General features: G+C 38.1%; 1 protein-coding gene and 1 long non-coding RNA gene across 4 annotated transcripts; both read right to left on the reverse strand.

Annotated features, from left to right (window-relative positions):
- Nucleotides 1-12,097: 12,097 nt before the first annotated feature.
- LOC141364129 (uncharacterized) lies at nt 12,098-21,058 on the reverse strand. The gene is made up of 11 exons (XM_073868227.1): nt 20,958-21,058; nt 20,648-20,842; nt 20,437-20,559; nt 20,239-20,313; nt 18,926-18,997; nt 18,136-18,825; nt 17,873-18,045; nt 17,694-17,758; nt 16,973-17,067; nt 16,749-16,858; nt 12,098-12,193 (listed from the first exon to the last, which is right to left on the reverse strand). Exons 2-11 carry the CDS (start codon nt 20,832-20,834, stop codon nt 12,161-12,163), a joined length of 1,623 nt encoding a protein of 540 aa, XP_073724328.1. The 5' UTR covers nt 20,835-20,842; nt 20,958-21,058; the 3' UTR covers nt 12,098-12,160.
- LOC129446314 (uncharacterized) lies at nt 12,997-15,226 on the reverse strand. Of its 3 annotated transcripts, none has more exons than XR_008645154.2 (4): nt 15,116-15,226; nt 14,276-14,391; nt 14,001-14,172; nt 12,997-13,731 (listed from the first exon to the last, which is right to left on the reverse strand). It is a non-coding gene; the product is annotated as an uncharacterized lncRNA (long non-coding RNA). The 3 variants fall into 3 exon arrangements; XR_008645155.2 differs by having other exon boundaries at nt 12,997-13,873; XR_012369803.1 differs by having other exon boundaries at nt 12,997-14,172.
- Nucleotides 21,059-72,089: the final 51,031 nt, after the last annotated feature.

Here is a 72,089-nt window from a genome sequence, read left to right on the forward strand (position 1 = left end):
GTGGGGCGGTGAGGTGATGGGGTGGGGCACACCAATGGTTTCACATGAACATCTGCCTCATCCTCCAGATAGTTCACATCTGCATCATCATTCAATAGTCTACCTGGCAAATAGGCCATTTCACCCTGGTACTCCCAATCTGTGCCATCACTGTCACAATCACTTTCAATTGCCACTTTTTCAAGTGTAGGTATGATGGTTATGCTGCACACAGCACTTGGAGGGTCACATTCATCTAGGAGGTTCAACACATCTGATAGTTTTAAACTGTGTTAAAAAATTATATATATATAATAATATAATATATATAAAAGCTTAAACCTGTTGTTTCAATTGAAACAATGTGTTATACTACCGGTCACAATTGTGACCGTTAACAAATTTACACCTCTTACAAGCAAAATATAGATGCAGAAGTATAATTCTCAAAATATATCTGTAGTAGACCCTTTTTTAGAATATGTACAAAATTTGATAGTTCTATTTGTTAATTAAGATATTTCACTTACTTCTTTTTGTAGTAGTCTGAGGTAGACATCTCCTTCTAAATGTGCAAGCAGGAAGTAAACTGATCTGGTCATGTGACCTTTTACGCTAGTCACATGACATTGATACATTTGAATCAAGACAATCTATTTTTTCATTTAAAAGTTTAATTTCTTGCCCAGAGCCAACAACAACACTTTTCGAGCTTTCAGAAATAAAAAAGACACAGTCACAATTGTGACCGGTGGGATTAAACGGGTTAATATAAGGAGTATTTTACCAAAATTAGATCAAATGAATAGACTGTTAACTGATTCCAACCTGGATGACCTGTGTGTGATTGAAAAACCCCATTCACACAGACCTTTGGTCCCAGAAAATACCCAAAAAAATTGCCAGACAAGCAATTGGGATCGTTGCCGGAAAGAGGACCTAGTCAGATACACGGATAACCCTCTGTGTGAACAAGAAGCCGCAAGACAACCCACGTTATGGTTCAGCTCCTTACAACGAGAGATAACATGCATATAAACATTCACCACGAGAAATGTTGCAAACTAGATTGAAGCAGTTATCAGGAAATGATAAATGAGACACATAAACAATGACGCACGTGCAACATGAAGTTGGTTCAACTCTTTAAAATAAGGAATTAACAACATTCACGAAGAGAAATGTCAGCAAACTGGACTGAAGCAGAATCGGGTAAGTTGGCTTGTCATTAACTGTGTTGAAACGGAGATCATTCAGCAGCATAAAAGAATATCGCGTCACGTGCTCATTTCAGCTATAATAAACGAAAATACCCACGCGTCATCCCAACAAGATATATCGTTCAGTTCCTCAAAATGCAGGTTTTAAATGCATATAAACAATCACGATGAGAAATGTCTGAAATCTGTATTAAAGCAGAGATCAGGGAGCTCGTCAAATATCCACTCTGAAGCTGAAATCATTCACCAGCATAGAACTGTGCATTCACGCTCTCCTTTGTAGTCTTATTATAAACAAAAATGCACGCGAGATGTTTCTGGAGAGAGGAATAATAAATACTTTGCAAACTTCAGACGCTGCGTAGAAGAGAGGGCGGGACTTTCAACAGGTCACGTGTCTTTCCAGGACCATCAGATGCCATGTAATCTTGGCAGTGTGAATGAACAAAAACTCTAACTATTCCGGAAAAATCCAGGATGCCTGTCCCGTGTATTTTACGGAATGTCTGTGTGAAAAGGGCTAAAGTTGGCTGAATCCATCCACTCCTACAAACCTAATCAACATACCTGGCTTTAAGTGTTACAGGAGAGATAGGGACCAAGGGAGGGGTGGGGGGTGCTATTATACATTAAAGAAATATTTGTGTGAGATAGTTAACATTGACGCGACATTGGAATGCCTGGGGCTAAATGTAATTCTGTCTGCAACAATGCAATTTAAATTAATCGTCATTTATAATCCACCTTCGCATAGAGCAAATTTTGATGAAGATCTCAAGAGTCTCCTGTTGAATATTGATAATTGTACAGAATGTATAATAATGGGTGACTTCAATATAAATTGCCAGGAGAAAAATAACAGCAGAACAAAGCTGAAATCATTGATGGATAAGTTCAAATATAAGCAAATGATAAACAAACCTACAAGAATTACTAAACGCAGCAAAACATTGATTGATTTGATTTTTGTAAATAGATCAGAAAGAAAAACTAAAACTTATAATCTGATCACAAGGCTTACCGACCATAGCATGACATTAGTTGTCAGAAAGTTAACTAAAAAGCGTTTTATTAATCATAATAAAGCAGAGAATAAAATGAAAACAATAGAAATTCCCAAATCAAAAATAAATTCTTTTGAAAATGAGTTAAATCAAATTAATTGGAATAGTATTATTGCTGAGACGGATTTAAATGTTTCATCCAAATTTGTTACCAAACTAAATGATGTAATAAATACGTATACAAAAACCTGGACAAAAACAAGGAAGTATTCCCTACCATGGTTCAACCACGACATTTCGCTAATGGCTAAAAAACGTGACCTTGTGTAACGGGTATAGAAAGTATCATGTTAATTTTATAGGTAGAATTACACAAAAATTACATGTTTTAAGTATACCTGATTTGGATTTCTTTATGTGTGCATACCCCTTTAATTCTCTGACTGCAGCATCAAAAGTAATCTCCTGTTTTCGCTCCTCCTCTTCACTTTTCACATTATGTCAGCATGGAAGAGGTGGGTTTCTGTTGAGCTCTGTTTAATTTACTTTCATCTTTAGTTAAAAATCAGTTTTATACTTATGCTTTTGGTTTAAACATTATTTAGCATTTTATTTTTCATGTTGTGTACCATTATTTTCACTGTGTCATTTTAAATGAGGACTTGTTAAACTTGAAACGTGCTGATTACATTGCACATTACATTTGTGTTGCAGAACTGAAGGGGCAAGTGTGACATACTGTTAAAAGACTGTGTTATCTTTTGTCAGGTATGCTGTTATGTTGTTTTAATTATTTGTTATTCTTGAATGACTCCTCCTCTTCCCTTTTCGCGTTATGTCCGTATGGAAGAGATTAAAAATCAATGAAGAGACAACCCGTCAGCTGATGTTATTTCACAGAGAAAAAAAACAATGCAGACAAAACCAGTTACACTTGCACTTAAAAATCTCTTTAAAATCTAGGAATAGTATTGATCATAAATCTTCACTGGTCTCAGGAACAAAGTCATAAGTGAGCTGTGTAAAGCAAAAACAAAATATTTTATAAAAATTATAAAAGATGCAAATGGAAGCAGCTCTAAACTATGGCAACATATAAATAAGTTGACAAATTTTAATAGGAAAAACTTTCAAATTATAGATTGCCTTAAAATTGATGATAATTATGTTAATGATAACCAGTCAATTGCAAATGAGCTAAACAAATACTTTGTCTAATCAGTTTACTATCTAGCTAAACCTTTCAAGGGCAAATTACCCTATGAAAACAAAGGTTGGCTTAGTAGTACAGATCTCTTAAAAATCAGAGAAGTTTCGTGTGACACAGTAAGGAAAATTATTGTCAAAATGAAACATTCTACATCAAGAGACATACATAATCTCAATGTTTCTCTAATTAAAAACCAACTAAGCAGTTTACTCGATGCCATTACTTACCTTGTAAACCAGTCAATACAGACAAATACTTTTCCTCAGAGCTGGAAGATTGCTTTTATTACTCCAATTTATAAGTCGGGCGATAAAGACCAAGCCTGCAATTTATACGCCTATTTCCATTCTCCCTGTCGATTCCAAAGTGCTGGGAAAAATTGTGGCGGAACAATTAATAGAACATCTTGAAAATAAAAAATTGTTGCATGCCCAGCAGTTTGGGTTTAGACAAAAACACAGTACAGAAACGGCGAATTGCTTCTTGCTGGAACAGATCAAAGGTTCACTGGATAAAGGGAATGTCGTAGGAACTGTGTTTTTAGATCCACTATATCTTATTACAGAAATTACAGCATTTCCAACTTTCACCTGCAGCTCTCTCATGGTTTAAGTCATACCTGGAGAGTAGAGAACAATGTGTGAAAGTAGGAACCGGAAAATCCAACCTAAATGACTTAGGAGTGCCTCAAGGGTCAATTTTAGGACCACTGTTGTTTTCAATGTATATAAATGATCTTCCAGATTGCTGTCAGGGTGTAAACTGCCAGGTTTTTGCTGACGACACAGTTATTCATGTGTCAGCAATAACAACTGCACTGGCGGGGCAGCAGTTAACACAGGCGCTAGACAACATCTCAAGATGGCTTCAGCTGTCCCATCTAACTCTAAACGTACAGAACACTTTTTCAATGTGTTTTTCGATCAACCGGAGGTCCCCTGACAGCATCTTTGAGGTTCATTTAGACCATGAACCCATTCAAGAGGTTCATGAAACAAAATATTTGGGAATTATCTTGGACAAACACTTGAAGTTTCAAAGTCAAGTAAACCATGTTTGCAGGAAAGTGAAATCAAACTTGAATTGTTTTCGTTTTATTAGAGGACATTTGTCACATCATGCGGCTTTATTGTTTATGCATGCTATGTTTTTTTCCGCATTTGTCATACTGTATTACGGCATGGTCACAAACATCAGCATCCACTTTAAAAACAGCCACTTCTCTATATAAACAGGCAATTAAGATATTTGATAAGAAACCTATGCGATGGCATCAGTGTGATATCATACAAAAGTACAAGCTTTTTACTTTTGAAAATTTTAGTGTTTGAAATCGACTTTTAAATGTTTAAACAATTGTGTGTCACTACTGTTTTCTGGCCTCATGGAGAGCCGTCAGGGTTCTCTTAGACCCTCCACCAGAGCTAGTGGGGATTGTGTGCTCCCGAAGCTAAAAACATCTTTTGGACCGTCTAGCTTCTCCTTCAGAGGGGCTACACTATGGAACTCTCCATAAACTGCAGAACAATATCAACATCTTTTTCAGAGAGCTCAAACAGTGGCTTAAATCGGGCCAAAGTTATTCTCATGTGTAATTGTGCTTGTTTAGTAAACAATGTGGTTTTAGTTTTTTTTTGTAAAAGCCTCCTATGGACGGGTGTTGAAAATTAGCATATGTGCTATAACACTTTAAACAATGCATCTGGTTTGTCCAATGTTATTGCTATCTCCGTATTAAAATAAATAAATAAACATTGCTGGATTCATTCATTTTTACATTTGCCACTGTTGTCAATTGTCCTCATCATTGCTATCATACGTGACATCACAATGACTGAAACGACCAATTAAAAGGGCATTCCCCAATGATGCTGCAAGATGTACACTACGCTGATCATAGACAAACAGGAGGTGAAATTACCGCACCGTTAGTTTTTTTTATACAAATGGCGCGGTCTTTGTTCATCGTACAAAGACATATTAGAAGCTATGTGGCTGTCATGTATTTGCACTGAATTGATTTTCAAAAAATACGGAACAAAGTCCGTTCTGTATCAGTTCAATACAGAACAAGAATTTTATGTGTCAGATATGTGATGATTCCGTATTATACGGAACGGTCGGCAATCCTAGAAACACTGCCCTAGAGGATCAGGGCATAGTTACACCCTCCACATTTAGTGTTGTGGTTATCTTCACATAAGGTACAGGTAAAAAAAATAAGTTACATTCATTTTTTGGTGTTTTTACACATACAGTACATGGTTATGACTTGCCATCAAACTTCGCTTTGCTACCCATTCCTTGGGGATTTCCCATTCAATGGTTACTTTGTGAAGCTTACAATTTCCCTTATTCAGTCAACAACTTCAATACAGCATTAAAGCAGTAGAGAACAACCCGTACATCAACGGAAAGCTTATTTATTCAGCTTTCAGATGACGTATAAATCTCAATTAAAAAAACTTTCTTGGTAGTAATTCCCCAAACTTACTGGCATGTCACAACCCAGCATCCCAAGCCCCCACTTTTAAAATATTAATTTTTGGTCCTTGAAATTCCGGTCCTTGCATCTCTTACACATTAAAGTTTTGAAACATATAATAACAATGTCAAGACATTAGAATCCATGACATGTGGATAAAAACCTTGATGTGTTATATCATATCTGGTATAATATATCATATCATAAATGCAGGGGTCTGAATAGAAATGTTGTATTCTGAAAGTTAAGTGTGAATCCAGCATAATATTTTATATTCTTTTTTTAAATAATTTTAAGTTAATTGACCAGTTAACATTGGAGGACAAATATTTGTATGTAATGTAATAAATTTATTATTCCAGGAAATACTGGGAAATATGTCCATGCCATCAACTGAATTACCACCCTCCACATCTCCTCCTGCCCCTGCTATGTCTTACCCACCCCTTGCCATGTCTCCTCCACCCCAGGCCATGTCTCCTCAACACTCCACCATAATTCCTCCACTCCAGGCCATGTCTTCTCCACAATCCACCATAATTCCTCCACCCCAGGCCATGTCTCCTCCACGCTCCACCATGATTCCTCCATCCCAGGCCATGTCTCCTCCACGCTCCTCCATGATTCCTCCACCCCAGGCCATGTCTCCTCCATGCTTCGCCATGATTTCTCCACCCCAGGTCATGTCTCCTCCGCGCTCCGCCATAATTCCTCCACCCCAAGCCATCTCTACTCCACGCTCCACCATGATTCCTCCACCCCAGGCCATGTCTCCTCAGAAGAGTAAGTAGTGAATGCTTACTACATAGATCATTCTGCTTTTAAGCAATAATAAAAATGGCATGCTTGCATCTGTAGTCTCAAAACGAATGAAACTGACATGATCGGATTTCAGAGACCAATATTTATTTGTCCAAGTAAATTGCTAATTAATTCCCTGGGGTCGACCGTGGCGGGGGCGCAGCAAACTCTTTATTTTTCAATCACTCCGTAAAAAGACTTAGATTACTCTGCTGATTTTGGACATACAGATATGATTTATACATCATTTAAAACATTAAAGTGTCTAGTTTTTTTCTGTCCACTCCCAATAAAAACTGAATGCTGTGCTTTTTTGCAAAATTAGGAAAATAAACATGATGCGCGTTCTGTTCTCTCTCCCTCAGTGAAGTCCTTTCAGAAATGCGCCAGAAAGATTTACTGTAACTTAACGAATACTTGTCACACAAACGATAAATGTCCTCATAATGCTTGGAATGTCTACTTTTAAATGATGTAAGTGAAATCGAAAAACAAATACTCTCATTTGGTGTAAACTGTATGAGAAGGGAGAGAGGTACCGTCTTTCTCCTGTTACCTGTTTATCTGTAATGAGATGAGATCGCCACACCCCCGCGCCATTGAAGTGAATGAGCAGAGACATCCATATGCATAACTCTCGCCTCCTGCCTGCAGTCAATCCCGAATCCAGTCTCTCCATTCCTTGATATGCTGAGTTGTTTCATCCGAGTGCACCAAACATGACATCTAAATCCTTATTTACTTGCGTATGTGTGTCACTAAAAGTTATCTCCAGACGCAAGTGTTTTCTTTGTGCTTCAAACAGTACAGACGACGCAACGTGCACGCGCATACACAAACACATGAGTCAGGAAATTTGACGCGCTTTTTAGTATTCTTATAAAAGACGCGATTGCATACAGCACATCTAAATCCTTATTTATTTACGTCTATGCGTATGTCTCTGCACAGCAAGTTTATTACACGCAGGATCACACGTATGTCCACACATTCCTTTGTGCTCCTATCACTATCAACACGTGAGTAATGGCGGCGGCTGTAAACAAACATTGATAAGTTCGCTCATCCCTTGTTGTGTTTCTTCTATAATGATTACAAAACCACAAATAAGAGTCCAGACAATGATAGGCAGTTCTTGTTTTGAGCTTTTATCTGCGCAAAAGTAAAACTCGCTGGCCAACTAAACACTAACCCTGTGTTCATTTTTACGATGGTCAAAAAGTACTTTTACCAGAGTTCAATAACACTACACTACATACCTTACTAGATACCATTATTAGATAGACGAGTTTCCATAGACGTAACATGGCGGCTGGTACAGCAACAGCAGCACAGCGTGCTCCGGGAGAGGGTACACGAGAGTTTTCTCGAAGCAAACCAGAGATTTATCATACTAATGATGGTAGAGTCGTAGTCGAAGACGAGTTGCTGAATTTCATTGTGATTAAAATGCGAACTTTAAGTCATGATGATATTGTGACGATTGTAACGAGCAGCTTCAGCTCTGAGCGGATTGAGACCTCAAAGGCTGTTTTGTCAGAGCTCCTTCCACATCATAAACGCTGGATTTCCCATAGGGGACAAAAGAAGGATATTAATAATGTGAAAATGTGTTTGCAAGCGCTAAATGAATGTGGTGAAGATATCCCAAGATTTGTATCGCACTACCTGGATGAGCTACCACCTGTTTCATTTAAACACATTGATGTGTCTGTGCTCTTTGGGAAAATGCAGCAAATTAATTCTGATATTGACTACCTAAAAAGAACTATGGGAAATCAAGTAGCTGCTTGTGAAAAGTTGCGGGAAGTTTCTGTGAAACTGGACGGCCGGCTGACAGCTGTGGAGGGGCACTGTGACCCGGACGCTATATTTCCGGCTACCTGCCTTTCTGCCTTGGAGTTACAACCGGCGACCAGTGGGACAGGTCTTCCCTTGGCTGTGTTGGAAAAGCCGTTGAGCCCTTGTCCTGTCCCGTGCCCTCCACCGGCGGGTGATGGTTTCTTGATAGCGCCGCGTGGAGATTTGGTTTTGATGGCGAACGACCGGCTCAGTCGGTGGATTCACGCATCGAAGTCAGGATCGAAGCCCTCCACCTCGTACGGTAAAAACTCCAGCGAGGTATGTAAGAAAGAATACGGGCATAATTGGGACTGGTGAGGTTAGTAATATACTCGCTGTTAAAACAAAGATGGTAAAATTATTTGCAACAAAGTTTGATCGCAGTGTTGATGCCATTACTCTCAGCGACTACTTAAAGATGAAGCTGAATACAATAGTTCATCTTGTGTCTATGTTTTGGGTGATTTTAATGCTGACATGTCAGATAGCAAATCTTTATTTGCAAAACATTTACAGCAGTTCTGTAATGAGTCTAAATTAATTCTATCAAGCACTGCTTTGCTGCCTGACTCAAGTTTTACCTATGTTAGCGATGCGTGGAACACAACATCTTGGTTAGATCATATTGTGACCACAGCTGATGCTCATGCCTCACTGTTACAGTTTTTTACAATCACTTTGCTACTATTTTCAGAACCCTGATGTCATTCCCCACAACTCCAGACACAAAACCCACAACCAAAGATCAAAATGCACATTTTTCAAAACTCTTAACTCTTTTCTCAATTGCTTGGATACAATACACATAAAACTTGGATCATTTGTTCATTCAACCAAAATCACATGTTCAATATGACACAACTTAACATCAAAGTACTACTGTTTCAAAAGGCTATTCACTAGGGCTGTGAAAATAACGCATTAATTCGATTAATTAATCTGAGAAAAAATAACGTGTTAAAAAAAATAACGCAGATTAATCTCTTCCGTATTGAACCGGGATACATTCTAGCCACCATTTGACTGTAAAATAAAGGAGGTAGACGAGAACGCGCTGGCGGTGACTGGATCATTGACTGGAACATTTACTTATAAAAAAACGGCCTGATGGAAGTGATGATAAAAATAAAGTATGCAACGTCTGCAGCAAAGAATTTGCATATCATAGAGTTCGTCCACTCTAAAGTACCACATCATACAAAGCACATGAATTAAAGTTTTCCGTCGTTACACGGATTTCCGTCAATTGCAAAATTATTAAATTAACTTTTCATAAATATGACGTGTATTCAGCTTTTTAAGTAGGATGTGATCAAAGCCTGGAGTGGAGCAAAATCACGTTCCTCTCTCCACTGTAAGCTTTCTGTAATCACTACGCACCAGATCCACTCCGGGTTTTCTGGCTGTAGCGCGTAAGATGAGGTAAAACTTTATTTCAGCTAGCATGGACATACTTATGCAGGAAGGCTCCGAAGTTTTGGAGATCGATAAAGGTGTAAAAGACCAATGGAGATTGACTTGGCTTAGCGGAATGATGAAGATTGGGATCAGAAAACCAAATATAGCACAGTATAGGTGTCCTATATTTTGTGGGTAAACGATTTCTCTCGTACGTGATTACTCGCGTCCCGTTTTTGACTTCTACGTTGATCTAATAAGTGGCTGATAAAACGGGTTTGTTAAACTAGTGAGTACACTTTATGTGGCGCCACAAGAACCAAGAAGCAGATGACATCCAAATCCCGTGAGAGCAGTTCAAGAAATCATAACAGAAGACTGCTTCCTTAATGCTCTCGCGGTACTTTGATGTCATCCACCTGTCGGGTTCTTTATTTAAGGTTTATGTTCAATTGCACAAAAAAGCCCTGCAATTGATATTGCACTGTTAAACTTTTGGTAAATAATCCTTGGTAAAAAATCTTCCTGAAGCACTTTATTTCCTTAGCATATTACTTTAGGTTATTTTTGTTGATTGTTATGGCCATTATTTGAACAGTGAAAATACTGTAATAATAAAAGAGTATTTGAGCTTCAATGTCACTAATGCGGATTATTCACTGATTTATTTAAAAAGAAATATTTAATACTTTCACAGCAAAAATTATGTAGGCGATTAGTTTAGATTAATTAATCACAGAGTATGTAATTAATTAGATTAAAAATTTTAATCGATTCACAGCCCTACTATTCACACATCACATTTCAAATAAGTGTCTATTCATTTTCTTACAATGATCTAACTATCAATCAATACAACTGCCCAAAATGATAAGTAACTGTTGCATTATTCGTAATAGTTGTCAGACAAACAATCTTCCATGTTTACTGAAAATCATGAAAGTTTCAAGATAATGAGGTTCATTGTAACCAATAAGCATGGAGCATGAACCAATTATCACTGTACTGTATAGATGCAGGCCCTTGTAAGTGCTTGTCCAATTCTGCCAACTTGTTACTGATGATTGAGTGCAGATTGTGGAATGATGTGACCTATGTTGTGATTGTACTGTAGTGTTTTCATCAATACATTACAAACTTTGTTCAATGATTCCAATGTGTCTGTCGTATTCTCTCTACTACTGCAGAACTTTTACAGATATGTATTTGCTCTACATGTACCATAATGAAATCTGTATCACCAATTTTGTTCTACAATACTTAATGATTGTACAAACAATTACTTAGTGAAACTATCAGTTGCTTGTGTGTGGGTGATCTATAGTTATGTTTCCATGGTATTTCACAGTAAATTTGTGTTTTGAAACAATGATTGTGCAAGTGCAAGATGTCTTTAAAGATGTGAATGCATAATGCAATGTTTTGAACACTAGATAGCCTGTGTTACAAGTGATTACCGTTTTGAGTTTTGTATCTAGAGTTGTGAAAAATGACATCAAGGTTCTGAAAATAGTAGCAAAGTGATTGTAAAAAACTGTAAATGTGGAGATCTACTATAAACTTGCCACCTCTGATCATATGCCTATTGCTGCTTTGTTAGATATTGAAAAACTTCCCTTGCTGTCCAGGAATAATAATGTGGCTATATGTAAACTGGACTGGTCAAAGCTGAGTATAGAGGAGTTGGCTGAATACTCCTTGCGAACTGAAAGTTCTCTAAATGCTATTGATCTGCCTTATGAGGCCCTAAGGTGTTCAGATATTAATTGTAAGGATCCCAGCGGGCATTTGATGTCAATTTAACATCAATTTGACATCAAACATCGACGTCAAAATTACGTCACAGAATAGGTCAAAAATGAAAGTCATTTTGACGTCAAAGTGTCAATGTCAATTTATTGTCAAGATTTTGACCTCTGCTGATGTCATTTTGATGTCAATTCTACATCTTTTTGACATCAGGATGTTATGATGTTGATGTCATTTTAATGCTATTTTGATATCATTCAATATCAAGTTTCAATATCAATTCAACATCAATGTGACATCAAACATTGATGTCAAAATTACATCAAAATTTATTGACATTTTAATTTTTCAATGTCAAGCATCACTCAATTTATACCTAAATGTACAATGACTGACAACATACACATACTTTGAGATCTGATATGTTTTTATTTTATTTGATTTTATTACACAGTGTAATACAGTGGGGGCGCTATGGATTCACACTTCCAGAGCTCACAGTTGCCTGTAAAAGGGAACAAGAGAACAAGAAAGCAAAAATTAAAACAGGCCCTGTCCATTAACATAACTAACGCTTAGTACCCATCAGTAGTAGGCTACCCCTAATGAAAATTAAAAAAAAAATTGTGGCAAAAGTGTATTGATAGTGGATTACTCTCAGCAAAACCATGGTTTAACTAAGGTTTTTATGGTTTTCTCTGTTTTTACCCTTCCCCTTCGGTTCACACCATGTCCTTCAAAACAGTGGCAAGACATAGGGGTAAAAATATTCCCCATGGAAATGAGACACCACTAGTCTACATAAGGAAAAGCCCGGACGAATGTGATGTTTTGAAATCGCTGCTCTCTGGCATTGAATCAATGTTCACATTCTACAATTCAGAACAAAATGTAAACTTATTACTAGCAGTGAAATGAGATCCTGACATATGACACTATTAAAGGAACACACCAACTTTTGGGGATTTTAGCTTATTCACGGTTTCCCCCAGACTTAGATAAGTCCATACATACACTGTAAACCCGAATAAATTGGGAAAACTCAAATCATTTTTTGGAGTAATGATTTTCCCAATTTTAAGTATGCAGTACTCATATATAACAATTGCCCCTAACTGAAAGAATTAAGTTATCTTAACACAGTTATTTTGATAACAGTTAACATATAATATTTAAAGTTTATAAACATTTTAATTTTGAGTTCTTACAAATCAAAGTTATTTACTATATCAAGTAAAATTTAAACATAAATACTCTATTCAAAATTTATTATTTCAAACAAACACACAACACATGTAATACAATTTTAGACATTTATTTTGAACAAGGAATAGTCAGCTTTACATTTACGTTACATTAAAACATAATACAGTTTATATACACATATCTTCACTAAAATTACAAATGTGATACAATCTAAAATAGTAAAGTCTGTTTAGATTCTACATAAGTACAGTTATGCTTTTAAAGGGTGCAAACTAGCAAACTACGTCTGTACAGAAACCCTTTAAAGAGGGGCAAAATTCAAGAAACTGTTTTACGATGTTAAATACATTCTGGAATGAACAAGAAATGCCTAGAAGCCAATAAGAACATGTGTTTTTTAAACAGTAACTTGTGTCTTCTGAGTTTACACTGATTTAACAAACAAATCAAAATAACATCAGTAAAGTAACCTTAAAAAGACCACAAGTTTTAAGATCTTCAATGAGTAATGTACTGTTGAATGAACAAGGAATGCCTAAAAAACAACAATGTACAGCAAAACAAAAAGATTTGAGATATTTCAATTACTTTAACAGCTGCATGACAAAAATATCAGGTTTGCAAAAAATAAAAAACAGCCTATGTAACAAATTATTAAGCAGAGTAACATTGTTAGTGTGTGCTACTGTAGTGAGAATTACGCTTTACATCAACTCTCTCTTTAAGGTTGGCAGGCCAACCTTGATTTGTCCAGAACAACTGACATATGTGCTTGGTTGTAACAACAGTAGGTAGGGCCACTGGAGCATCCTCAATCTGTACTTCAGAACCATCAAGCTAAAAAATAAAAGAGGAAAAAAACAATGTTAAGGACAGGGTAATTATTATTTGGCAAATATTTTAAAAGTTTCATCAAAAGAGGTAGGTGGTGTCCAGCTGTGCGTAAAATTTGTGGGACAAGTTCTGATTTGTTGGAACTCTGCAAACAGCAGAGAAAAGACAAAAGAGAATATTGTAAAACTAACCCACATCACATGATATATTAAGCAAGAGATGCAGTATAACTTAAGTAAATTTTAAGTAAGCTAGAGTAAATATATATATACCTCAGATGTTAAACGCAGTAAAGGCCAGAGATCCAGAAACACTTTCACTGATGGGCTGGTGTTCATTTTGGAGCAACATTTCTCTTGCAGATGAGACTACAGTTGATTTTCCTCTTCTACACCTTTAGAGCAATTCCTCCTCGTACTATTTCAAGTGATACTTTATCCTCCCCTGTAGGAAAGTTAGGCAAATAATTAACTGCTTCTATCTGTTAAATGGTATCTACATCTGTGAGACTTGAATGCACTTAATGTGTTAAACGTATGATACATACAAGGCAGTGGATTTGTTTTTAGAGCAGTGTCTGTGTTTCACTCTGTAGTGTCTGAGGAGGTGGACTTGGGAATGAGAATATTCTGCACACCCTGCACTTCCAGTCCATCGTCTTATCTAAAAATCAAGAATTTAAACTGTTACAGTTTATTCTTAAACAGTAATAGCAAGCAGAATCTTAGAATAAAGAATACACTGAATGACACATGTCGTGCAAAATGATGATCCAATCTAAACATTATGCAATGCCTACAGAAAGCGCATTAAAGTCGTCATTTCATTATTAAACATTAACATATGATGTATATAATTTCGTACATGAACTCGCAAAACTAACACGTTACAAAACACAATCCTTGCTGGTCATAACATAGTTAAATCAAAAACTATAAAAATAAATACATACTGAATAAAAAGTTCTACATCCATTTATTTTATGAACCATCTGTGTTCATCTGTAGCAGCTCCGGACACTGAATTAAAAGCTTATCTTATTGGCCAACAACTTTCAGCGCGTGGCACAGAATATCGGAAATACGTTAACGTATCGTTTGTAACTATATGTACAGTTTAAAAAACAAATAATTTATGTTGTTTAAGTAGTCTGTTCGAATTAAAGGTTATGTCTGACAAATGCATTAATCTGGGTCTCTATCTACCTAAACAGTAATGTTAACTTATCTAGCAACATGGAGCTCGAAATGTTTGCTCTCCTGCAACACATTTAAAAACTTAGGCTTGACTCTACGTCACCCTAAACTATAAACATTAAAATTATATAGACAAAACTAAACATAATTATGTTTAGAGTTAAGTAATTGAACTGAAAGATGATACTTACAGCACCGCATGAAACGAGACCGATCCGCCATCTTGAATACTCCTCACAGGCAGCTTGTCATGCGTAAACAACATCAGATGCAGCAGCTTGTCGTGCGTAAACGGATGACATCAGATGCAAAATTTCTATTCTATTATTTTTTAAGTTGATGTAATTTATGGAGACAGTTTGTGTAAATTAAAGCAACAATTTACACTTATCTAACTTGAAGAATTGTGATTTGTACAAACTCATAAATACCACAAAGTTCTAAATACTTATCAAGGTCAATTAATTACTTTGAGCATCAGGGTTAACAGTGTACCCTTTTCATCTCCGTGCGTCCCGTAACCCTGTCTGACGCACCCACCGCTAGCCTAGCTTAGCACAAAGACTGGAAGTAAATGGCTCCAGCTAGCATACTGCTCCCAATAAGTGACAAAATAATGGCAACATTTTCCTATTTATATGTTCTACTTTCTCTTAAGAACTAAATTGTTGTGTTTATGAGGATACTTGCAAAGGCTCGGGAATTTTGACACGTGTGTTTATTTAAGGCTAATACAGCAGCAAAAATACTCACAAGCTCAATGAGAAGCGGATGCGTGGCTTGAATGCTCCTCTCAAATAGAAACAGCGAGCGCATATAGCACTGTTGTTTGTATTTCAACGGCTTAAAATCACTTAATTTAAAGATGAATGTGTACAAATGTCAAGCTTTTGTGACTGACCACGCGCACAGCAACGTGACAGGGGCACGTAACCTCGAATGAGAAAATACTACGAGTTAAGTGTGTGTGCTCAATCTGCATAGACTGCGTAGCCTCTTATGGAACAGCTGAAATTCCACACGGGGGCGTATTTGTTCCTCCGACGTTGCATAATAAACGTGAAATCCGAATATTTGACCGTATTATAAATCGTGAATGAAAAGTGAGATTCGAACGAATGTCCGATAGTGAACTAATTGTTTACAGTATTTATATCGCAATTTGGTCAGAAACGTCAAGATTGTGAGACAAACAAAGTTTTGTATTAAAGGCTTGGATATTCCATTTCCTTGGACTTTTGGGGATTTATGAACAATTTGTTTTGGACAATTTCACCAAAGCGGATAAAAGGAAGATTTTGAAGGTAAGTAAATATCCTAAATCGGCTTAAAAGTCTATAATTTTTATTTTGTTATCCTACACTACACAATGAATAATATGGATTTTTTCCAGAAAACTTCTTACATAACATAAATTCAAGCTGTTTCAATGACCTGTACATGTATATTTTCAAAAACCTCCCAGGGCCTTGAATTTCATCCCAGATTCCCAAACTTTCAAGGACCCGCGGGAACACTTCATCTGTTAGTAGTGTCATATGGCAGGATCACATTTCACTGCTAGTAATCAGTTCACATTTTTTACTGAATTGTAGAGTTTGAACATTCTTTCAAAGCCAGAGAGCAGCGATTTCAAAACATCACATTCGTCTGGGCTCTTCCCTGTAGGCTAGTGGTATCTCATTTCCATGGGGAATATTTTACCCCCATGTCTTTCCACTCTGTTTTGAACGACATGGTGTAGGGGTAAAACGCAGAAGAAGGGTAAAAACAGAGAAATGGGATTGGGCCTAAATCTACATTGTTGTTTGCAGCAGGTCCTACCTTCGGGCGCCCAGTGCCCCCTCTTCTGTCTGGCGCAGCCCGCAAATGGTTGGCCATCAGGCTTCCAATGGAAGCTTCGGTGATACCGGGTTGTGACTTCTGGATGGCACCTGAAAAAATGTAACAGCAATTGCCATTTATCTTGCACATACTGATCAAAATAAAAATCATGTAGAGAATAGAGCTATAGGTGATGTATGTGCATAAATAGAAAATATAATTACCTATCATGACTCTATAAAGTTCCATTCTTCTGAATGCCAGCTTGTTACCAGTCCCATCCATGTTCATAATGGACATGAGGCTATTTGTGAGCACTCTGTCAATAAAAATGGGAATAAACAAAGTTATACATGCTGTACAGTACGGCTGTGTATCGCCAACAGTTTCCTGATACAATACGTATCCCTATACAGGGCCACGGTACGATATGGATCACGGTTTATTGTACATTGAATAAGCAGTGTTATAACAGTTGTGATTTTGGCATTCATTTATTAGCTTTTGGGGGAACTTGTAAAAAGACAAAATCTCAGAGCTACAGTACATAACTCATGTTGTTTTAAAGCAGTTTTACAAAGATAGTGCCTTACTTCATTGAATGTAAAATGCGTGCAGTAGCTTTATTATGGATTGCTTACTAGAGCATGTGCAGTCTTTTTTGTGCAACGATACTTTAATTTTATGTTTTGGTTCTTTTTGCAGCAGTTTAGGATAAGATATCCACGCTAACTTTATCACTCGCCCTTGGCAGCAGTTTAGGCTAAGATATCTAGGCTTTTATAACTCGCTGAGAGAGAAAGTATGTGGCACACGCAGACAAGAGAAGAGTGTCTCATCGTATCTAGCTTTAACTCTGACTGTGAATAAGCTAATTTCACAAAATGTTGGCATACATAGTCCATACATTTTAAGATATTAACAGCACCAACTTCAGAGACTGACCTTTTCATCACATTGTTGACATTTTCCCGCAGAGTAGCTCCACCAATTTTTGACATCTGAGCTGTCTGAAGAAAGAATTTTGCAAATATGCAGAAATGTATATGAGGTACAATAATATGTGAATAAGATATTATATATCTGTTGGCAAAGGTTTGTTTTCCTTTTTAGTAGTAACCTACCATGAGTTTTCGTTTTTCCTCGCTGGTTAGCTCTCTGTTAAGCTGTTGAAGCTGGTCTACGGAGTCGATCAATTCTAAGTGGAACTGGGAATGCGGAGGCTCATAAAAACGGCCAGCTTCAGAGAGCTTTGCTCTCATGTCAGCTAGCAAGTACAGCACTCGCTTTTGGAACTCTGAATGTCAGACCAAAGAGAACAATATCACATCATATTCTGTACAATAATTTTCAATGCAGCAGCTATTTTTGTTTATAACACACTTACTTTTCTCTTCCATTGGGAAGACATCTTCTCTATGGTAAGATCTGTGTTCTCTCTCCCGTCTTGGCGTTTCCATGATCCTGGATCTTGATCGATTGTGTGGTCTTTCTCGGGTCCTGGAATGATTGTGTGGTCTTTCTCGGGTCCTGGAATGATTGTGTGGTCTTTCCAGGGTGCTGGACCTGGAATGATTGAGTGGTCTTTCGGGGGTGCTGGACCTGGAACGATTGTGCGGTCTTTCGAGGGTACTGGACCTGGAACGATTATGTGGTCTTTCCAGGGTGCTGGACCTGGAACGATTATGTGGTCTTTCCAGGGTGCTGGACCTGGAACGATTATGTGGTCTTTCCAGGGTGCTGGGCCTGGAACGATTGTGTGGTCTTTTCAGGCTCCTGGACCTGGAACGATTGTGTGGTGTGTGAGGTGTTTCCATGTTCAGGGACCTGGAACGATGGCGAGGTGTTTCCCTGGTGTGCTCTTGACCAATCACTTGATGGCTGGAACTGGGCGTGGAGCTGGACTTGGATTTCTTTGGTGGCGGTGGCAGGGAGGGTGTGTGAGGTGTTTCCATGTTCGGGGACCTGGAACGATGGCGAGGTGTTTCCCTGGTGTGCTCTTGACCAATCTCTTGATGGCTGGAATTGGGAACGAAGCTGGACTTGAAATTCTTTGGTGGCGGTGGCAGGATGGGGCCTGTTTGATCGCAAACAGTGAGAGAATATTAAACAACTGACTTTACTTAGAAACCTGTACATTTAGTTGATGTTGTAGTTTAGGATATATGGCTCTTGACCAATCACTTGATGGCTGGAACTGGAAGCGGAGCTGGACTTGGATTTCTTTGGTGGCGGTGGCAGGGAGGGGCCTGTTTGATCGCAAACAGTGAGAGAATATTAAGCAACTGACTTTACTTAGAAAACTGTACATTTAAATGTTGATGTTTAGTTTAAAGCGGAAGTCCAGCCTAAAACAACATTATGCTCCAACACTATATTTCATCACATATATGTAGTTGATTGTGATGCCATCAAATGTACTAACTCCATATCAAAAATTAAAGCTTTTAACTGCTACAGTCAAATCACCGGAAGAAAAATGCACACCTACATAATTCTGAACGTTCTAAATGGGGGCGGGTCTTGAGGCGAGATGATTGACAGTAGATGATAACGTTCTTTGATTGACAGCTGCACATGATGAGCTAACGTTAGCTTGCTTTGCTTGTGTTCATAATAACAACAACATAATAATAATTTTCTACGTAGTATGTTTACCGTAGTTACACAAAACAAGCAACAACTAAGCCAAATGATGTTTTAGATATTTTTACAATTTTACATTACCTGAGTCCGCGGAAAAACGGTGCGGAAAAACGGTGCTGAAAACAGGACTCGAAAGCTTCCTGACAAAAGTGCTGGCTGCATATTAAAATTTTCGAGGAATCTGTTAGTTCATGTGTCAGCTGAGGGTCGCATTGATGTAAAAACTCCCCACTGTGGCCTGAATTTGTTGTCCTTACATCCACATACTGCACAGGTTCTAGTCATCTTTTATCGAGGGTTTTTGTGATTTCCCCTTCAGAGATGGTTAAAGCGAAGTTACTCTTTGGTTAGGTTCGTCTGACGGCTAACTTCAAGTTGACTTGAGTTGATTTGAGAGCAGGTTGAGCGGTAAAAGAAGTCATTAGGCTTGTTCAACTTCATGCGGCGTCGCAAGAATAGACAGCCGTATGACGTCAAAGTACTGCGAGAGCGATTCGCAAAATTATACGGAGTTTGCTTTCAAAACGCTCTCGCGGAACCTTGACATCATCCGGCTGTCGGTTCTTGCGGCGCTGCTTAAAACAAACCTGAAGGCTGCATCCGTCATTAGTGGGTGGAGCTTAATGACTCTGTTTCGCGCAGTGCATTCTGGTTAATTGAGTCCAACAAAGACCGTTACGAATATTCTGCTTCAACACACTATCAATCTAATAATCGAAATCGTGCAAATTTCTTTTTTTCCTCATGTAAAATGCTAAATGAAAATAAATTACTCGTGATAACAGGCTAAAATGTCTAAAGTTTAATTCCACTTTAAGATATATGGCCAACTTGGCCTACTTACCATGTCCTGATGAATTTGCCTCAGAACTTAACTGGTCATTCGGTGGGGTATCATCAATTGCTTCATCTTCATCATCTGTGTAACATATGAAACAGCCACCTTAATCGCACTTACAGTACTAAAAGCTTCCTTCTTAGAAGTCTCCGTGTTAAACACAAACTATTTTGGACCTGCAACACAACTGTTTCATTATTATACCTTGAACAAAGTCATCAAATGTTTTTTTTTTCACAATCCTCTTGGGCTTAGATATGGCTAGCTCATCGCCACTACCCTCAGCAGCTGTCGAGAAGTTGTATAACTCGCACTCATCCCTGTCCACTTGAATGAATGAAAACCATGCATCAATGAAATTATTATGATAAATGATTATAAGCAAGTCTTATTACAGCAACTGACATTGACTTACTTGATGTTAATTTCAGCTTTATGAGAGGAAATTTCCTCCATTTTTCCTCAGGCTTTCGCATCTCTTTCATTGCTTTCAATGAGTCGATGCCAGGTGGCCAGTACACCATATCATCAAGCACCCAGGACTGTGGAATGACTCCTTCCTCTTCTTTAGTTCTCTCCCTCCAAACAGCCCGAACCCACATGACAAAACCTTTACAGAAAGGGAATATTTTGATTTTTAGTCTGGATCCAGGCCGGTTCAATTATGAAAACTCTCATGTACTACTAAATGGTTGTGCTTATCTATACTTTTCAATGTTACTGACTGAGGCAGAAGGCAGCTCGGCACTGGAGGCTGAGGCAGGACAGAGCTGGAGGATGAGTGGGTGGCAGCACAGTGGTGGAGGCTGAAGCAGGAGGGTGAAGACAGTGGTTAAACACTTGCAAACTGAAAAGGTGACATTTGTGAACTAAATCAATGTAGAAAGAATATAAAAAAAGAATATTTCAGCACGTAAATGAAGCATTCTCCTGTACTTTGAGCATAAAATAAAGTGAAAAGAAAACATTAACATTATATGGCCATAGGCAGTGCTGCAAAGTATTCAAGAATGAATATTTAACATTATTATATTATAGGCTGTTATATTATATTATAACAGCTGTTTTGATTTAAGCTGTTTTGCTCCTATTTGGATGGAGAAACTTCTGTATCAATTCTAGTATAAAATTATGTATCTGTTTTACATGTATTTACTACATACATACATACATACATACATACATACATGCAATACCATGTATGCCGCTAAAACAGACCAAACTATGTAAATGTTGACAACCTGTTTTAAATCCTAATCCTGATCTATGGAGTGGACACTTACAGTTTAACTTCGTTCTACTCCATGTAGCATAGGAAACAGAATATACCCAGAGTTGATTGCCTCACGTTTGGAGGGCAGGCAGACAACTTTACGGTGTAACTTGTCCCTTGTGATCAGTTGGCGCTTTGCTCTGCTGAGGTCTCTAACACGGACAATGTTGAGTAGTCTGGAATCACATGGGTCATCAAAGAAACTCTCCGTGTCATTATGGTCTATCACATCACAAACCAAAGAGCCATCTGAACGTTTTTCTTTCACAAAGGCAAAATTTTCGTTGTCCAGAAGGAAACAGCCATCCCTTAATGTGGTAGATACACGAGTGAACGTGTCTTTGGCTACACTCCTGTGTTTCGTTGACCTCTCTAGCTCTGTTAAACGTTTGGCAACCTGGGCAATAGGATTTTGACTTTGCCTGACCAGTTTCTTCAGTGTCTGGAGGTAATTTTCAAATGGAAAGCTTGAAACATTGTTCAGGGAACATTGGAAATGCTCAACATCGTCTGGCAGGTGGGTCAGAGAGTGTACATTGTACACAGCAAAGGTTTTCCCATAAATCTCTTCAGACTTTTCAACGAAGTACACAGTCAAATCTCTGGCATACCCTAAATACTCGTTTCGCAGCACATCATCAGAGTTTAACAAAATTGACATGATGACTGTGAGTGCAAGAAAATGTTTGTAGCAAGAAGGTGCAAGAACTTCCCTCAAAACAACTGGTCCTGAGTAAAGGAGGAATTGTCTAAATTCTGTGGCCTTCCACCTGTCAAGTTCCTGCAAACCCCTTGGCTGGCGAGCAAACTCCCTTGGCAACTTTCCATTCAATGATTTCAGATGATCCGAAATCCTGCTCCTTTGTTGAAATGACAATCTGCATGTATTAGGCCCTTGCTTCATGAAATGCAACATTCTCCGAACCACACCCAAACAGACCAAGTGCATGTAGTCCAAGGCAAACCCTTTGATACATGAGATTCCTGCAACAGTCAGTGGGGATATCTGAACTTGATGATTCGTATATACCCATTGATGGAAATCATCTTCAGTCCTTGGAACAGCACCTGGTTCTTTGGCCCCAAGAACAACCCTTCCGTCATAGGTGCCTCTGATAGTGCATCGCTCACAAGAATGATAACTGTTGTGATTCTTAATGCACTTCAAGAATGCCCTGGCAGGAGCATCACATATGAATGCTTTTACAGACAGTTGAAGTGCTTTGCCTCCATGAACAATGCCATCTTGCTGCAACTGCTGCAACTCCTGGAGAAAGTCACTTAAGTACTCTTCCACTGAATTTGGTTTAGCAACTCCACAGTAGAGGGCCACAATGAAAGGAGCAAAGTCATGAAAGTTGCAGAGTATGGGCCACATTTGCAAGTTGGAGGATTTAAAAAGGGGAACACCATCAATGTTAAAGCACAAATGTAGGTGCTCAACAATTCCTGGATGCTGAGCCAACACTTTTAATATGCCAGAAGCAACACCAAAGTAGGCATAGTGTCCACCACATTTTTCAACTGTTGCCACTTTCTTTGGTGTTTGCAACAGTGTTCGGGAATCCTTTGGGAGGCGATGTCCTTGTCGCCTAAGGATCTCCAGCATCTCATTAAGGGCAGTTCGCGTGCAGCTGTTCTTAGTGGCCCAGGCTGCAAGCTCTTCACTCAGATCAGGAACGGTTTCTTCTGAAGACTCATCAGACAGAATTTGGGTTTCGGAGTCAGACGATAGCACCACATCAATATCTGAATGATCAGGTGACAATGTAGGTGACAAAACCTCCTCATCCACACTCCCCAGCATTTCATCTTCCTCACTCGAATTCTCAGCCAGTGCAAGGACTTCAGCATTTCGTTTCCTCCAGTTCCTTAGATATGCCATCACACTGCAGCGATGCTGCAAGACATGTTTTAATTATAGAACAATTTAGTAGTGCTGGGCAGTATTCGGTTGTTATGTCTGACGTCATCATGTGCCGCTTCCGGGTCCAACCAATTTCAATTGCCATAGGGAATTAACAGGTAAAACATGTTCCTGTTGAATCTATTCAAACCCATGATCCTAATTTTTTTTCTCCAATAACAAAATCAAAGATGACCAGACCTGGACTCTTGGATATGGATTTTTTTTAGTAATTATTATTATATTGCTGTCTGTGATTCCATAGCGTGCAGACTGCAGTGTACACTGTAAGTTCATATAATTTTAGCTTAAATGTGTAATATGAATACTGCTCATAAACAGTTGTTTAAATAGTGTCCTCAAAAAAAAATGAGTTAAGGCTTGGACCCGGAAACAGTATTCCTTATGTCATGACAACCGAATACCAGTCTCAAGTTAGATCTCAAGTTAGTTCATTACCATGGCAACTTCTTGTACGTCCACTCTGAATGCAACGTTCATATGTAAAAAGTAATTGTACACATAAGAGATGGATAGACACATTCTTTAAGGTTATTTCTATTCGTCATGATATTGATATATGAACTCTTGTTGTCATGTAAGCCCCGTTGCGAGCATGTGCATTCCTCCGAGACTAAACTGTCCGGGTGCTGCACTGCTCTAGTTGAATGCGGCGGATTTCCCCCTGAAAATATAATGTTAAAGGGATAGTTCACCCAATAATCAAAATTCTGTCATTATTTACTCACTCTTATGTTGTTACAAACCGCATAAATGTCTTTGTTCTGATGAACACAAAATAAGATATTTTCAGAAATGTTTGTAACTAAATAATTCATGGACCCCATTTACTTAGATAGTATTCTTTTTTTTCTACTATGGAAGTGAATGGGGTCCACAATCGGTTTCGTTACAAACATTTCTCAAAATATCTTCCTTTGTGTTCATCAAAACAAAGAAATGTATACAGGTTTGTAACAATATGAGAGTGAGTAAATGATGACAGAATTTCCAGTTTTGGATAAACTAACCCTTTAAAGGTGTTCTAAGCGAATCTGTGTGTTGATTTTTGAAATGTGTTTTCAAACAAACTGAGCGTAGTTAACTCCCCCCCTTCCGTGCTTTCATGAACGCACCCAAACCCAACCCTCAAATCCTTCTTGGCCTTTATTGGCTGGAACACTTTGTTTTGTTTTGTGGTGCAGGTTTGGCCCCTGTGTTTATATTGAAGTTTGTGGAGGCTGGGCTGTCTACAGAGATCCGTTTTTTACAGTTTGATCAGCGGACAGGCAGCAAGCAGATAGTGAGGAGATGTTTGCTGTATGTAACAAAAAATGTTTTATAGTCTAAAACGCTGAATTCGCTTAGAGCGCCTTTAACAACAAACCCTATAGACGGTTTCAGCAGTAACAACAAAAACAAGCGGCTTTCGTGGTCATCTTCCGGTAAACTCCGCGAAGAATAAATAACAACAAAGTCCTTTTAAAGAGTAACTAAACCCTAAACCAACTTTTTTTAGTTAATGATCTGTAAGAATGATGCTTTATTAGTGCTGTTCATTGATTTTAGTACGTTTTTTGACATTTGGATATAAAGTGTTTCAATACTACAGTTTATGATGTAAAAACGTCTAAATGCTGCCCTCTTCAGGTTGAACGGTGGCTACTGCAGTTTAATTTTCCTATTGGATGTTGGGTCCAAAAAATAACTTGTGACGTAAGCAGGTTCAAGCTCACCACGCCCTTGTTACGATCTCACCACACACTTGGTACGAGCTTAGTTCATCCCCTCTATCTCCATTGGGACCTGCCCACTTTTCTTGCATTTTTCAAATATTGCCAGTGGGTGGAGTCAGGCTTTGACCAGGGGTTTAGTTACGCTTTAAAGTAGTTTATTTATATAACAAGCAAAATAAACAACACGTAGATTACATAGGAACGCAAATTATTTTCGATGAAGTATTTGTTTAAGAGTTCACTTTCAGCAACTAGTCAGACCATTAAACAAACAGAAACCGGAAGTAAAGTTTGGACCAGGCGCTTATCCCTTCACCGCACATGCGCTCCATGAAACGGTCTATAGAACAGGGGTTTTCAAATTGTGGGTCACTGCGCACAATTGGATAACACTACGACCAATGTTTACTGGCTGATTCTGGACTTCGACATTGCAGTGCTGTCATCACCTGTTAAACACACCTCTGGCCCGCCTATATCAAATACACTGATGTGATTGGAGCAGCTTGGCTCCACAGGAATGGGTAATGAGCATCATTAGAGTGCCTCGCTGAGCAAATTCACATTGTATGGGTAAAATTATGTAGCATCAGTATAAAACCTCTAAAAACAATCACAAATAGGGGAGTTCATCAATTTTGGTTTGGTATTAGGCCTACTGCAACTGCAGGGCTCCAAACAAAAAAAATCAATTAAGGAGCCATTGGCTCCTATAGGGGAAAAAAGCAGGCGCCAAATAATTTTTTTAAGAGCCACATAACAATGCACTTACTTAGCAGGCATGAAAATGGTCAGGGGTGAAAAGGATGAGAAGGGTGCTCGAGGGGCGATGTGGCCCCTGATAGGGTCGGGGGGTGGGGGGAATAAATATTACGGCTTCATTAACTTGTTTATTCTTCAGGCATGTGATTGGCCAAGGATAAAAAAGAAGGAAGGAACCCAACATCCCCCCACACCCCTGCACTTGCACAGAAACAAAATGCACAACATAACAAACGCAAAAAATACATTATGACCATTATTTCAATTATTTGATTCTGACGGACTATTTAGATTGTAAATTTAAAATGTAAACAGCTGACTAGTAGGTTTTCCAAAACCATGTTTAATTAAATGGGTTAATACATTTGGAAAGCTGTAACAAGTAGCCTTCCCTTACCATTTGACATCTGCAATAATTTTATTTTGCCATAATGTGACCATCAGTCGCAAGGCCATACAATTTTAAATTGGCCTTGGAATAGGGTGGACCTGAATGCCTACAGAACATGCATTTTAAAATTACTCAATTTTACAATATAGTACTGGTTAAATGAATTGCATTATGTTTTTTGAGACATGGGTTGAATAATTTTCAGATCAGCAAAAAAGTGATGTGGGAAAATAAAATAAGAACAAATCAAGAAATTACAAACATATAAAATAGAAAATAACAAATTTACAAATAAAGTAAGATCTAACAGTATTGATTAGGTAGAGAAACAGTATCTCATTAATATAGCACTGTTTTCATTCTATAAATTAAATATAATTGATCTTTTTAAAGCTATAAAAGTGATTTTCCTTTTGTCTTCTGTAGTCTGATTTATATAATGACTCAAACATAAGCTTTTCTAATAAGAAGAACTGTCCCTTTAAGAAAGGAGAAGCGCTGATCTATACACTGACACATCTGATCAACTGCTCACTTATAAATGTCTGTTTTTATGAGTATACTTGCAGAGACTGTGGCATTACAAGATCATTTGTTTGTATATCTCCTGTCAAGCCCAAAGAAATTATGTGTTTGCGTGATTTTTAAAACGCGCGTTGGGCTTGGGTGAAAACCGCTCTGTTTAGCATCTTTGTCGTTCAAATAGTCTAAAATCCAGGATGTTTTGAAATGTCTTTCAGCACGGTGTTCATTGACTGATGCAGAAAGATGAATCCCTGTGTCTCTGAACCTAATGTGCATGAACCATATGGTGGGGAGGGGGGGGGGGGTTGATGCGCGTGGGGGCACCTAGATATTTGAATATATTCGGATACATTGCATGATATTCAATATCCAATCGAATTTGATTTTTCTCAAAAGTGACAGCCCTAGTATATGGATGGCTGCAATTGCAACTTACCTCTTATTCAAATCTGTGACAGCTTTCGGTGCTGGTACGCTGAAAGAAACTGAAAATATTCACATGCTTAGGAAATCATTTTACATTCAGTCATTGTTAATTTAACTCCTTAATAAAATAAACACTTCTTACAAAATTGTACAATTCAAGTGTTATTAGTCAAAATATGGATAATTTATTACCACTACAAGAACATACATTTGATCGGGGGTATTTTCATGGGCTCAGGATTGGATGGAAGTGACAATTTATTCCTGTGTCACTAATGTGAACCACCAATGTTCGCAAACATGCACGCACACACACATGCACACACAAGGAAGATATTTTCAGAAATGTTTGTAACCAAAACTGTTCGTGGACCCCATTAACTTCCATAGTAGGATAAAAGAATACTATGAAGTAAATGGGGTCCACGACCGGTTTGGTTACAAACATTTCTCAAAATATCTTCCTTTGTGTTAATCAGAACAAAGACATTTATGTGGGTTTGTAACAACATGAGAGTGAGTAAATGATGACAGATTTTTCATTTTTGGATGAACTATCCCTTTAAGGCGAGACACTACAAGTGAATAGGGTAAAAATTTAACTAGCAGATATCACCATTAAACTTTCCCAGTTGATTACCTACATTAAGATGAGAAAAAATGTATTACAAGTTTTTTTGTAATTTAATGTTTAAATATGCAAATTAGGCAATATTTAATTAAATATGCACTAACTTTAATACATTTACAGTTTTTTACAGACGCAAGAACACATTTCTCAATACTTTTGCAAAACTCTATACTTGTGAATGCTGAATTGTCATTCCATAAAAAAACGAATAGTCCTCATTTCATTGCTTGAGTCATTACATACAAAAATGTTGAACTAGTTGTCAAAATATATTTTTTAAATCTTTTTTCCCTGAAAATGTCAACTAAATTAAACAATTTCTGAATATATGTGGCCAGACAGAGAGAAAAGTCTGGATGTGCACGAATGATTACAGTGCTATGTATGTTGTATCTTCAGTTCCAATATGTACTGCAATATTGTTTACAGTTGTGCACAGCTCTACGCAAAAGAAGTTTAGGTTTGTTGTAAATAAGGGTGTATTTTTTTCTTTTGCACAATGCTGTGAACAAATTAGAAATGCAAAGAGCATGCAGTGAAAATGTGAAACATACATACATATTCAGTGTCTTGTACTCAGTTACCTCACTAAATCAAGTAATATGTAACTTTACTGTATTTTTCAAATAGCTGTGCAAATAGTATATAGTGCTGTCTTGAGCATTTTCAGGTCGTGTCACCAAGATTTGACTTTTTTGCATTGGAAAACATTTATAAAATAAACTGTCATAATGAAAACATGACAAAGCCATTTGACTATCTTGTTCTTAAACAATGGTGTCAGGACTTTTTATTTTGATGAGACTGACACTTTCATTGACATGAATACTTGCTTTTGAGAAATGACCTATCCATTTTGAGCAAGTGACACGCTTTTGCCGGTTATCAAGTAGGTTTTGCAGTATGTACTAATTGTGCAGATGTAAATAGTGATGTGAGAAATGCACCAAAGCGACTGAGAAAAACTGTAACACGATGCAGAGTCCTGCACGGGTCCATTTTTGGTGACCCATTACCGGCCCGTACCCTCAAGACAACAAGATCCGACCCGTCACCCGTGATAATACCAAAATTAAATCCGCACCCGCCCAGACCCGTTAATATGCTATGGAACCTGATAACTATACACAATTAAACCTATTAACGAAACAAGAACAAGTTAAATTACAACCTACCACAACCCCTGATGTGCTCACGTTCCCAGCTTCCGGCTATTAAATGGCAAAACTTTATGCAACTCCTGCAATGCTCGCTCCAACTAGGCTACGAGAAGCATCGGGTACCCGACAGTTCCAGGACTCTGTGACACGATGCGGCGCGGACGCGCCTGGAAAAAAACGAGCGCGTCGCTTCCATTATGAGCGCGCATACATTTTAAATTAACGAACTTAAGCGCGCAAAAGACGCGATATGTGAACCGCCCCTTACTTACTGGTTGTAGAAAAAAAGGGAAATTACCATATTTGGAACCGACAGCAATGTACAGGAAAGAGATTTTTCTAACAGTGCATATGGTGACGGGACCGTGTATAATGATGGCGGAGCAGCTAAAAAGCCAATATTTGTTGAATTTAAACAGATAAAGTATAGTAAAATGAAGTGTATTTCGGACTTTTGTTCACCACAAGTCTGAAAGAAGACATGTTATTAAAGAAAACCCAAAATCTAAAAATTGACCGGTAAAAATATGTTTTTGCCTGTCGTGTCTCGCCTTTAAGGTGGGATTGGTCATGGTTCCTCTCGTCAGTTCACGTGTTTGTTGTTCATGAGCAAAAAGATCCGCTCAACGGGAGCATTTGTGCCCAATAGAGACATGTTAAATGAGACCAACCGAATCTCCCTGCTTTTGAAATGCGCGAACATTTCCACCGGCGTTAACGCTAGCTTCACAGAATCAGATTATGCAGACCGCTACGATTACACACACATTTACATGCACTGTTGAATTCATAATACTGATTCCATCATACCGGAACGTTTACGTTACATTAACATCGGGTTAAGTTAGCTTGCTCGCTCATGTAACGTTAAAGGCATAATGGCTGTGAAATTATTCGACAAAATTCGGAAAATTACACCCATTAAAAATTAAGTAGCCTGTGTATAAGATGGTGTATTGACATAATAACAACAATAGCATACTAGCTGGTTACTTACCAGGATTTGGACGTGAAAATCTTTGCAATTGCAATTAGACTGTGTGTCATGTAGGCAGTGAGCCAGATGTGAGAGCGGTTATGCAGATCTTCTACTTTCCCGCCCGATATGGCCAGGATGTGACGTCTCTTTGTAGTCAATTTGTAGTCCATGATGATTATTTTAAAAATCAGCTTCAATATCAGATTAAATTTACCTTTTATAGTATATGCACTTATAGATCTGCTGTCATTTTAAACGTGAACTAAATGTAAACATGCTAGGATTAAAATAAATAAAAACACACATGCAAAATACATAGACTTCAATATGTTAAAAATGAGTCCCATTTAATAAATATACTTTTTCAGACATTGTTTTGACATAAATTTCACATCAATTTGACGTCTTATTTCCTGACATCAAATCAACATCGATTTAATGTCAATGATATTGACCTGAGATATAGAGACCAGAAAAAACATGACAGATTGAAACCTTTGTTGGGCCTCTTTACAACCACAAGGAAATTATTACAAAATATAATGAAAATATGCATATTCATGCACGTCATACATGGTGGTCAAAATCTTGACTATTTCTTGATGTCAAATTGACGTCAAGGTGCCCGCTGGGATGTGTTACATGTTGAAAAACTCTGTGCCATGTATGATGGTATTGTGAAAGGTCTTAAAGCGTCCAGTGAACCATTTTGTAAAAGAAAATGTAAAGTGCCTAACATTAGACCTGGGTGGAATGAGTTTGTGGCCGAGCAGTACGCTGAGGCAAGAGAGGCTTTTAGAATCTGGACAGAGGCAGGAAGGCCTAGACATGGGAAACTGTAAATGTAGATAGAAAAAAACTGACAAATGCTAGAGTTAAATATGCATTACGTTTTATTAAGAAAAATGAAAATACATTGAGAGCAGACTCACTAGCCAGAAACGTACAGAGTAATAACCATACTGATTTTTGGCAAGAGGTCAAAATTATGAATAACAATAAAATATCCCTACCGGCTGTTATTAAAGGTATTAGTAGCCCAGAAAAAATAGCAGAGCTTTGGCGACAGCATTATTGTGACCTATTTAATTGTATTAAAAGTAACTCAGTTAAAATTAGTCATGAACATACTGATATTTCAGCAGATATGTTGGTTGGGGTAGCAGAAATCTGTGATGCCATTAATATGTTGGAGAACAACAAAGCCTGTGGTTTGGACTACATTAATGCAGAACATCTAAAATATGCTAGTCATAAGCTCTGTCCATTGCTTTCGATGTGTTTTAATGGGTGTCTGGTTCATGGTGTCCTGCCTGATGCTATTATGTCTGTGATGTTACTACCTGTGCTTAAAGACAAGTCTGGTAAGCTCAACAGTATTGACAATTATCGACCAATTGCATTAGCCAGTATCTTGTCTAAAGTACTGGAGAGAATTTTGTTAACAAAGCTAGAAATGTATGTCCTTACTGCTGACAATCAGTTTGGGTTTAAAAGAAAGCATGGAACTGATATGTGCATCTTTGCTCTTAAAGAGATTGTGTCCAGGTATAACAGCCTGAATTCATCAATGTTTTTATGTTTTATTGATGCATCAAAGGCATTTGATAGAATCAATCATGAACGACCAGATAGAGGTGCCCCTACATTTTTAGTGAGAATTTTAGTGTTTTGGTATGCCCATCAATCGTTTCAGGTTAAATGGGACAATGTTGTATCTGCTCCATTTCATGTTAGTAATGGAGTCAGACAAGGTGGAATTATGTCTCCAATTTTATTTAATGTGTACATGGATGAACTGTCGGATCGGTTAAATGGGTTAAAAACTGGCTGTCTAGTGGGCAACACTGTTGTTAATCATTTAATGTATGCGGATGATCTTGCCCTGCTCTGTCCATCTAGCGTTGGGATGCAGCAGATGCTGAAAGTCTGCTCGCAATATGGACTGGAGTATGATATTAAATATAACGCTAAAAAGACCCACATTATGGTGGTTAGAAGCAATGAGGACAGTAAATCAACCTTTCCGACTTTTTATCTGTCTGACAGCCCTCTTGATGAGTGTGTTGAAATAAAATACTTAGGTCATGTTATATCTAATGACTGGATGGATGACAAAGATATGTATCGTCAGCGATGTCAAATTTATGCTCAAGCCAATATGCTCATACGGAAGTTTTATATGTGTTCTGACTTTGTGAAGTGCTCCCTATTTAGGACCTATAGGGCCCTATAATTTCCGCGATCACGGAATCGCAGACGGAATCGCGGAATTGGCAAATTAACACGGAATTTAGTATTAACGCGGAATTTCGCGGAATTTTACATATTTAAAATAAAATTCTGTTTTTGTGTGGGAGAAGAACGTAAGTCTGAGGAAAATGCAGACCGGGGAAGCACATCTGGGTGACACACCCCCTCCCGTCATTTCAGTTACCCTTCCCCCTTCATAACACTGCAACCATGGCGAAGCGGCTCTCCGCTGCTGTAATTTCGTCTGCTAAAAAATTAAGAAATGCGACGCTAAGCCCTCAGTTCCGAGCCGAACAGTTTCCACATGACTTTTATGTGACCGGAGAATTGCTGTTTTGTAAATTTTGTCAACATTCCGTTGACTGGAAGCGCAAAGATACATGCACTGACCACCTGTTATCGAAAACTCACGTGAAAAACAAGGAGAAGCACAAAACCGCTAGCAAGGCCACCACGTCCATACAGACGTGCATTACTGCGGATGCATTTAAATCTTCAGACGCAAGGAAAGAGTTTGTTGAGGATTTTGTCGCTGTGTGTGCTGAGGCTGACATCCCTCTAGAAAAGATGACAAAACTGCGTCCGTTTCTAAAGAAGCACTGCAAACAGGGAGGAGCTCTACCTGAAAGTGTAAGCAGCCTTCGCCAACTTCATTTACCCCGAGTGTTTGAGCAACATATCTCCTCTGTGCTAAAAAAGATCCGTGGGAAAAAGTACTCCGTTGTTGTGGATGAGACTACTGATGCAAGAGACTGCAGCGTCCTAAACATCGTCATTGGTAAGTTAGTGTGAATTTAACAGCATACCGAACACTTAGTTAATATAGACATGTCTGAATGCAACTGATGCACCCTTTTATAATTTTTTGTATTCAGTCATTAATAACATACCATTGCAACTATGTAATGGGATAAGTGAATATAGGTTATTCAAAATACATAATGATTTATAGCTGTGTCAGAATTAGAAAACAACTGATGCCCACGGGGGAATCTGGTTGACATGCACATTAAATAAGATTTAAAATGATTAATTTGAATATACCAGTTAAAAATAAACTTAGTTACTTTTTATTACTCTTTTTTTTTTGGACATGTAATACAGTTGGAAATAATGGCCATGATCTCCTTTCTCATTTTTTTTAACTGATTTTTTATTATTATAAATATTATTATTACCACTACTACTACTACATGTACATGTCCAAAATAAAATAATTAACTCAAAATCATGTCAGTGCAGTCACGGTTGCCTTTTAATTAATATGAATGAAAAAAAATTAAATGGACATTTAGAACTACAGCTAATGTTTTTTTTCCTTAATTCATCACAGGAGTTGAAAAACGGAGGGGTTACTTGACTGTAACCTTGTTCCCTGAAAAAGCGGAACGAGATGCTGCGCTGCTAAGCGCTATGGGGAAACGTCTTTATCGTTGACCAGCTGAATATAGTGTGCAAACACGTCAATGAAATTGACCCGGAGGTATATAGCCTCGGTTGATGACGACATCACAGCGCACCCAATGCGAGGCTATAAAATAGATGAACAACAGCTGTGTCATCAGATCTTTTGTTTGAAGACCAGTCCTGTGACATCTACTGTACGGCAAGACAGCGCAGCATCTCGTTCCGCTTTTTCAGGGAACAAGGTTACAGTCAAGTAACCCCTCCGTTCCCTATCAAAAGCTTTACTCGATGCTGCGCTGCTAAGCGCTATGGGGAACGACAATACCCACGCTGCCGTGCTTGGAGATGTCTGGACCCCTTACGGATGTGTAAGTGTGTGCACAAGGACCGCAAAGAAATCTCAGACATAAACAACCAAGCTAAAAATAGTGGATGTGTGCGGAAAGGATGCTCCTGCCGCCTCACAAACATCTATAAGAAGGCACCCCTTCCTAATAAATAGCAGTGGGGAATACCCCTTTATGGAAAAATGGTTTAGACAGCAGCTTGAGATGTTGACTCGAGGACATGAGACCCTGGAGTGACATGAGCATCCAAGCTATAAAATCTTATGAATGTATGCGGAGAGGACCAGCCCGCCGCATCACAAACGCTCTGTAAGGAGGCACCCCTTACTAAAAGTAGCAGTGGGGGATACCCCTTTTATGGACAAATGGCATAGACATCAGCTTGAGATGTTGACTCGAGGACATGAGACCCTGGAGTGACATGAGCATCCAAGCTATAAAATCTTATGAATGTATGCGGAGAGGACCAGCCCGCCGCATCACAAACGCTCTGTAAGGAGGCACCCCTTACTAAAAGTAGCAGTGGGGGATACCCCTTTAATGGACAAATGGCATAGACATCAGCTTGAGATGTTGACTCGAGGACAGGAGATCCTGGAGTGACATGAGCATCCAAGCTATAAAATCTTATGAATGTATGCGGAGAGGACCAGCCTGCCGCATCACAAACGCTCTGCAAGGAGGCCCCTTTTACTAAAGCAGTAGAAGAGGCTACTCCCCTGGTGGAGTGAGCTCTCAGACCTGCTGGCGAGACTTGACAGCGCGCCTCAAAGGCAAGAGCAATGGCATCCCTAACCCAATGTGATATGGACTGCCTGGTGGCCGCAGCACCTCTGTTGCGACCCCCAAAACAGACAAACAACTGCTCTGACTTACGCCACTGGCTAGTGCGGTGGACATAAGTCTGAAGAGCACGGACTGGACACAATCTGTGGTATAACTCCTGCTCCGGCGTGGTGAACGGCGGAGGGCAGAAAGTCTCAAGAATGACCGGATGTGCAGTCGAAAAGGGAACCTTACGCAGGTAATCAAGATAAGGATGTAAAATCAACTTCACCATTCCTGGGGCAAAATCTAGACAGGATGGCGAGATCGCCAGAGCCTGCATATCCCCAATTCTTTTTAAAGAAGTTAACGCCATTAGAACAACCATCTTTAGTGTCAGAAGTCTATCAGACGCTGACTCTAGAGGTTCAAAAGGATGTCTGAACCAGACCCTCAAGGACTATAGCTAGGTCCCACGAAGGAATCTTAGTTCTTGCTGTAGGCCTCAATCGTTGGATGCCTCCCGAGCGGCGCCCCGTCCACCAAAGCGTGGCAAGCCGAAAAAGCGGCCACATAAAACCTGAGAGTGGATGGGCATAAGCCGCTGACAGCTTTTCCTGCAGAAAACTCAGAACTGTAGCAAACTGGCAGTTAACAGGATCTGCATTATGTGTCATGCACCATGCTTCAAAGACACCCTATTTAAAGGCATAATTCTTTCTAGTGGAAGGAGCCCTAGCACTCGAAATAGTGTCAGTAACATCAGGCGACAAACCTGTGTCCCTCAGTTGGTACCCTTAGGAGCCAAACATGGAGATTCCACAGGTCGGGCCTGAGATGCATTATCATGAGACAGAACGCCCCTCCTCTCCGAACTTGCCCATGACGAGCCGTTGAGGAGAGATATTATCCCTATAAAAACCATACTCTGTTCAGCCAACGCGGTGCTATCAGAAAGAGGCAAGAGCCTTGCTGGCGAACTCTGGCTAGAACCTGCGGGAGCAGCGCCACTGGAGGAAACGCATAAAGGCGTTTGTCCGGCCATGTGTGCGCCATTGCGTCCAGACCCAGGGGGGCTGGGGAACTCGGAGAGAAGTAAAGGAGACATTGCGCTATCTGAAAAGAGGCCAAGAGGTCCACTTTCTCTCTGTAAAATCAGGTCCATATCTGAGACACTATGTCTGGGTGGGGTTTCCAATCCCCAGTCGATAATGTCTGCCTGGACAGTAAATCTGCTCCTACATATAGGTTTTCTGGGATGTACACTGTTCTGAGTGACAGGAACTTGTCCTGAGCCCAGAGAAAAATCTGCCTCGCTATCTTGTTCAGATTGCGCGAGCGCCGACCTCCCTGGTGACTTAAGTATGAGACTGTCGCTGTGTTGTCCATCCGCACTAGGACATGACAGCTTCTCATTTGGCGGAGAAAATATTTCAGGGCCAGAAATACAGCCGTCAGCTCTAGGCAATTGATGTGCCAACCGAGCTGATGACCCTCCCATTCCCCTTGAGCTGGACGACCATCTAAGGTCGCACCCCAGCCCGTCAGGGAGGCGTCTGTCATTAGCAGTTTGCGATGACAAGTCGCTCATAGCGTGGGACCCAAGGCAACAAACCGGGGTCTTATCCACATAGTTAGTGTATGAAGCCCGTGGCGCATCACTTTAATCAGCCTTTGAGGGTTGGCCCTTGGATGAAACCCTCCGGCTCTGAAACGGCGTCATATGCAACAGCCCCAAAGGAATCACCGTGGATGCTGATGCCATAAACCCTAATATCCTCTGATATTATTTCACAGTGAGATCCTGGCCTAGCCTGACTCTGCTCAGGGTATGCTGAATGGCCTCGATTCGTGTGGGAGACAAATGTGCCCGCATCGTAATCGAATCCCAGACTATCCCTAAATAAGTCATTCTCTGGGCATGAGAAAGAACGCTTTTCTTGGCGTTGAGTCTCAACCCTAGAAAAAGTAGATGTGCTAACACAATGTTTTTGTGTTGGAGCGCCACCTATCGCGATTTTGCTAGTATTAGCCAATCATCCATGTAATTTAAAATGCGGATGCCCCGGAGTCTCAATGAAGCCGGTGCTGCATCCATACATTTTGTGTGTGTGCGGGGTGATAAAGCTAGGCAGACTGTAAGAACCAAGAAGTATCTGCTGTAAAAGCCTGACCTTCTCTCTGGAAGGGGAACATGTTCTATGGCCCCTTTCATCAGTAGAGTTTGTATTTCTTGCAACAGTACGTGCGTTCGTTCCGGTCTCACGGAAGTGAATATCACGCCATTGAAGTGCGGAGGACGACGAATAAATTGGATTATGTATCCTAAGTGTACTGTGCTTATTACCCAAGCAGAAACGGCTGGCAGTAGTTTCCACGCTGCCAGACTCTCTGATAATGGTATTAATTTTATTATTTCCTCTTAGGGGAATGCTAAAAACCCTGCACGGGGGGCCTTTAACATTGAAGACAGAGGGCCTTTAACATTATGCTGGAAACCTCCCCCCCCCCCCCCCGCAAGCCCAGAGGCGGCGGAGGTGGAGAAGCCTCGTAAAGGCAACGGGACGGAGCGATCTGATGTAACATGATATGCCCCGCCCACCGGCGAGCCCTACTGTAAAGAGTGGAATATTCCCTCATGCTTTTAACTTCAGTGAATTTCGTGACAACGGAGTCAACCGTGTCACCAAATAAACCCAATGGGGAAACAGGGGCATTTAAAAGAAAAGTTTTATCCTTCTCATTTATGCCTGACAGATTTAGCCATAAATGCCTCTCTGTGTTAACCAGAGCAGACATAGTACGGCCGATAGCGCGAGCCGTTTATTTAATGACACGAAGAGACAGATCTGTAGTCATACGCAACTCGTCAAATGTCTCGTCTATCGTCTCGCCTGCACTCAAATCCTTTAACAGATCAGCCTGGTATGCCTGTAATATTGCCATAGTATGCAGCGCAGCACCAGCCTGACCTGCGGCTTGATAAGCTTTGCCCACGAGAGCTGAAGTTATTTACACGGTTTCGTGGGCAGGGTAGGCTTCTTTAATGAGGACGCCGAGCCAGGCGAGAGATAACTCGCGTGCGTCTCTTCCACCTGTGGCATTTCGGTATATCCGCGCGTCTTCGTACCCACGATAGTCATAAATTGACGCCGTGGGCATGAAGCACGCAATGAGTATGGTCTTTCCCATGATTTATTTAATTCACCATGGAGATCCTCAAAGAAAGAGAGAGGCTCATGTTTCGTCCTCTCCCTTTGTCACTATAGAAACCTATCCGCTAGTTTGCTTTGTTTGGGGTTCTCCGGCTCGCGAGGCCAATCAATTTGCAACCTGGCGCGTGTTACCACCTCGAGAAGCTCCTCGACCGACTTTCATCGCGCGAGAAACGCTCGGAGGCTGGTTTATGAAACTCCGCAGAACCGAGAGAGATATCATCAACGTCATTATTATAATTACCCCCACATAACCCGAAGAAACACCGAAGTGCGCTTCGGAATCACGCGAAGAAATATAACTTAATTTAAGGTTGCGGTCAGAAATAATCACGGCAAGCACGAATCATTTATATTGTGAATGATTCACAATGCTTGCACTCATCAGACTGTACAAAGCCATGACCGCATGCTCCTCCCCCAAACACACAAAACAGTTAAGTGTGTGTGTCGTCCTTCGCCATAAAGCGAAAACAAACACGACTTAGACTGCTCGTGACTCTTCTTACTCATATTTTCCTTTAACTTAAACTCCTTTAAAATCGGAAAGAGAGAAAGTCTGCACTCTATCTTGTTGGAATCTAACTCCTAACAAAGATCTCAAGTGAAGTTCAAAAGGTAAGAGAGAGATTTGCATTTCAGTGTAGCACACACTCATTCAGAGTTGGTCTGAAAATAAAAAGACCTGATGACACAGCTGTTGTTCATCTATTTTATAGCCTCGCATTGGGTGCGCTGTGATGTCGTCATCAACCGAGGCTATATACCTCCGGGTCAATTTCATTGACGTGTTTGCACACTATATTCAGCTGGTCAACGATAAAGACGTTTCCCCGTGGCGCTTGGCGGCGCAGCGTCGAGTAAAGCTTTTGATAGGGAACAATATTTTCTTGTGGATGTCGTCTTCATGGAAAGATGCAACTATTCAACAGTTTCCCAAGAAATACTAGCCTCCCTCCACAGCAACGCTCTAGATCTTAATGATGCCTGGGCAGTGGTTACAGATAATGCTGCATACTGTCTGAAAGCATACAGGGAGGTCCTGAAAGGAGTGATGCCAAACAGCGTCCATGTTACCTGCCTCTGCCACATCATAAATCTGGTGGGTGAGACCTGGCAGCATTACAAATATTTCTCAGATGCTACCTCACTTGTCACATGGATGAGATCTGTGTTTTTCAAAAAGCCTGCCCGAAAGCGAAGATGGGTGGCCTTCCTCATCAACAAGGAGGCTGTGCAGGCCAAGGTTCCTCCTGAGGCTGTGTGTACTCGGTGGAATAGTTGGTTTGAGGCTGTCAAGTACCATGCAGAGCATGTTCACCTTTACAAACAGTTCTTCTTGTCAGAGGAGTCAACAGCCATGGCAGTCAAAAACATCCTCAGCCAGTTGGAAACAGAGGAGAAGGTGGAGAACCTCACTCTCAAGTTAACCTTCATCTCAGAGACTTGCTCTAAACTGATGACAGCCCTGACCATCCTGGAAGGAACCCACAGACCCACAGCAGTGTCTGCATACAATGTAATGGAGGATCTTGGGTCCTACCTAGTTAATGGAACAGCAAAAACATGTGGTTATGGGCCCAAAACAGATGAGCTACTGAGAAAAATGAGTTTCCGAGAGAAGAAAGACGTGCTGGATAATCTCCATGATGCTTTTCATTTGGCTTTCACAAAGTTCTCAAAGCACTGGGACACACATCCAGCCAGAGATGTGTACAGGTTGGTCAGGGTGTTTGATCCCAGACAGGCTCCAGCAATGCAAAAGCAGATTGAAGCCTACTCAACACTGAAGCCCCTGGCTAACCCATCAGCAGAGCTCACGGAGCAGTGGTTGGCCTATCAGCAATGTGTTTCCAGGGACCCCCTGCCAACTGATATGGAGCTTGCAAACTACTGGAGAGGCTTGAGTGCAAGATTCCCAAGAGTTGCAGAGGTGGCTTTGGCCTTCATCTACTTCCCAGTCAGCTCAGTTGACTGTGAGCGGAGCTTCAGCAAATACAAAACTCTTCTCACAGACAAGAGAGAAACACTCACTGAACTAAACACAAAGAGGCTGGCAATCATGTATTTCAATGGTGATGTCTGTGATAGGTGGGACGCTTAAATGAAGAAAGTTAGCTCACAAATGTTTAACTAGTTCTACTTGAATACTTCAACTTTAATTTCATTACTCAGGAAGTACTTGCTGTATTTTGCCTTGTTTTTGATGCACTTTAATCTACTGTATGGAAAAAAGTACTTATGTATATCTTTGAAATTGAGAGTGTTCTTTTTTGTCCTATTTTTTTACTTGAAAGAAAAAGCTAATGGAGCACTTTTATTTAAACTTATATAATGTATTTTTCTGGACTGTTTAAAGTTTATAAACATGAATATTCATTTGTTACTTTAAGTACTTAAAGTGCAGTTGCATCATGCAGTATTTGTTCTGAAGAGTACTGAGTAAAAATGTGGAAAAAATGTTACCTCAATAAATTTAAGGTCATTCCTATTTTATTTGTGTACATTTTAATCATTAACATTAAAGGCACCCTCTTTTTACGAATAAAATAACAGTAAAGGGTAAAAAAAATAATTAAAACGGAAAAAAACGGAATTTGCAAAAATTAAAACGGAAAAAACGGAATTTGGGAAAAAATAAAACGGAATTTGGGAAAAAATAAAACGGATTTTATAGGGCCCTAGACCTACATTACTCCGCTATATACGGCACAGTTGTGGTGTAACTATAAAAAAAGGAGTATGCAGCGGGTAAAGGTAGCATACAATGACGCAATGAGGTTGCTACTCTGTGTCCCTAGGTGGCATAGTGCCAGTCATCTGTTTGTATCCAATAGAGTGCCAATGTGTGAGGCACTCTTAAGGCAACTGATGTTTGGCTTTATGTGTCGACTGGACAATTCAGTGAACCATATAATTGAAGCCCTGGTCAGTCCTCTGATAAGCTGCTTTAGATATTCTTCGAGGCTTAGGCGACATTGGTGTAATAATCTGTATTGTAGGCTTTTATGTAATTTGCTGTATTTTTTATATTTTTGTATATTGTATGTTGTGGTATATGGACCTGTGTGTCTGCAATAAAGCTTTATAATATAGTAGACTATTTGTAGCCAAAAAAACATGGTTGCACTTTTTTTGTAGTAAAACCATGGTTTTTAAAGGTATACTTGTAAAAATTCATAGGAAATATTTCAATAGAAAAAAAATGATATAGTGTGTGAATGTGTATTTACATTCTATTGAAAAATGTTGTTATAAATTCATTTTACTACAAAGTTACATTCCTGTTACATTCCTACAATGCTCATTATGTGGCTCATTATGCAAGTCTTTTGTTCTCCAGCTGTCAATCACTGATTATTCAGGAGCTTTCATGCCTCTTCGCATACAGCCTTTCCCAGGGAAAAGTGTCTTTAAATCAATTTTAAATCAATATATTGTTTAATGTGAATGAGTAGGCAGAATGATTTTGACATTATTTTGAAGAAAAAACTCTAGACTACTAGATCCTGTTTTGAAAAGTCTTGGGAAAACATGTTTTGAATGCGTTTTGTGGACTTATATCAGTAACTTAAAAAAATTGCTTTTTCAAAAACCATGCATAAACATTTTTCTCTCAAAAATACAAACATGTACATACATGTTGATAATATTATATTTTAGCCCAGTTTGTGCTGAACACAGTGTTATGAGATTTTTGCCATTATTATGTTTTTAAGCAACTGAAAAAAGCACAAATGTCAGTGCATGTCAAAACTGCCCCAGGGCCCTAAAAACCCCTTAGACCCCAGAGGGTTAAAGATAAACAAAATGGATGAATTGTTGATTAATTCACCAGTCCTCATTCCAGTGAAAAGTGTCATGTTATACAAAATGTGTAGGTAGCAGAATATGTACGTTAATAATTTCTATTTCATATCTCTATTTTGGTGTTATGGTGTGATTAATATTTATTTCAATTCTTTTAATATGAAGGGTATATCAGTGTATTTTGTCTATAATACAGACATCTGGACACTGGGGAGATATTGCGTCGCCTACAGTCAAGGGTGAAGCAGAGGGCTCTTACTGCCAATCAAGTAAATGTCCTTTGTGGGGAGGAATTTGATTGTGTGGTAAGAGCTTTCAGTAGGCCAACCTTTGACAAACAGTACAAGCTGGATGTGGTGTTTGTGGATGAGAGTGGAGTGGGCAAAGGGGCAGTTGATGAGGGTGGGCCCACAAGAGAGTTTTGTCGACTCCTCATGGGCCAGCTCCAGCAGCACCATCTTTTTGAAGGTCCTTGCGAGTCACAAGCTTTAGCTCTAGATAGTGTTGGTATGTTGGCTTTGCACATTACAGTCATCTTAATAGTCTATGGGGCAGTTTCCCAGACAGGGCTTATCCTAGTTCAAGACTAAACTGCATGTTTGAGCTGCCTAAATTTAAAAACATTTTGCACCGACATATCTTAACATACATCAGTTCCCCTTTGTTTTGTCTCAGGATGCACACCAGTATTGTTTTTTGCAATGTATGTTTGTAAAATGTATTTAAATGTCCTAATATAACTAAGACGTAGTTCTAAATTAATCTAAGCCGTGTCTGGGAACTGTCCCTACATGTTTAATGGTTTATTTATTATTCCATTAAGCATCAAATGAACACTAGCACAGGACACACAAATAAACTGTAGTGCATTGAGATCTTCAATATTACATTTTCATCCTTTTCAGCTCTGCTCAATGGGACATATAGGCTTGCGTGGCAGATGTTACCAGTCTGCCTAATTCAAGGAGGAGTTTCACCTCACTTCTTCTCCAATCGGCTTTTCAGACAAGTCTGTGGCCTTACATCCCTTGTAGATTCAATAGAAGAGGTGACAGACCCAGAGCTGAAGGACAAATTCCAAAAGGTAAGTATATAAGTGACTATTTGATGTAAAGCTACTTTAAAACAATACAACACTGAAAAAGCACTTTATATCAGTGTCTACAAAATTAAAAAGTTCCAAGCACTTTTATGAATTTAGGTAATATTTTAATAGCTATATGTCATGTCCACGGTCTGATCACCCTGGGTTGTGTTGTCTCATGTTTGTGTTTTGTTTTGCCAGTTGAACAAGTGCACGCTTTTGACAGAATAAGGGACACATTCTTATAACCTCATAAATCTGCCCCAGAGTTTTTTCTTCCTTATCATAACAGATCGCAAGTGCTATAACATTGGAGGAGGCCAGAGAGGCAATTAGTGAAGCCAGTGATGAGCTTTCTAAAATGGGAGCATTACACTATGTAAACTCCATGGCCAAGAGAGATGAGGTCATGATTGCTGTTTTGGAATTTTTGGAATGACGTGAGGTGCAAATAAGCATATATTTTTGACAGCAGACACGGGCCACAGAGAGTTGGAGGGAGGGGCGCAAAAGATTTCACTGGTACCGTTTTTACTTTAGGTTCCGAGAAGGTCTAAATGCCCTTGGGCTACTAGATGAGCTGGTGGCCCACCCTTGGGAATTAGAAAAACATCTTCCCGAAAAAGCACAACAAAACTCACTGCAGCGGACATCATGGGGCTGTTCAAGCCACAGGTCACCTCACCAAGAGGCTCAAATAACTGGAGAAAAGAGGCCAGGGCAGTTTGATTCTGGAGAGATTGGCTTTTGGAAGTTGAAGGTACAACAGTCTTTAAATCTAAAACCACAAAACTGTTTGAAATATTTACATGATTCTACTAAAATAGTATATGTGTGTGTGTGTGTGTGTCAAATTTTTTTCTTAACAGGTGGAGGTGCGTCTCCAATCTTGCTGCCACATATCCTAATATTTGGTACAACACAGCCGGAGATGTCCTTCGTTCATGAGGATGAGGAACTATCAATGTTCCCAACAGCAAACACTGCTCTCTGCTCATAAGACTTCCTGTAAAAAACACATACTCCTAATTTAAAAATGCAATGGAAATGGGCATTGGGAATTGTGAGCAGTTTGATATCCAGTAAATGTCATATATTTGTAGGTCTAAGTTTTTCTGTTATATTAACATGGAAACTTCTTGCTTTAAGTTTAATTTTTTATTTTTGTAGTACAATATTTTTCCTACTTTTTATTAAGTTTAACAAAATTTTCCAATAAATGTTTTATTTCTGTATCACTAAATGTTTGGTTGTTTTTTATGTTTAGCAATGAGTTGCCAAGTTTTATATTGTTAATTGAATTGTTGGCTTAGTTTTACTGTTTACTTTACAAACTTAAAAAAATTAATTTCAATGTGTTTACACAATAAATGTAAATAAATGGGTTATACGTTTCCATTTTATTCATATTCACACATGAAACCAGGTTCCGGTTCAAGATGGTGTCAGTGCAGGTCACATTTTCTTGGCTCTCCCTGAATTTTGTGCAAAACTTGATTTTTCTTACCCTTTAAAGACTCATTTGTCCTCGATGTGCTGATTTTAATTATATTCACGCTCCCCATACTTCAAAGATACTGTATTTTGCAAATTCCTAATTTTTTCCCCCTCAACAACCATTAACGAGGTTGCAGAACACGTGGATTTTAGCTCTCCTGTGTGGCGTCATGATGGAGGTGAGCGATTCCCTGAAATCTGAAAGTGTTAAATGCACCCATAATTATTCCAAAACTGCCCACGATCTGGATTCATTGGATGTGTGTTTTACAGAGTCTCCAACGACAGGCCCTTTTTCGAAAATGTGACGCCCGGCCTCAGACCCTTCAAATGCCGTTTTGCTGGAAGCAATAGAGAGACTGGGTAAGAAGCATGATAACTTTATGGTAAAACTTCTGGAGATCGAGAAACCGTTGCATCCAATTCCACCCTCATCTCCGATCTCACAACATGGGTTAATGCCGTTGATAAGAAATCAGAGAATACAGCTGTTAAATCTGATCAAATTGACTCCCAGCTGTCCTTGTTGGCTGCAGAAAACAAAGGCTTATGGGATAAAGTGGATGAGCTGGATGCCTATAAGAAGCGTTGGAAAACTTCGCAAATCTGCTGATTTGATCCATTCATGTCCTGACCACCAGGCTAGAGATTTTTAAACATCCTTAATCCACACTTACTAGTCTATCAAATAATATCTCAAATATATTGTTTTGTGAAATAAAAGGATGCTTTGTTATATTGTTTATGCGATTATAACGAATCACATGATCATTTTATATGCAGCAGCAGTCAGCAACTGCAGCACACTCGGATCCGACCGCATAGATACTGTAATAAACAGGCGATCGGCGGCTTTTTACATCACGACAGACTATGCCATTTGAGGAGGAACCGCTCATTGATCACCGTATTTTTATAAATCCTGTACATGTTTGGACCTGCCGAACAGGTTGTGCACTTTTATATACTTTGTTGAGCAGAGAGGCTGCACAGTTTGACCAGCGGGCTGCGGGAACCGGCGGACATCATGCCGCCAGACGGTGTTAACTCGAAATGTATAACTATTATCAGATCTGCCCACCGGGAAAGTCCCGACTCTCCCGATTGCTATTCCGCTACTGGCTGTAAGAAAGTGAGTGCGTTTGGGTCGCTGGTCCCCTCGAACAGATGTAACGTGCCTCACTCAGCTTCCAGGATTAGAGACATGCTGCCAAAACCGTTTGTGCTGAAGATCGCATAAAGTTACACCCATTTCAGGCAGGATCATGGACCCCCTCAAGCCAGCATGCACGAGTATGTTAATTGTTTGTTTACTTTCTACACGAAGATATGCTAACGTTATGCTATCTGGCTGTCTGCCTATCTCTCTATAGTAGCCTATCCATCTGTCTGTCTATCTATCTGTCTATCTATCTGTCTATCTATCTGTCTATCTGTCTATCTATCTGTCTATGTATTTATCTATAATCTGCGCTATCAGAACTGTACTTTACTCGTCTTTCTATAGTCATTCTCAATGCTCTCAAGGCGGCTTTGGTAAATTCTCTCCCCAGCGTGACGTCATACAGTGCATTGTGGGAGAAAGGAGAATCATTGCAAACCGCTGTACTTTTTCATACTTTTTCGGGTTTTGTGATACCCAACAACATAAAATACAATGGATAACAGTTTAAATGTTTATTATCATCAAGCAAATTGCACAAATTCATTGAAAAATTTTACCTGCAAAACGCCCTTTAATGTATGGGGGATTTGTGATTTATCTAAATGCAAGGCTTTATTTTTATTTGTACGTCACAGAAAAAAGATGTTTATTTTTTTCAAGAATTAGTGGTTGGGAGTACTTCGACTCGCCTGAAAAGTCCGCTCCCCTTCTCCCTCTCATAATGGGAGAGGGAGGGTGTTACTGCGCCGAGTCGAAGTACTCCCAAAAGTGCTATTACGCTGTAAATTATAGTTCCTCTTTTAAATCCGCTTAGAAAAGCGCTACGTTTTATTTTGTACCACCAAACTTGCTCGTATAACTACTCGTCTTAAATATGAAAAAACGTTGATGTGTTTGGTCACTTCTAACTTTATCTCTGATTGGTACCATTGAATGAATGGGGCTAAGCTAAATGCTATCGAAGCGTCGCAGCGCGCTCCAGCGCTTACGTGCACGCACACAGATGATAGAGGGATGTATCAACAATTCTTAGTTAAGGTAATAACATATTTTAATATTGAAAATGAGTAGACTATTCCTTTAAGGTTTTAAGAGCATCATTGAGGAATTTAAAGCAAAACCTGGTGTTTCTTCTAATTGGGAAATGTTTAAATATGAGTGCAGAAAATTCTCTATTCGGTTTAGTAAACAGTTAGCGAAAGCAAAATCTTTAAAGTATTCCTCTATATTAAGTGAAATGAATCAAATTTTAGGCAAGCAACAGACAAGTGATGATGATAAAGTAAAACCACATTCTTAAAGCTCTACTGTGTAGGATCTACTCCCATCTAGCGGTAAAATTCTATATGACAACAACCAACTGAATATTACTTTCTAGCCCCCCCCCCCATTCGGAACGCGTTTTTACTAGTACAGTGGCCCTGTCATGCCAAGATTAACATGGCTTCCAGTAGCTACAAAGCAAAAGCAATGAAAAAAATGAACAATTTGCAATGTACTTTGCCTGTGATCCGTCAAAGCACACAGATGTATGTTAAACATGTAAAAAATCTGATTGTCATGATATGTCCGCTTAAAATCACATACAAAAAGCAACCATATATGTAGCTAAGACACTCCTTTTTCATCCACGCGAGGAAATATATCCCAGGGGCTGTTACACTTGGTATTGTGTTTTCATCGATCGGATCACAAGTGGACGAGAGAGACACATCACGTTCACACTTGGTGTTTAAATCCGTCTCTTTTTGTCAATTTTTTGTCCAATGCTTATGTTTTAAGTAAACGTTACATGTCCGTGTATATGTAAGAGCTTTAATTTCTGATATTGGTGAAATAAGATCGCTCAACTTTCACACGCTTGTAAAATGAAACGAAAGGCGCGCAGATCAGCGGCGTTTTATCAATGAAAGGCTAAAAATAGGGCTGTCACCGTGTGTTTGTGCTAGAGGTCAGAAAAGATGAAAAACATTTATCTCAGTACCTCAGATTACATAAATGGGCGGAGAGATGGCGTGTGGCTGTTCGAACACATTAACACTAGCACTACCGGAATTCTATAACTACTAGAACTGCCAATAGCGGTCATTTTGACTGTTCATACCAGACAGCAGTGCATGTCATTTTTGTCATGTTATATTTACTTCAAAGCTTCTATGGTCATGTTTTATGAAAAATGTGGGGTAATTTAAGCATACATAATATAATATATTCGTGATATTATTGTGTAAGAGCTACTAGACCTCCCACAAAAGTGCATGTCGCAATTTGCTTTCCGCAATTGGCATCCAGCAAGCTGGAGATCAAAGACAGCAGAGTGTCAGGTAATATCTGTGTCTGATAAATGCATGGTGCAGAGGAGGTTGTAAAACTCTTCAGAAAGACCAGTCATAATTTTTTTAAATACTTTGGCTTAAATAGTGACATTTTTACATTTAAAATATCTGCTAATGATGAGAACATTTTGATTATTATGTACATATAGAAAACCGTCCAAACATATCGGCCATCAGCTGTCCTGATTTCGAAATATCGGCATCGGCCAGAGAAAAAGCCATATCGGTCGACCTCTAATTTAAACCTCAGTGTGTTGATAGTTTTTTTAAAGGGTTCAAGCATTCACACCTATTTGAAGTAATGGAAATCTTGTCGTCTTGTGAGATGGATTTAACTATGGAAGAGTTGGATATGATTATCCAGAAAGCCCCCCTTAATAAAAGCCCTGGTCCAGATGCACTGTAAAAAAAATTCAACTAATGAAATGTTGGATGGGCAAAAATATATAAGTTAAACCAATTTTCTTGTTTGGGCTTAGTTGAGAAGACATATTATTTTAAGTCTACATAAATCTGTGTTTAAAACATTAAATGAATGGTTATTTTCAAATCCAGTCAACATTCAGAATGGCTAGTGTTGACTGAACTAATTACAGGGGTGCAAACTCCTCAGGGGTGAAAAAGGTGACAAAGATTCAATTGCTCATTATATATATATATTTGTATTTTCATTTTAATAGTTTCATTAATTATTTATTTGTTGTAAATCTTATTAATTTGAGCATTTACTAATACATTTTTTTAAATCAAATTTGAAACTGTTAACCACAAACTAACATCAATTACTGTAATGACATAAACAAGAATTAATAAATGCTTACAATATATTGTTCATCGTTTGATCATAATGCATTTACTAATGTGAACAAATACAAAGTGTTTAGTGTTACAGAAACGTATTTAAAAAAGAAACTTAGTATTTCCTATTATTCAGTAGGCCTATACATAAACAATTCAGGGTTTGTTCTGTTCACAGTAGGGCTGTCGCGGTACAGCATGACCGCGCTACTGACAAGCCCAACCGCATGGAAAAAAGCAACCGCAACAACAGCGCCTTTCACGTTAAATTCATGAAACTATATGCCGCCTTGTTTTTCACGTCATACAGTACATGTATAAAAAAAAAGGCCAAATAGATTGTCAAGAGTTAAGAGAGTAGGCCAATTTGTTTTTCGTGAATTTCAATTAAAAATGTAATACTTCATATTTCGTTAAATCATACAGTAAATGTGTGAAAAAGTAAAACTGAGATGACAGAATAACTGTGGTGTCGTCTGCCTCTAGATGCAGTTTTAAAGATTAAAATTACTTTAATATAACTGATAAACACAAATAACGCCAAAATATAACTGGTTGCTTACCAGCATTAAAACCTCATAAAAAAGACCTTTATCTGCAGCGTCCGCTCCGTGGATGCAGCCAATAACGCTGCGGTTGCTTTTGTGAACTGAATGCACACTTGACTTTCACCTAGACATTTAGATATGCAAGTTTTTCATCAACAGTATCTGCGTGAAACATTTTAAACATTGATGATCATCTGCCGACTCGACTGTTTTATCCCAGCATCCTCTATAAACGGAGAGTCTGCTTTATTAACGGCTTTTCCTTCGCTCCGCGTGAGCTAAACGTTTCCGCTTTTTACTTTTTTACTCGCATATATTTCTACATATTTTCGACAAAGGAAGACACAAGATATAATGTAAGTTATTATAGATAGCATTTAAGCTTGTTCTGAAATGATGACAAATCTGTGTGACTAAAAATGACCTCTCCAGCTTAGTTTAGCCAAAATAATGATACATTCGTATTCATACTTTATATATACACGTTAATTTATCTACTAAAGTATTATTAAAAATAACCTAAATTATTATGCACTGCCTTCTGTATTGCATTCGTTTTGTAGATTTACAGGTGCACAAATACTGACTAATTTTAATTTCTTTAAGACACTGCTGTGTTCTGTATTGACCGATGCTCTGTTAATTTGCGCTTAACAAGCCTAAATGATGTTCTTCAATTTATTTTTGTTTTCTCAAAAATATATTTAGCTGTAGTATAGCTTGTGTTAATCTTTTTTTTCATAAGGGGAAATATATCTAGCCTACCCTTCTACATTAGTTGACCTCATTGTTTTGGATTTAAAAAAATAATTTTATTTTAGTAAATGAAGGTGGTAACCGCGACAGCCTTAGTTCACAGTCATAGCTATATTAATACACTATGAATATGAACCCTGAACGAGCAACTCGAATTCAATTCCTATACAATTCGATATACAAATATTACATGTATTAAAGGTAGAAAAGTGATTTAGTTAAGAGCAGTGATAGATTTTCTCTCAATGCCGTTTTATTAATACGAGTGACAGGAGCAAAATTAGGTAACTTCCCCTTTAAGACCAAAGTCCGGATCTAATACTCTTACACATGCGTTTTCTCTTTCAGCTGTTTACTTTCTCTTACCTAAATAGTCGTGTTTATAAGGATACTTGCAAAGACAGGAATTTAGACGCATGTGTGTAACTTATTTGAGGCTAATACAGCGGCAAAATACTCACAAGCTCAATGAGAGGCGGATGCGCGACTTGCACGCTCCTTTCAAACTGAAACAGCTAACGCACGCATATAGCACTGTTTTTTTTGTTTCAACGGCTTAAAATCACTTGTTTTAAAACTGCGGTAAATACCTGTACAAATGTTAAGTTTTGGTGACCATGCGAACAGCAATGTGATGTGGGCGCGTAACCTTGATTAGAAAATACTACGAGTTAAGTGTGTGCGCTCATTCAGCACAGACTGTTTAAACTTCGACAGCAAATAAGGTGACTATAAATTGTAAAACATAACCCGCCAAACTGGCTAGTGATTTGACATCATTACCACAATATCTGAAAATGATTTTCATATTTTCATTCATTGCGACCCTGTCGCAGACCCCCCTCACCCCTCATTTTCAAAAACTCATCGGATCTAGACGAATCACAAAAATGACCTATTTTGGATTAAAAACGGCGAATTTCGCCATAAGGTGACAAGTTTGCACCCCTGTAATTAAGACAAATCTGGTGAATATGTGGACTTATGACAGCTATGTTTTCTGACAACAAAATGCTCATAATATTACTGTTAGTTGGTCACAAAATGTAATTGTAAGAGTTCAGGCGTGAATGTATGTGCTTTAAGTTTAAATATGCGGTCGGTTAATAAAGATAGTGTCACGGTAGGATAAGTCCATCGTGACTTTCTGTGTTTTGTTTGTCTGTATGACTGAAGTGTGCGTGTGCGTGTCTGATCACTAATGATCTGAGTGAATGCAGGTGTGCGTGATTGCTTTACTCCAGCTGGCGGTAGTTACTCAGACGGCATATATACTCACCCATTCTCTCTTCTCACTGCCAGATGATTATGCTACGTGTTTTACCAGTCTTGTCATGTTTGTGTGTTCCTGTGGTCTCGTCTTCGCGTGGAGTTCTGCCTGTTTGTGTATCCGGTTTCATCCGACATTCTGAATTCACCCACGAGCACCAGGATCAGTCACCGCAGCTTTTGTCTGTCTTGAACATTCCATCATATCATCTGTGTCATCTTTATAATAAACTGTGTTCTATTTTATCCTGCATTTGCTTCCTGATTTCCCCTCCAGTCATCACAGATAGCATCTATTTAAAAATGTGCTCGGACACTTTCGGACGGAGATGAGCTCCAGAAAATCACTGGCGCTTAAGCGCTCACATCCCGCCCAGTGCAGCCTCGCCTCGGCAAGCCCATCAGAAATCGACTGCTGGCTCTGATATCTCTGTGGCGTATAAAGATGTGATTTAATTCATTTTAATTTCTTATACTTAATAATAAAAGGGTTATGTTTTAAATCAGATTTTAGGATTGCACTTAATTAATATCGCTGTTGAATGATGTTTCATATCTTTCACATGTTATAACCGGACTGCATCCTGCCTGCGAATTTGAAATTCAGAGCTGAAGGAGCGAGTGGAGAAATAGTCCCAATATCATAACCTTAAATAAAACTTCTAAATAGCCTATACCCATGTGTGTACCCGTGTGTGTGCGCGCATGTATGTGTGTGTGTGTAAGTTTTGAATTTAAAATGTCCTAACTCGGAAGGATCTGGATCACAGGTCATTTCATCAAGATAATTTCACAGATCAATCCGCACCTAACAGCCAGATTCACTTACTGATTCACACGACACAAGTCATCAGCCGTTTCCTCAAGTTCACATCAGGTAAGTGGTTATAAATAAATGTTAATTTTAGACTATATTAATCGGCAAAGACGCAAATACTCGACGTTTTTGTAATGATATTTTTGTAAAGATATATTTAAAGGTGTTATGTTATGTGTCCGAAGTAAAGTGGAGCTATTTTAGTTAAGATAGCCTGGATATAGGGTTGGTTTACCGGACAGGGTTTAGGACTCAGTCTTAATTATAATTGGGACATTTTTACAAATAAACCTTATAAAATACAATACTGGTGTGCATTTTGAGACAAAACAATGGCACTAATATGTTTAGAGATGTCAGTATTTTAGTCAGTGATAAGCCCTGTCCGAGAAAACCACCCAATAGTGTTTGATTAGGTGTGATGTCTGAGGGAAATTTGGCCTAAAGTTAACGTTATTTTAGGAAATAAAGTCTTTCACCGTAAAGCTTTATTAAACATGTATTTATGTATGTGTGTGTATTTATATTCCTCTGTTTATCAAACCAGAGCGGTGATGATGTGAGAGGCAGACCAGAGGGATACATGGCGAGACAGTAGTAGTTATCCTAAATGGCCCAAGCAGATGTTCTGACTGACTTTGGAGTGCTTTTTGGACTGTTTTATGCCCTCTATTTAGAGAAGAATTAATTATTGTATGTTCAGTCTGTATGATAAGTGAATAAGTGAATTAAAAGCTTTAGTTTTTATGTGATTGAAGTTAATTATTTTGTTAACAACACCAGCATAAATTATTTGATAAATAATTAAAAATGTTATTAAAAAATCCCAAATAATGAGTAAATACTTAAATTTTAATTGACAGAGTCTTTGCTGTAAGTTTTTAAAGATTCAACTGATTAAAACATTTAGTTGAATGAACTATAAAGCTAGTTTAGCAAACATACTTTTTTATGTTTGAGTCAAGTTTGGGCCAACTAAAAAACAATAATCCAGGTAACACTTTGGAGACAGAAATTGAGTTAACGTAAAATCTGTGGAACTAGTTACTACAAAATAATTAATTGAGCCAACAATTTATTTTTTACAGTGTGGACTGGCTTTTGAATTTTACATGACCTTTTGGCAAGACATAAAAAAGCTTGTTTTGGATGCTTTTGAAGATTGTATAAAAAAGGTGAATTAACCAAGGTAGTAATCAAGCAGGGCTTGATCACTTTAATCCCAAAGCTTAACAAAGATTCTTTATATTTAGATAATTGGCGCCCAATTACTTTACTTAATTCAGATTATAAAATGTTAGATTCCCTTTATGCAAATAGATTAAAACCATGCTTAGAAGAATTTGTCTCAGTTTCCCAATCTGTCACGACCGGGAACATGAAATCAGGAAGCAGGACACAAGTGCAGAGTTCAGGATAATTAAATAACATTTAATGATAACAAGAAACAAAACACGAGGAGTAAAACAACGAACAGGTAATTCAAACAGGAACAGACAGGGAAGTAATGACAATGATCCAGCGGTGAGCAAACAGAAGACAGGGGTATATATACAGACAGGAACATGAAATCAGGAAGCAGGACACAAGTGCAGAGTTCAGGATAAATTAGTGATGTTACATTTGAAGCGAGGCTTCGGAGGTTGTGTCGAGCAAAAGTTGGCGTGCCAGATGAAGCTTTGATTCGAAGCTTGTGTTGTTAACGTTGAAATCACGTGACCAATGACAAACGAAGCTTCACTTTCTGCTTAGTCATGTGCGCGCTTCGCTTTGCGTGTCAGAAGGTTTGAACCCTAGAGGTTTTTTATGAGTTATTTGCCTTATTCACATTTTGGTCCCACATAATACTGTATATATAGTATTGTATTTACTTATAATTTTGTGCACGTCTGTTATTATATGGCTGTGAACATTATTCTGTACAATACAGTATTGAATCATATGAATATTAACTCCTACTGGATTATTGCCACACTTTAATCAGTAAATGCATTTATTATGACCATTCACAGATGTTGTCTAAGCTTTATTTGTACACATAATATTAATATTCATCTGAATTTCATCAGCTTGTTGCTTCATTGATGGAGCTTTTTCCAGAAGCAACTGCTATATGTTTTATTAACCAAAAGATGGCGCTGTTTTCGATACCCTCGTTGAGGCTTCGAATCATGGTTCGAAACAGTAAGAGAAGTATCGGTGCTTCATTCGAAGCTTCATTTCCCCATCACTAGGATAAATAAATAACATTTAATGATAACAAGAAAAAAAACACAAGGAGAAAACCAACGAACAGGTAATTCAAACAGGAACAGACAGGGAAGTAATGACAATATACAGTATACACAGACAGACTAAATGACAAACAGGTGATGAGGCAGGTAATTAATCAATGAATGTCCAGGTGAAAACAATCAGAACAGAGACAAGACATGACACGGATTAACCGTGACACAATCTGGCTTTATGAAAGGTAGGCATATAGCAAATACCATTCGGCTTGTTTTAGATATTTTAGATTATAATGAATTGATCAATGATGATGCAATCATTTTATTTTTAGACTTTTATAATGCCTTCGACACGGTCGAGCATGCATTTATGTTTGAGTCTTTGCGCAAATATGGTTTTGGCTCTTCTTTAGAATAGTTCAGACTTTTTACAAAAATATTAACAGCAATGTATCTGTGGTGAATGGTGTTTCTCCTCGGTTTACAATTAGCAGGGCTAAATCAGACAGGGTTGTCCTTTTTCACAATTTTTTTTATTGGTCACAGAGTTTCTTAACATTTTTATTTCTCGCTGTGTAGATGTTCAGGGCATTGTTGTAGTGGAACACACTGATTCTAATTAGTCAACTGGCGAATGACACCTGTCTGTTTTTAAAAGATGAGAAACAGGTTCCTGTTATTTTGGAAGCTTTGAAAACCTTTTCTAATGCTTCTGGTCTCACTGTTAATCAAAATAAAAGTGAAATTCTACCTATTCATAGTCTTGAAAAAGGTCATATAAAAGGTATTGAGGTCAAAAGTTCTGTTAGATATTTAGGCATTTTAATAAGTATATCACCCAAAGATAGAATTTTAGATAATTTTTTTACAGCAGACCAAAAAATTAAAGAATGTCTTCAATTGCTGGCTACAAAGAAATTGAACTATGGTCGTGTCTTGATAGCTAAAGCTGAAGCCATTTCTAGGATTGATTACCCAGCTTTGTCCTTATAATTCAACCAAAAAACTTGCACACTCTATTGACTCTATACTGTTTAAATTCTTGTTAAAAAATAAAACTGAGTATGTTGAAAGGAAGACTCTGATAAGAAATTATTTGGAGGAAGGTGTGAATGCTTTGCACTTCAGTACTCTCAATCAGGTTTTCAAGATTGGCTGGATTAAACGCTGCCTGAATGCAAATTCTAATTTGTTATGGTTTCACATACCTAAATTTATCTTTGAAAAATGTGTAGGGTTACATTTTTTTATTATTTTGCGACTTTAAATCCAACAAACTTCCGTTCAAGCTTGCTAACTTTCATAAGCAAGCCTTGGAGGCTTGTAAGCTTGCCTTTTGCCACATTTTTTCCCTCATAGGAGTATTATATGGAACAATCAGAATGTGCTGCATGGAAAGAAATCTATGTTGATTAAAAATTGGGTTGACAAAGGTGTTATTTTTGTTTTGGATTTGTTGAAGAAGCATGGTAGTTTCTGTTCCTACAATGAAATTATCAACCTTTTTGGAGAGGATTCCTCACCTAAAGTTTATAATTGGGTTATTAATTCAATTTCACCTAAACCTTAACATATAGTTAGGTCATACTGACGCTACAGAGTATCTGATTGTAAAATGCCCCAGTTGCCTATTGGAGGTTTGGAGCTCTCCAATGTCAAATGTAAAAATTTTGGATTTTAAGTTTTCTTAATAGGAAGATCAGCTGTCATCCCAAAGCTTTTTTTTAAATGGAAACTAAATTATCCTTCTCTTTATACCATTAATATATGGACTGGCATTAATACATTTCTGTTACCTAACAAGTGGAAAGAGCTTCATTTTAAGATTCTACATAATTATTATCCTTGTAACTCTCTTCTTTCTACGTTTAAGCTAGACATCTCTCCACACTGTGCATTCTGTAATTCTAAACTTGAAACAATTCCACATTTGTGATACAAAAGAGTTATGGAAAAAAGTAACCTAGCTTATTTTTTCTGCTTATTACAAACTCTTTACTTCTGCATCCCTCTAATCAATACAAAACTATGAAGTGGAAAAACAAATTCAGACTTTTTGGACATAAAGTTATATAGTAACATGAGCCACATCAGCAGCTTTGTTGTGTATCAATTTCTTAGTTTATACAAGTTTTGGAATAGGGTTTGTTTAAAAACTGACCTTCATTTCTGTTTTGATTATATTGTTAACGTAATTGTATTGTTAATAAACCACAAACAGACATGTATACATTTCTTTTGTCCTCACATTCTTTACGGTAGTTCCCTCTCACATTCCTGCCTAAAGGCTCATTATTCAGCTTATTATGCGAGTCTTTTGTTTCCACAGCTGTCAATCAATCATTCTCACATACGGCCCTCTAAACAAAACGTGTCTTACAATTTCTAAATCAATATATTGTTTATTGTGAATGAGTAAGCAGAATGATTTTCACATCATTTTAAAGAAAAAATTCTAGACTACTAGATTCTGTTTAGAAAAGTCTTGTGAAAACATGTTTAGCATGGGTTTTGTGGACTTATATCAGTGACTTAAAAATGTTGCTTTTTAAAAAACCACGCATAAACATTTTTCTCTCAAAAATACAAACATGTACATACATGTAGCTCATATAATATTGTAGCCCAGTTTGTGCTGAAAGCAGTGTTATGAGACTGAAAAATGACCAAATGTAAGAGCATTTCAGAACCTCTGCCAGTGTCCCATAATGGTCGGACCCCAGAGGGTTAAACTCCTTTAACTGTTGTGCCAACAGCAGAGGCTGTAAACCACACAGACTGACAAATTATTCTGACTATAAAGAATAAAGTGCAGCAGTACTAAAATGTAGCAGATAATTAAAGGTCACATATGGTCAAAACTGAAATTTTGTGGCTTTTTTCATGATAACTGAGGTCTAGGGGCTATGTAAGTACCATATAAGTTTCAAAACAGTCACTTAAGAGTCAAATTCACACAGCCTGCTTGAAGTAGCTGTGAATTAAAACAGTTTGTTTGTACTTCCGTAAAATCGTGATGTCAGGAATACACAGTCGCCGCCTTCAGTCTCCACCCCGAGCACTTTCCACCATCCACCGCCCCTTTTTGCCAAACAAACCCCTAAGTTATATCACACCATGTCGAGAAAACGCTGTTCAATCGATGGATGTCTGGAAACGAAATCAATGCACAGGCTTCCGAGAAACATTAATGTACGAGACCAATGGTTGTTGTTTATTTATTCAGAAATTCCGAAACAATTTAGTTCAACTTTAGCCGTCTGCTCTAAACATTTCACAAGTGACTGCTTCGGTGTGGCAGTTCAATGCTGGTTTGTCCAGGAATCTACTCAAAGATGTTGCAGTCCTTACTTTGTTGGATCCGACCTTAAATCCACTACCTGTAAGTAAACACATATTAAGCAGGGCTGCACGATAACTTGCACGCGATTGTCACGTGAATCTCGTCGTTAGTAGTAAAGCGGCATCACCTGCTCTCAGAACCGGCTGCCGCTTCTGAAAGCAGCTGATGGTGATTTACTACTAATCAATGAACTGAAGGGATGCACGAGACAATCGCATGCGAATTATCAGTGGTCCTAACTTTTAAAATACATTATGGAGCCAGAGAAAACTGAAATGATATATTGTAAACAGTTATGCAACGCTAACATGTTTGCTAACTAGATGCTAAAGTGTTGTTTTGTAACGTTAAAGTCTTTGGTAGCCACCGGTTTTAATAGAATATCTGTTGGAAATCAGACGTTGTTTGTATTCTTAAGTTACAGACACAAGCCCTTTTGGTGTCTGTTTGTTTATTGAGTTAAACATGGTAAGGTTAAAATCTCTTAGTCTCTGTGTCTTTTGGTTTACTAACCTAACATTTAGTGTCCAGAAACTAACACTTAGTGTAATTCCATGGGTAACTTTATTTCAACTGCGTATTTCACTCATAAAATAACAAGCCTATCAGAAGAGAGGCTCATGAATATTACTTATTACATGCCAAAATGACCTGTTTTCAGCAGAGCTCCTGAAATAGGAGCTGTAAAAAATATATAGAGTTTGTTTTTGGTACTTAAACAGCAAATATATATTCTTAAGGTCATCATAACCTAGAATAAAACGCTAGAAAGCCTAAAAATATGTGACCTTTAAGACATTCCCAATACATTTTAAATAGAAATTATTACATTTAATACTTACTGGCTGAAGTTGTATGAAAACCTTGCTAGCCTCATCAATGGATGGACATTAAAACCTTTCAACCAACTCTGCACACTCTAGAAAAAAGAATGGGAAAACATCATCACATCTAATCTCTGCAAAAAACATAACATCTGATACAGTAGTCAGCCACAGATAAGAGGGTTGGTCAATATAATTTTGAAATCACAGGAGACAACCCAAAAATATTATGAAATGAATATAAAATAGTAACTAAATACATCTCAATAACACATATAAGTTCATATAGCACATATACATGTTTGTTAAAGCTATGGTCTACGATTTCAAAGATTGTTCATTATTAATAACCTCGTTTAGATGCTGGTTATGGTTCTACAGTAAAATCCTAGCAATATGAAGAGAAAAAAGAATGAAAAAAAATCCATTCTCTCTATTGGGTGTACAGCGGCAGAGAAGTTGACCCATGTAAGCTGTCCAGCCGGACAGCTTACATTGGTCGACTGCTCTCATCCAATCCCCGCTCCACTTGAAACTCCACCTAGCGCTCGCGTCTCCACCCCATCACTCCACCCCCCGCCTGCGACATGACGTTTCTGACATTGTATGGTAGCTAGCGAAGTAGCAACAGCTCACAAATGAAGAAAAAACTAACCGACAGCAAGCAAGTGGCCTCTGCTTGTCCATACAGTCAAGGTTGGAAGAAAGAGAAAGTCTGTAGAGGAAAGAGCAGAGATAAAAACGGAGACTAAAACACCGGACTCAAAGTCGAATTAAGATTGGGTCCGCCATTGACCGTTGGAGGAAGCTTCAGGGAGGTATTGGACTGAAAACCGACGCTGACACGGCAAACTTTTTGTTGAGCAGGTACGCATTTATTTATACTTTTATGGTGTAAGGTGTTACATAAATATCTTTTTATCAGTCTGACAACATGCTCATGTTGCCGGCCGACATTGGAATGTTAGCCGTTTAGCATCGCCTATCATGGGTCAAAGTAATTATATTTACTGAAGTGCTTAAATTTCAATAGGCCTAGCGGGTTTCTGTTCGAGCCGATCGGAATTTGAACAAGATGCGCTGTGTGCTGCTATAACAATTATTCAAACCCTTAGCAATACACTGTAAAAAAAATATGCTGCAAAACTTAAAAAAGTAAGTCAACCTCATGCATTAAGACTTTTGCGTTGTCTCAATGTATTTTGAATAATTACACATAGTAATAATAAGATGTTCAGCCAACTAACACTTGCTTGTTTTTGCAATTCTGATTTTCTTATTTTCCTAATTAAGATTTTTGTTTTACACCAATTACTGTTGTTCAGTTAATTTGCTTTTTTATGTTCTATGGATGAAGAATTTTCAATTAGCAAAATTATTATGTATGTTAGCCAACTAACACTTGCTTGTTTACGCAATTCTGATTTTTAAAATTTACCTAATAATGATATTTATGTCACCGCAATTGCTGTTGTTCAGTCAATTAGCTTTTTATGTTTTGTGGATGAAAAATGTTCAATTGGCAAAATAAAGACAAGTAAAAAAATATTTTTAACATAATTTAATTTAATTCGAAATAAGATGCTACACAACCCCAAATTCTTCACAACATATAACTTTTTTTTTTTAAGTTGTGACACAGCAGCTGCACTTTAAAAAGTCTAGATTCCATCTTCAGTAGGAACTTAAAGGTGCCATTTGTAATAATTGAGGTAAAAGATTTTAGAAAATTAGCTACACGCATCAAAAGAATGAGAAGAAATAAGGGCAAAGATGTCATTAAAAAAATGACAAGGTAGTGCTGCAGAAATATCAATCTAAATTAGCATGCTAAATTACTAGCTACAGCCCGACTGGTGTTGTAATACCAATTTCGACCATGGGAGGCGGTATGCGGGCCACGCACATAACCGCCAGCCAAACTGCAATAAATGAATAAGTCGCGTGTGTGGGAGTACAGCCCTCTACTACTACCGCTGCGTCCGAAGCTGACTTGTTGACTTAAGAAGCATGAAGGCAGCTCAGAGAAATGCAATTCGGACAGCCATGGATTCGGACATGCCTTCCTGCCTTGCAATAGGGTTTTCGGACGTATTTCAGTTCAGGGAAGAGAGCGGAAGAATGGCTAAAGCAAGAGACATTTACCACTACCACAACCATTTGCTGCAGGGAACAACGCGCTCAGAATCACAAATAAAATATGATAAATAAAGGAACCGAACCAGAGTAAATACTGGCACTGCTTTTCATCGCTGGAGACAACTAATGGACATGAAAGAAATGAGGTTCGACTCCGAAATGACAACATTTCTTTTCGATTGGTAAGTAAGATGCTGTTAGTATTTCGCTAGAAGTTCACTTATAATAGGCATTGCGATAACCTATGCTCAGCTTGTACATGAACTACGGCTTTGTGAAGTAAATGTGGCTCCATCTGAAAGCAGCTAATGGCGATTCACTTTTAATCAAGAAACCGGCTTCACTGACGAGAAGCGCAATGACTATTGCGCATCCTTAGCTGTTAGCGTTTAATAGTTAGCTCTACGAATCCGGTTTTCACCCGTTATCTACCAAGCTGATGCTAAAATGTAACATTAGCTAAGAAGCTTGAAATGTATTCGATGATAATGAACACCAAATGGACGCACAAAACGTAGCGGAAAACATTGCAATTTTAATGAGACCGAATGTTTTTTTTTGTGACTAATGATAACTTAGTTGCTAATGTAAATCAAACTTGATATAGGCTATGCTGCTAAATTTGCAGCTGCTAAATTAAAATAGACAAACTCACTTTCTGGAGGTATACTGCCCCCATCTGTTTGGAGTGTGGAGTATGAATTGATTTTTTTTTTGGCGGATATTTTAAATGGTCCCTTTAAATTTTGCATACACAAAGCACACAGACAATTTTTAACACTAACAAAAATCAGTGCAACACAATCTCTCATAAAATCTCTTAACTGTACACAAAAACAGCATAAAACTTGTATCAATTTAGGATTTTTGTTTTTATTCAACAATAAAATGTTTTTAATGTCTTGCCATGTTCCGTAATCTAAACCTTTTCAAATTACCACATTTAAACCAACATTTAAAACACTTGTACAGTTTTATTTAAAAGGATAGTTCACCCAAAAATGAAAATTGTGTCATTTTCGTACTACCATGTTGTTACAAACCTGTATAAATGTATTTGATTTGATGAACATAAGATATTTTGAGAAATGTTTGTAACCAAACAGATCAAGTGCCCCATTCATCTCTAAAGTATTCTTTTATCCTACTATAAAAGTGAATGGGGCTCGTGAACAGTTTGGTTACAAGCATTCCTCAAAGCATCTTTCTTCCTGTTCCTCGGAATGAAGACATTTTACAGGTTTGTAAAAAAATAAGAGTGACAAAATGTGACCATTTTCATTTTTGGAATAACTATCCCTTTAACAATTTCAATTTTAAACAACCAGTTGTAAGAGCAGACATGCTTACTGCAACCACTAACCTGGTATGGTATGATGTAATACAAAATTACAATTATAAACACTTTAAGAACAGTCTGACATGTTATGACAAGCAATAGAGATGCCACCTAAAAGAATCACGTTGTGTCCATGCTGCAGTTTAGGTCTATTAACAAATGAACGCCAAAAAGGATCCCAAAACACTGTTCTGATTTTCTTTACAACAGTTTGTTCTTCTGAGAAAGCACACGTTTGGTGCATTTGGAACAGTTTGACATCTGTAACAAGAAATAGAGATGCCAACTAAAAGAATCCCCAGACCTTGTATCCAAGCGCACTTTAGGTCTTGTAACAAATGAACATCAAAAAGGATCCAAAAACACTGTTCTGATTTTCTTTACAACAGTTTGTTCTTCAGAGAAAGTACACGTTTGGTGCATCCAGATCCCAGCTCCATATAAACATTCTGAATGGTGTCAAAAGAGTACTTAAGAGCTTGAGGATAGGACATGTTTAATGCATACAGAAGGCCAAAAAGGTATGCAAGAGCAGTAGAAATATCTGGGAGATCTTTCAAAACGACGACCTGCTCCAACACAACAGCAATGTTTACAACCTTGGGTGATGGTCCCTGGGTCTCATCTTCTAAAACACACAGAATGGCAATAGACACTCCTTTTGCCCCATCTTCGGTGTCCTGTTACACAAACAATAATCTATTAGAACAGATATTTTGTAGTTGCATTCTATCCATAATAGACTATAAAAGTCAATAGTCATTAGGGCTGGGATGGTTTTAATTACCACCGAACCAACGCGGTGGTGGAGTGCAACCCACGGTCGGGAAGTGCGCTCTGCGGTGGTGTGCATGTCACAAATTATGAAAAATATAAAGTATAATCTTGCCTAGTGAGATTTCCTAAGGTTAGTGTTAACGCAAACAGCCCGCAGACAATGCTCTATTTGCAAGGAAAGGCAACTGATATCATTAATGACCCGCTGGCTTGGGGGCAGAACAATGAGGCAAGATATTGGCCGTTTCTAAATTCGAAGACTGTAGCCTCTGGAGTTCGCATTTGCAAGCTGCATACGTCATCAAGACTGTCTTATTTCATAACATTAATAATTATAAAGTTGACTATTATTCTTTGATAATCATACATTGTTGTAATATGCTTATGACTTGCAAATGTCTGAAAATAATAAACTAGACTTGATGACATGCAGCCTGCATATGCGACCTCCAAAGGCTGCAGCCTTTGGATTGAGAAACGACTGTTCTGGGTTGGTCACTCAAACCCAAAAAAGGTTTCTCACTTGTTGTTTCATGAGTGTAAGTGCTACAATAAACACGCAGATATGCGCCGATCCCCTGGGTCCTCCAGGGCTTGGCTCGAGCAGCCACCGAAACGGCCAAGTACATACGCACAGTTGCTTCACATTTACTTCATGTCGCATCTAAAACCACACGGAAAACGTGACCGCGCCTCTTCAAAACGCGTTGATGCTTCAGAGTGCCTTTCGTTGCTAAGTATCCTAAGCATTGCTTGATGCCGTGATGAGCACCCACCAGCAGAGAAAGAATTTCACACACACAATCTATAACCACTGCACCAAGAATGCCAATATGCAAAACTAACATGGACAAATAAAGTTTAACTTTTAACCTAACCTTACCACCTTGGTGAATTTGTGCATTACCACCGCGGTGGTAAAAAAACGCCACTGTCACAGCTCTAATAGTCATTAAACAGTCAACATTTGCAGACTGACAAACAAAAGACTAGAACAAGTAAATATTCACTTTAAACCTAATGAACAAAAATAATCAAATCTCAAAACTTTAAGCCTTTACTACTTACTTTGCATGTCTTGAACAGCTTGTTTCCGTCCTCTCGAAGAAAGGCCTTTCAAAGCCGTAGTCCTTTTGTGATTAACAATATCTGTCATCTTACAAACATACAGAGGTAACAACCAATTAGTCAAAGTAAGAAAACGGTTCACATCAGACAACCTAATGTTAATAAACCTCCACAACAGTGAAGTTATGAAACTAAACTTGCCCTTTCATCAAGTCTTTCTAAGAGCTGTTCCATGTCCTCTCAAAATGCAGCTTTTCGAGCTCTGTCTACTTTCAAGAGCTTTGGTGTAAATCTGTCCATTGCTGGCCTGAAGACATCAAGAAGGTCTTTATTTGTGATTCTAAAGAATTCTTCAGCAATCTGTTTATAACAAATACATATTGTAGTAACAGTAACAAAACTTAAAGCATAAACCGGAGTTTAAAAAAACATTTATTGTCTAAACTTAAAATACTATTCATGCAGAAACACTATTTCTTGTAGCAATATCAGTGTGAATGTAATGTTAATGTCCATTAATACAGTCAGTCTTTATGATCCCCTCCCGGAACATTTTTGTTTTCTTTCCTGGTAAGAGATGGACAATTCTGTTTCCATACTTAATAGGCTTTTACACAATAAATACTGTTAAGACAGTGTTTCTTAACTCCAGTCCTCGTCACCCACCTACCAGAATGTTAGAATGTTAACCAGTTCAAATTGCAAGATGAACTGTCCTTGTAACTGCAGTTTCTCCCTCAGAATACTAATAAGGGACTCGACAGACTATGGCACTTCAAAAAGCTGACGTCGGGCATCAGTTGAAGAAATGACAACTCGCAGTAGTAAAGCCTGTAAACCGAGAGGTAGACAGAGAAAGTTCTTTAACTAAAAATTACAATGATTTTTTCCCAATTAAAAAAAACATCTTTACACATACCATCAGGCAAGTATTTTCATAATCCTGGAAAATAGAAAAAAATGCATGAGTTACCACCGTATTTCAAAACACATTTAAAAAATTTATTTGAAAATGTATTGCACTCAAAGTGGTAATATTCTTCAGCATTTTCAACTAATTTCAAACTGTTTAAAATCATGTTCACATGATAATAATCTAGTTCCAATTTATTCTTTATTGTCTTACATTCACCAAGGAAACCAAATGGGTTAAGGTTTACTGCTTAAGGCAAAGTAGTCATTTGGTGACAACTAATTACAAAAGTGCTAACTAAAATAGTGTGCATAGTGTCCACAGAGACAAAATATATTGTCAGTACATTTTATATACTGATAATTAAGCAAGTAACATTATAGCAAATAGCACTATAGTGTGTTCACATTGGAACACAGCATGCTTCAGAGAAAAACATGTACAGAAAATTACCGTTTGGTGAAAAAGTAAATAAATCCTGTACCCAGTCATTTGTGAAATGTTTACAGGTTTCAGCAGATTTATATCGGCCATTCTACCGAATTCGTGCAAATTTCTGTCCCGGAACCAAAAAACTAATTTAAAAAGCATTAATGTAGGGAAATGTTTGATAATAAAAAAATATAAGCAAATACCAATCAAAACCCAAAGTAATATTTGAGGTAGCGGCAGGCTTTATATATAAAATATCATCATTTATATGGTGCTTTCAATTGAGAGGTGGTTGTCCCAAACCCCAAGGTCTGAATTTCACCATAGGAAAAAAAATATGAAATAATTTTGGTGATTTTTTTTATCATTGTTTTAAGAAGTATCATTTTGAATACTTTTGTTAATTAAAACCAAAAATATATTTATTGGATATTTTCAGTAAAAATCATGTAAAATCATGTAAAAAAAAAACACTGTCCCGCATTTTCACGTCACTACCGAAATATTGCATAGTTTGGTAAATAATATAATACTGCTTTAAGCCACTCCCCTCCATTTTGAACCAGAAACTTTGTCTGTGCCTCTCTCCCTTGTGGTGACATGGTGATTAGATCAGTCCCATGGTTTTGAAGTAAATGTGATCAAAAGTTTGGAAATCAGTGTGTGACATTTATGAATGTCACTATCGATCACACATTTTCAATTATTAATTAAGTTTTTTTTATTTTTTCTAATGCTCATTTAGGTTTTACTCATGTTTCAATGTCAAGAACTGTGCTAGCTAACTACGTACTGATTAGCATCTTAGCAGTAGGATCAAAGTTAGCTGAAATCGTCACTACCGAAACAGTCACAACCGAAACATTTGTTGACATTTCGGTTGTGACGTGATTGTTTTGGTAGTGACAAAACGACACTTATTTCTTTATTTTAATAAATAAATAGAAACTTTCAAGTGCACATATATTCTTTTTCAGTAAAAATAATTTGTTAGTCATATTTCTGTAATGTTGTACTTGATTTGACTAGGACTACAAACTAAGATAAAATGAACTAGGCCAGATTAATTTAATTAATTCATACAGTAGTAGCTTGACTAATTATTGATATAAATGAAGGCTATATGATTCTACCTCTGGTCTCTAGGAAAACTTTCTGCGCTAATTTAGCAGGACTTTAACTGATTGCTTTATATAAATTACATAACAGATAGCACTTATCAGTATCATTGTAAATTGACATGTCATTGTTAAGTGTAGACAGGGCAGGCTCACACTAATAATGTAAATGTAAATATCTTTGGTTAATTTGTAGAGATAGCTACAGAGAGAGAGGAATCACCAACATGCATAGACGGAAAGATGAAAGTAGAGCGGACAGACTGAGAGAGCCTATTTTCTTGAGCCGATACTTCTTTTGCTCACTTAGTTTACTTGTAACATTTGGCATCATCGTGTCATTTTTATTAGTCTCTATTTAAATAACACAGTCTCACCCCATGTCGTCAATATTTGACTACACTTGACCATTCGTCAATATGTGACGCGGAGGGTATACCTTTCGTGTCATTTTTTGACGAACTGGGGACTTCAATACTATTACGTCCGTTGCATTCTCTTCTCCTATTTTCTTACCATTTTCGCGTCGGTTTAGGGTTAGATTATGCAAAATTAAACAGTGTATGCGAAATTAAACAGTGTACGCGAAATTAAACAGTTGTCACCTGGCGTTGGGGTTAGAAACAGTTGTCACCTGGCGTTGGGGTTAGAGTTAGGTTTGGGTAGGGATGTCATTATGTAAATCTAACCCTAAACCGACGCGAAAATGGTAAGAAAATAGGAGAAGAGAATGCAACGGACGTAATAGTATTGAAGTCCCCAGTTCGTCAAAAAATGACGCGAAAGGTATACCCTCCGCGTCACATATTGACGAATGGTCAAGTGTCGTCAAATATTGACGACATGGGGTGAGACTGGGTTGATTTAAAAAACACAGCATCTTGCATCCCTTCAAGGTCTGAACTATCCGCCATCTCTTCAGCGTAATTTCAGTGCAATGTGCTTTTATGTGGTGTTGCATTAGATATTCTTTGTGCTGTATGTTTTGACTGCATAATGCCAACCCTTTTTGACTAACTAATTACTCTTTTTTACACAAAATATGGACAATCCAATATGGTCGTCCCTACCGAACATTTGATGTCACGACCGAAACAAATAATGTTCTGGAAAAATAAAATAGGTTTTGTTAACAGAAAAGATGACATAATTTTATTTAGTTAGATAAAAACTTAAACTAATGAATCCTTGAATTTGAAAACTGTATAAGTGCATGTATGGCAATTACAGAGAAATATTGCTTTCAAAATGCATTTAATTTGATGAACCACTCTTATAGTTTTGTTAAAATAATATTTCTAATCAATATAACCATGACACTGTCTTTAAAAAAATGTAAAAAATATATTTAAAGGTGAATGTAAAGAAAATCAGAATAGGCTATTAAAAACCTAATTTTTATATCAAATGTTTTTGTGTTTCGGTAGTAACAAATTTTGGGAGAGAGAAAACATTTCGAAACTGTATAAAAACATGCTAGGAAACTAAAGTGTCCAATCAGTAGATTAGTGTTCCTTAGATGTTCTACTATGTTTATGACTACAAAGCTTGCAGGAAAAAACACACTTTTTTCAAGAAGTTTTGAAGTGTCAATTTGCACCAATTCAGTAGAATGGCCCATATAGTTTTGTTAATTGTTCATGTACATACCATAAACAAGAGTTTACAAGTTTAAGTACGAAGCTGGAGGAACAAATCCGACTTCTTTTCGCAAGTAGTCTTATTTATTGCGTAGTCAGTGAATTTACAATGCCTTCCAAATGGCGCTTCGGTCACACACAACAAACCCACGTGATAGTCCCAATAGTCGCATTTATCTTGAAGTTGTTAATGTAAACTGCTTTTTTCAGACTTTGGAAAGAGGTTGATTACGACGTGGGTTTCGTGTGATGTCGACAAGGCACAGGTACGACGCATAGATTGAATATACATAATATGCATAAGGCGCTGAGCAGCTTGAACGGCGTCAAAGTACAGCGAGAGCGTACACAGCAGACTGTTCCAGAATCAGTATTGCCGTACAGCGTAGTAAAAGTCAAACACATCAGTGCCTCGGCTAACAGTAACAGACTGGATAACATTATTATAAAAAAATCCGGTTTAACACTATGAAAAATATATTTAAAGTCGTTAATACGGTGTACAACCACTTCCTCTTAAACATCACAATATAGCACATTGAGACCTGGACTAACAATAGCCTAACAAAAAGCCTTCAATATTAACTCTGGATATTTTTTGCTGGAACCATATTTTAAATTACGTACGCTAATATAACCGCGTAACGCTAATATATAATTTGCTTCCTGATAGGATTGCGTTATTGATTCCGAATCACTAGTTCTTGTTCAATTGCAACATATTTAACGTTACATATAATTTTAAATTTCAAAGATAAATATTAGTATATGTCAACATTACAACTTGTATGATTTTAAAATGAAAATTATTAATACCTGCCACAATAAGTCTTTATGAAAACTATGCTTCCACTGCGCAAACATATTTGCATCACTGATGAAAGACGTTGTTTGTAAAAAGAAAAAAAACTTTTTATTTCAAGTGCTTAAAATTAATTAACGTTAATTAACGATAATTAACGTTACTCACCTGAAACTGTTTCTTCCCGCTCCAAGTCCAAAATGGCAGCCAGAAAACGTGGCGAGGCTAATAATGAGAAAGGAAACCCCGTAGATGCATGTGCGCGCAAAAAATTTAAAAAATGTTCATATAACTTGGTTAATGATGTTGCTATAACATTTTGCTAAATATTGTTGGACTAACATGTATTTTTACATAGACTCACAATATTCACAATTCCTATTATCTGTAACTAAAAAAAAACTGTTTTCTGAACAAACAGTCATTTTATTTTTTACAGTGTTATAACTAATAATTATTGTGCAATTAATGTTCGCTAGGTGGCACTTTTGACCAGGGTAAACAAGGCTCAGGAGGGGAAACGTATGCCAAACATTGTTGTGAAAGTAAATGACGTCAATCAGTCATAATTGTAAGTGTTCATTCCTTTAGGCTTTATGTGTTTAGTTTACTGCTCGGGAAATCTCTGTTCTGATGTTTACTACTGGTGATCACAGCTTGACTGAGTGACGTTGTTCAGGTCGTTTCCCGGTGGGAGGGATCAGGTAGCACAGAGGGGCGGGATGAGTTTTTTAAAACTTCCCAACCGTCTCAGGCTTTCTCGACCGATTTTCAACATCGTAGACTACAGCTTTAACTTGTTAACCGATAGTCACTTCCATGCAGCCTCGGTCTTGGTGACATTTATGTTTTCAAGATCATGTCCAAACACTTAAATTATTGTTTGATTTTAAAAGAGAGGACCAAGCAATATACAAATAAGACACCGGTTCTTGGAAATGCTGTTTTTTACTCATTTATCGATGAGTTACCTGCCCTACCGATAGTGAATTGAATGTGCTGCTTTTCCCTGCCTCTCAGTGACAGAGTAGACATCGGCTCTGTGATTCTCGGCCGCCGGGAAAGTTAACTTGTGCTGGCGGTCTGTCTTTACATATCAAATGACAAGAAAGCAACTATGCGCGTGTGTGACACAAAAGACAAAGTGGGGTGGTGGAGGTCTGACTGTGTAGGTACCAGTTTTGACTCGTTTGTTAATGGCTCACAGAATTTTAAATGGCTTAACGTAATCAACTGTGTGATGGGGATTTTGTAACATCAAAATTTTTTATTAATATACTATATCACAAATTGCCTCGAATAATCATTCTAAGGTGTGTGTAAATGGCGATCTGAGGTAACAGTCGCAATTCCTCTAAATTACACCCGTCATCTTAGTCTGTATAAATTGACACGTTGCTGTCTCGCAAAATGTTATAATCTTGTTTATATTCATATGAAATGTTCACAAAAACATATAAATTACCTTGAATCAACTCCTCCAGTAGCTCTGTCCTTTCACAACGACCTGTTTTTTGAATTGCTGAGCACATTCAAAACATGGGGCGCGAAACACTTGAGCCTCTTCAAACAACCCAGCATAATAACCCAGCAGGTTTAACCCAACAACTAGAAAACTGAAACTACCCAAAAAGTGTTTAAAATGTAAAAAAATAACCGAGCAAAACAACCCAACAGACTCAACCCAGCATTTTGGGTTAAAAAAATAACCCAGCTATTTTTAGAGTGAACATAAATATACAAATGTATACATGTAAACATTTCTTAAACATATACATGCTTGTTTATATATATACATAATTATCATACACAAGTCACACACTTATGATGTAAACAAATATTTTTTTATTCTGCTATAGATTAATCGTTATGCATCCCTAGCGATCATTACTCTTTTTCTATTTCGCCGTTGGCAGGGGTGGCAGATCGTTTTTTGGCACTCTTGCCAGTGATTGTGTAAACGTACAGTTAGGGATGGGTGACAAATCGCATGCCATATCATGCGCATTTCGTCAGTAAAGCCGGTTCCTTGATTAGAAGTAAATCGGCATCAGCTGCTTTCAGATGGAGCAGCATTTACTACACAAAACCGTAGTTCACTGACAAGCTGGGCCAACGTTGCAATGCTGGTCTGCTTACTTGAGTGGATCTTAGTAGTGCTGGAGCAATCTGCAAACAAGTCAAGACTGTAGCAACTTGGGTGAAGATCGGGACTCTTTTGGGCATGTGGACGAAGGTGATGACTGCTTTGGCCATATGGGCTAACATCAGGACTGCTTTGGCCATGTGAATGAAGGTCAGCACCGCTTTGATTGCATGGACGAATGTCAGTTCTAACTTGGCCACAAAGTTGGAGGCCGCCTACTGCAGGAGAAACCTGTTCCCTGGAGATCACTGGAGCATTAGTTTAAGTTAAATAATTAGTTAAATTACAAAATATCTTAGACCTTTAACAGCTGTGATAAAATGCACTGTAATAAAAAAAAACTTACTTTTTTATTTTGTTCCTTTAATGCCTTCCATCTCATCATTGCAGAGGTCAGGAGTACTGTGTAAGAGCTTAAGGTAGGGTCAGGAGTACTGTGTAAGAGCTTAAGGTAGCTTGGCTTTCCTGGGTCTAATTTGTTGGCATGTCTAGCAATTTTCGGGGCATTAGGTATGGAATAACTTCAGCTTATAAGTACAAAATGTCTTGTCATTTTTCTGCTGTGATAAAATACATTATTATTATAAAAAAGAAAAGCTTCCTACTGTTTTCTTGATTTTGGTTCTTTCAGGTGCTCTTCCATCGCATTATCATCATCATCGTTGTCGTCTTCTCCAGGAAAAAAATTTATTGGGTCTAACAACACATTTAGTCATTTAAAGATAGGATTAGTAGATAGAGAGCAGAGGTGGGTAGTAACGAATTACATTTACTTCGTTACATTTACTTGAATACATGTTTTGGATAACTAGGACTTTTAGAGTAAATTTAAGGATAGGTACTTTTTACTCTTACTCAAGTACATTTCTAGTGAAAAAACTGTACTTTTACTTCGCTACATTCGGCGGCGTTACTGCGCTAGTGTCAAATGGTAATAATTAATGAATATATATTTTTTTAAAGTTTATAGGGTGTTCGAAAGTTTCGCGAAACAGGCTGCGTCACCCTTTAGCGCGCGACCGCGCGTAGATGATAGGAGAAGCAGATGAGGGCGCGTGTGCGTTGTGCGAGATATCAGAGGCAGATCATGCGTGGCTTCAAGTTCGGTCTGTTTTCACTCCAAGAGGTCAAAAAGAATAGTTTCATAATGTGATGCGTGCTTTGTTCAATAAACCAGCTGACATCTAAGCATACAAGAATTCAAGATCCAACCTGAAGTGGTATGTGTC

The sequence above is a fragment of the Misgurnus anguillicaudatus genome, chromosome 6, assembly GCF_027580225.2.
Source record: "Misgurnus anguillicaudatus chromosome 6, ASM2758022v2, whole genome shotgun sequence".
NCBI classification, from domain to species: Eukaryota; Metazoa; Chordata; class Actinopteri; order Cypriniformes; family Cobitidae; genus Misgurnus; species Misgurnus anguillicaudatus.

Excerpts from the sequence above, each read along its gene's own strand:
- LOC141364129 (XM_073868227.1), bottom strand. The coding sequence starts at position 20,834 with ATGTGGGTTCGGGCTGTTTGGAGGGAGAGAACTAAAGAAGAGGAAGGA. Across the intron at positions 20,560-20,647 it reads AAAGCTGAAATTAACATCAA|TGGACAGGGATGAGTGCGAG; the intron begins GTAAGTCAATGT and ends CATTCATTCAAG. Across the intron at positions 17,759-17,872 it reads AGGAAAAACGAAAACTCATG|ACAGCTCAGATGTCAAAAAT; the intron begins GTAGGTTACTAC and ends TTCTTTCTTCAG.